At 42.1% G+C, this 63,098-nt stretch overlaps 3 protein-coding genes across 3 annotated transcripts; 2 read left to right on the forward strand and 1 right to left on the reverse strand.

The window, feature by feature from the left end:
- Positions 1 to 252: 252 nt before the first annotated feature.
- On the forward strand, positions 253 to 7,820 carry si:dkey-16n15.6 (organic solute transporter subunit alpha). The gene is made up of 7 exons (XM_044352949.1): positions 253 to 527; positions 1,237 to 1,388; positions 1,528 to 1,601; positions 1,697 to 1,852; positions 3,970 to 4,081; positions 5,664 to 5,916; positions 7,039 to 7,820. Exons 1-7 carry the CDS (start codon positions 461 to 463, stop codon positions 7,461 to 7,463), a joined length of 1,239 nt encoding a protein of 412 aa, XP_044208884.1. The 5' UTR covers positions 253 to 460; the 3' UTR covers positions 7,464 to 7,820.
- Positions 7,821 to 11,540: 3,720 nt separating this feature from the next.
- Positions 11,541 to 28,386, forward strand: LOC122983157 (histone-lysine N-methyltransferase SUV39H1-like). The gene is made up of 6 exons (XM_044352947.1): positions 11,541 to 11,646; positions 12,466 to 12,611; positions 16,851 to 17,510; positions 21,664 to 21,810; positions 24,012 to 24,141; positions 25,378 to 28,386. Exons 1-6 carry the CDS (start codon positions 11,628 to 11,630, stop codon positions 25,509 to 25,511), a joined length of 1,236 nt encoding a protein of 411 aa, XP_044208882.1. The 5' UTR covers positions 11,541 to 11,627; the 3' UTR covers positions 25,512 to 28,386.
- A 9,099-nt stretch (positions 28,387 to 37,485) lies between these two features.
- On the reverse strand, positions 37,486 to 53,873 carry gpr173 (G protein-coupled receptor 173). The gene is made up of 2 exons (XM_044352948.1): positions 53,036 to 53,873; positions 37,486 to 42,262 (listed from the first exon to the last, which is right to left on the reverse strand). The coding sequence occupies exon 2, from the start codon at positions 42,076 to 42,078 to the stop codon at positions 40,894 to 40,896; it is 1,185 nt and encodes a 394-aa protein (XP_044208883.1). The 5' UTR covers positions 42,079 to 42,262; positions 53,036 to 53,873; the 3' UTR covers positions 37,486 to 40,893.
- Between the last annotated feature and the right edge of the window lie 9,225 nt (positions 53,874 to 63,098).

Raw genomic sequence — 63,098 nt, forward strand, 5'->3', positions numbered from 1 at the left:
GTTCTTCTATTATACTACATTTCAAAGGTAAGACAGCGAGAATCGCCAATGACTTTGCAGATTGCAGAGCAGGTGCTTCTCTCTGTTTGGTAGTCTGCAGGCTGATCAGAGCGACTAAAACGCTTAATGGAAGAATATTACAGTAATTAGTGCAGCTTTGACTAAGCGTGTTCTGAGTAGTCTCTCTCAGATGAACACCTAGCCTGTTGCAGGACGGACTTGGATCCCCCACCTGTCCTCTTACCTGCATCTAGTCAATCATTAATGGTGACAGTCAGACAGGAATGGTTCAGGTCAACACGGAAATGACGGGACAAACGGCTGTGGAAACGTTGCAAACACTGTGGCCTCTCATCTCCTCACGAGCTTTAGTTTGTCACTGTGTCCAGTCAGTCTGCTGAAGTTGAACTGGTTTGTTGTGCGGCAGGTGGACGGAGTGGAGAGCAGCATTTCATAGAGAATGGGAAGAGGAGCCAACTGCAGCTGGATTAGGCCTGAGATCCCGCTGTCATCAGAAATCTTCAGCGGTAAGTAAAGCTCTGAACTGAGTAGCTGAATGCTAAAAGGAGCTGACATTAATAAAGAATAATGATAAATAATCCCAGTGTCGATTCTACTTGGCTTTGGTTTCAGCGTTCTGCTTTTTCTAAGCACATGTCTCTGTCTTCATCTTAAATCTTATCTTAACAGTAATAAGTGTGATGAGTAATAATGGTTGAATAACATGCCAGTGTCCTTACATGTTTGTATACAGACGGATTCTGTACAGACAAAACAATATTTTGAATGAATCAGGTTTTACTAGATGTCACTACAAGTCAAATCTGTTTAAATCAACGTTGTTTAGCATTTTTAACAAATCATTTCTAGAGATCTGCAACTGGGAAGTTATACTGAATATGCCACTAAAATAAAGATGAATGATTCTGACCATCAGTAGTGTAAAATACAGAAAATATAACACTGTTATGCAGTAAAGCAGCTGCATCGATAGTTGGAGAGAATATAGTAGTGCAAACTTACATATTTTGATCATATTCTGTCACCTCGACTCTTCTTCTTGCTCAACAAATCTACATAAACCACAACGTCTGATGTCCCACTGTTTAAGCATTTTCCCAGCAGGTAAATAACTGTGTCGACCACTCAGACACTCACTAAAGTTAGACATAGTAGCTTTAAATGTTTGACGTGTGTACTTTCTGATCAGACTGTGGGACTTGTGTCTTTTCTCAGCCATTAAAGATGAGCTGTGGCTCTTCCTCATCCCGGCCGGCCTGGCTGTCATCTTACTCGGGGTGTTTCTGGAGGAGGTGGGCTTCTTCCTGCGCCACGTTATGTCCTCCAGACGGAAACGGCTCTACCTGTGGATATTAGGGATGTACCCGGTAAATTCAACCTACTCATCCCTCGCCTGCAGCTGGGATTGTGTCAGAGAAAGTTTTAAAATATGAAATATCTTGAGTTTTATTTGTTTTGTTCCAAAAAGGCCAGTGTGTCACTCTTTGAATGTTCCTTTTATCGCAGGTATTTGCCTTGACCTCCCTTATAGCGCTGTATGTGCCACGCTCTTCCTCGCTGTGTAATTTCATCGCTTCACTGTGAGTCTTGATGTAAATGTAAAAGACTAATGAGAGACAATAATGAGAATGAGCTGTATGTTGCTGCCGCTGTCTGAACCTGTATGTCTGGGCAGATATCACTCCATCACCTTGCTGAAATTCATGGGACTGATCACAGACTTCTTTGGGGGGGAAAATCGTATGCTGGCTGCTCTGTCTGGACAGCAGGTGTCTCCTGATCCTTTCCCCTGCTGCTGCTGCTGCTGCCTCCCCATGGTGGCTGTCAACAGGTACACATGGAGACGTTTTTATACCACCTACACCTTCACTGCATTTTGGATTTAATGAAGTTGATTTCAGTAGGAGTTTTAAGCCCAGTGGCCATCACTGATACTGACCTCACTGTGTTAGTGGTTGTTAGGGCTGCTAATCTATTACTAGTGGTGTAAGAAGTACTGAGATCCTTTACTTAGATAAAAGTAGCGATACCACAATGTGAAAATACTCTATCACATGTAAAAGTCCTGCATTTAAAACCCTACTTAAAGTGGCAGTCTCGAAGATCTCTGAAGATTTTCATTTAAATACACGTCTGTTAAGTCACTATCTGTCACCGAATGATGTCACACTGGTGACTGATGAGCCTTGGCATTTACAGTATTCTCAAAGAGTCTGTGGCGACTTTACCGCCATGCAAACTGACACAACTGTTCATTCGCTTGTGTGTTCTTCTTCTTCTTTTTTTTTTTTTTTTTTTTAAAGCTTTCTGTTATTGTCTTTTTTTTTTTATATAAAAACAAGTATCATATGATGGAGCACAAGACAATAGAGAAAACTACACTCAAACACAAAGAGAGAAAAAACAGCAGCAACAAAAACAGCAAAAGAGCAAACAAGTGTGAAAGAGGGGAGACAGAATTAACCAAAGGAAGAAAGAGAAAAATTAATTTATTAATTAAAAAAAAAAGATAATGTAGCTACAGTGCTATTGGAGGGCACCTCTGGTTGGGCTCCAAGGTCAAAGAGGTGCTGTGGTGGATTCGGAGCGGGCCAGGTCAGGACAGCTGGGGCGGAGGAGAATTTTATATATTTATTTTGGTTTCTCCTTCCTTTTAATGCTTATTTACTTGTTTGTCCTTGATTTCTTTGCTCTCCCCTGCTTTATGCCGCCACCACAGGAGGTGGATAGCCTGTTGGAGGTCAGATCCCTTTAGAACAGCCCCCGCCCCTACAGGAGGGGTCTGTTCAACTGGGTCTGAACAGCAGCTTTCTATCTGGAGAGGGGCTTAGCGGGGATCAGGTCCAGTCCCTGAGGCCTTCCAAGCCCCTCCAGCCACCAGAGCCCAGCCCGAGGTGGTTCCATCATATAGATACAGTTGGGATGAAGAGATTAATGGTACATAACAGAATAAAACATAACAAAACAAACATAAGTGAGTAAGAACAGAAAGGAAAGAGAAGTAGGTGAACAGAGTGAAGAGATTCAGTTTCAGTTGTACAAAAAATCAACATCATCCTACTAATGGAAATAATCAGTGTAATATATTTTCAGGATAACATCATCATCATCATCATCATCCTCAATCTAGATCCACTACTACTACTACTACTACTACTACTACTACTACTACTACTACTACTACTACTACTACTAATAATAATAATAATAATAATAATAATAATAATAATAATGATGATGATGATAAGCAGAGAACAGTGAACCAGGTGAAGTACTTGCAACTCGTTATGTTACTGTAAGTGCAATTAAAACCAGTGAGAGTAATTTGTTAATGTTATTCACACAAAAGAATAACACACCTGCAATTACCGTTTATCGCCATGTGGTGCCGCCAAAGAGAAGGAAACGGAGGTCTTTGAGACTGCCACTCAAAATAAAAGTACAGAAGTATCATCAGCTGAATTTACTTCAAGTGTTAACAGTAGAAGTATTTGGTCTGCAGTAAAGTCATGCATTTCATTTAATTACATTATTGACACTGATGCATCAATGTGTTAGCAGCATTTTGCTGTTGTGGTTTTTCAAGGTGAAGCTAGTTTGAACTACTCAGACATCTGAAATATGACAAGACACACAACTACACACAAGACACACAACTACACACAAGACACACAACTACACACTAACCTTTTAGTCTCATGAGCTCTTGTTTAAAGTCAAACAGCTGCTTTCATCTTTCATTTGTGAGCTTATATGTTATGTTGTGCAGTAGAGGTATCATACAATGGAAAAACTCAAAGTACAAATACCTTAAAGTTGTACTTGAGTAAGTGTACAGCTGCGTTGGTATCCGTCCTCAGAGTTGTGTGACCGTGTGAGGTCTGTAAGAGAAATGTGACCTGACACACTGCTCACGTGTTAAAGCTTCTCCTCTTCTGTCGTGTGCAGCAGCAGCCGCAGCTGGATGATGGTCGCTGTGCTGCAGCTCTCTGTCGTCCGCAGCATCCTGTTCTTTGTCACTCTGGTCCTGTGGACAGACGAACAGTACGACTACGGAGATGTGAGTCATTCATTCACAATACAACCTTTGAGCATCTCCTGTGTTCTCATGGTTGTTAAATCACATTATATTGTTTTTAGTGTTTTATTATATTAAAATATTTATATATAATACTACTACTACTAGTGTTTGAGCATTTATTCCATATCCTTGGTATCAGACGTCAGTTTCCTCCACTAGTTCGGTCTTTGTCAGCGCTGGTTGAACCAAAACTCTTACTTGTCACTAGTTGACTAGTGCAGAAAATTGTAGGTCACTAATTAACTAGTAAGGTGAATATGTGCTTGACTAGTTAACATGTCAGAGCTTTTGCAGCTCACTAATTAACAAGACTTTGAGCTTTACTAGTTCGGTCCAGTGGGCCACTAGTGCATGAAAAAGCTAACTAGTTGGGACTTTGATGCTAGTGCAGCGCTCGGTGTAACTGGTAAGGCTTTTACTGGAACTAGTTGGCCAAAAGTGCGACTAGTTGCTGAAAAGGTGTAACTGGTAAGAGTTTTTGTTAGTTTTATTAGTGCAGCCAAATGTCCAACTAGTGCTGCCAAAGATGAAACCAGTAGAGGAAACTTCCTTCTGATATCAAAATGCTCAAACGGCTTTCCATAATTACGCTCAGTCGCTCAGCACTAGTGGGCAATTGTGCGCAACTAGTGAGACATTTGTTTAATTGCGTTTTGTCACATTAGTTGACATTTTCATCTTACTAGTTTGAAAAAACTGCTCACTAGTTGACATGCACGTGCAACCAGTTCAACTAGTGATGTGATAAAATGTCACTAGTTAACATGAATGACAGTTGCAGCACAAATGAACATGTATAAAACATGCCAATGCATGAAGTTCTGCTCTCCATATCAGAAGTAGGTTGTCTGAGACCTCAGACAGAGTTTATGCAGATTTTGGAGGGAAATAGTCTTGGGAGTGTGTTATTTGGTTTCATGGCATGCTTTGAAGCATGACTGAGTGAAGTTCATTCAGAAGAAAACATCCTGTGGGTCACTTTCAATGTGTAGAGAGACTGACAGAGGTGAAGAGGTTAGACAGTTGGTTCATTGGGATCAGGGAGAAGCAGGCCACATGCAATACATTATTCTTGACAATTGATAATTAGTTTAAGCAGTTTAAAAAAAAAAAAAAAAAAAATTCAAAGATTTGATTTGTTAAATGTGAGACTTTGCTGCTCTTTTGTTCTCACATCCTTGTAAACTGAATACTTTTCAGTTTGTGTGTTTATTAGACAAAAGAAAATGATGTCACTTTGTGCTCCAAGTGCCTGTTGTCTGATGTCTGATAGACCAATCGATTAATCGAGAAAACAATTAGCAGATCAATAGATATAATAAAAGATTAACAAACTATTATTATCGTTATTGTGAGTGTGGGTTTACATGAGTGCATTCGGGTCAACAGGTGAAGGTAGATGTGTGAAATGGAGGTCCATCTGGCTCTTTTTTCATTGTTCACACAAATCTTAATTTCATTTAAACAAATAAAATTGAAATCCTCTGTCTGAGTAGGCTGACTGTACAGCACCGGATGAGCTGAAGGATAAAATCAGTGCAACCATCATCTTGTTCTGCAGGTGGATTCGGTCGACCCCAACCTGTATGTGAACGGTATCATATGTGTGTCAACCTTTGTGTCCTTCTACGGCCATCTTCTGTTTTACAAAGCCACCAAGAGTGCTTTACATGGCTACGGACTGAGAGCCAAGTTCATCTGCATCATCCTGGTGTTGGTGCTGTGCGGCCTGCAGAGTGGCATCTTGGAGACCATGGGTGCTCTGGAGGTTGTCCCCTGTACACCACCCTTCTCTGTCCTGGCAAGGTCCCAGCGTAAGTCACTGTACACAATGTCCTCTTCCAGAACCAGTCTCCGGTCATGTTTATTATTCTACCTGTAGTTTAGGACACTGGTTCCCAACTGGTGGGTTGTGGTTCTAAAGTGGACCGCTGGTTCATTCTAAGTGGGTTGCGAGCATTTTGGTCGACTTTGAAAAGTAGCAAGTTTCCAGAACAATGCTGTCATTTTGAAGAACCACTTCTTTAGAGTACAGGTGACCTATCAATGCTGGCTTTGTGGGTCATGTGACCATCGCCTTGCATGTCCGTTGACTGAAGCGATCTTTCTAGAGATAGAGAAAAAGCTGTTCCAAGACAGGTTGATCAAAACTGACACAGAATATATTCAGCTTGGTTTTTCTGAGACTGAACATGAAAAAGAAGAAAAAAGTAAAAAAAATGGCCTGGATTTAAATTTTTTGTTCTCTTCATCATTTTCAGCACTGCAGCTGTTGTACTGCCTTGTTCTTTGTATCAGGTCTGTTTTACATGTTTCAATAGTAGGAGGGTCTAAACAGTTTAAAATAAGATGGAATTAGTTGTAACTTCTGTCATGAATTGATTACTGAATGGACCCAGGACCCCAGATCCAGAGCCTCTGTTTGACTCAGTACAGACTCAGTCAGTCAGTCAGGAAAATCCTGATCTCACTTTTTTAATGCTCAGCAGCTGCAGTAAACCTGCATTATAATTAGTAAAGCAATATAAATATATTTGAGTTCAGAACAGCTCTGCTCTAAGAATGTATAACCTGAATCACTGGTTTTCTTTGATGGTTTTGTATAAATGTTTTTTTTTTCTCTCAGCATCACACATGAAAGCATCAAGACAAAAACATGAAATATCTACAGTGTATGTTTGCATCAAGACCTGAGTACCACAGCAAATGCATGTTCAAATAAAGCACTGATATAGCAGTGTGAAAAAAGTGCAGCCATTCATAAGTGGCCTAATACTTGATACTTCTTGTTGCCTGGTTCTCAAAAGGCATTATGGGAAATGTAGTTTTTTTTGTTTTGTTTTGTTTTGAAATAACTATCTTTGTACACATAGTGATTGTGGAGATGGATAGTGACCTTCCAACCCTTGAAATGTGTGTCTTGTGCTTGTGCTTAGTGATCTACCACTACTGTGTGATTGTGGAGATGTTCTGCATCGGCCTGTACGCCCGCCATACTTTCCGCAAGGTGGAGCCAAGCATGGTGGAGGATGTGGAGGGCCCGGTCAGTGGCTGGCAGATGGAGAAGGCCGTTCAAACAGAGGATGTTCAGATGGCACATCACAAGCCCAGTCTGGTATTAGATGAGGCCTGGCCCAGCCGCTGCCTTTTCAGCGGCTCCAATCCCGGGTATAACAGCGACAGCGAGGACAGCCTGTGCAGGATAGAGCACGCTCCTCTGGACGGTTTCCCCTTCCCCTCAGCCACAGCTCAGCAGCCAGTGGAGCCCAGGCCTTCAGAGGAAACTGAACGAGATCTGACCCACATAACAGTCAGTGCTGACATTAATTATCAGGAATCTAAGGATGTTACTATGGTTTGACCAACTGTGGAGGAGAATCAACAAAAGACAAAATAAGGCTAAGCTTCACCACTGAAGATTCTGGGACTGGCTCCCAACAGAAATCAATCATCAAAATGATGTCAGCATGTTTTTAAAAATACATTGTTAAAAGTTTTGTGTTATTGAAACCAAGAAAAAGGGTCTTAAGGGAAATATCAGAAAGACTCCTTTTTGTCTCAGCCAGCTGGAGGGGCGGGACAGTGTTTGTTTGATTGACAGCAGCTTGCAGGCCGTCAAAGTGCCGGTATTAACAAACTTTTGAGCTATAAGTCATGGACAGGCAGTGTGGTACTAGTAGTGGTATTGAAGAGCGTCCTACCTTGGTTGACAGGAGGGTTGTGAAGGACCGTCTGACGTGTGTTGACCCATACAGGTAGACCCCTGAACCCCTGAACATTTCCTTCATATATTGACACACCTCTGCAGGACCATCGTGAAGTGATTGTCAGAGCTGATAAGAAGTCACAATAGCAGTGATGACGTGCAACAGGCAAGCAAATATGCAAACAGAGAAGCTGAGAGTTTTGAAAACATGGCTTCCTAAAACACACAGCATGCTCAGGACACCCTACTTATATATGTGTTGCATTGTCCAAAGGCTGACTCAACTATGCCGGCCACTACAGTCAGAGATGTGTTAATATGGTGTCTTGCTGCCTGTTTGTCCACACATACATGCTTGTGCACTTGCTGTTCTCAGTAATGTTCTTAGTGCATGAGTGTCTGATTTCTCTAACAAGACATCTTTCATGCTAATATGTTACTCAGTGTGTATGTATCCAATTTTCATGTTGAAACCGATGATCTTTTGACTGAATACATTTCTCACAAACATATTCAATTAAATAACAATTAAAAAAGTATAGTTCACATTCTTCTCAAACTGACACTGACACACTGATAAACTAAAAACTGGTAAGTAATTTGCCTAATTCTTATTCTTAAAGACAACTTTTACTGCTTGTCAAGAGTCTCTTTCCACTCTGTGATGGTCTGTCCAGATGCTGGACAGAACCAGTTTCCCTTCATCTGGGTCTGGCCAGTGCTTTTGCTTTTGGACTGACCACATGTTCTACACTGATAATAACAGCCTGCTTTTTTGGTGGCTCCCCTTTTGCGACTTGCTCCTGGTCTTCAAGTGCTGCCTTTTGCTGTCTCCATTTTTGGTGACAATTCAAGTGGACTGATGACTAATCTGATGATGATGCTGTTGCCGTTGGTGATATATTGTACTGATGAAACGAGGCTGAAGGGTAGTATTACTGAGAGGGAGGTGGAGGTGGCTGCGAGGATCAGTCAGGGTATAGCGCTGGTGGTTGTTGACTCAGCTCATATGAGGACCAGGCAGGAGATGGGGTTGGTGGCAGATGACCCTGCTGGTATGAGGATGAGGCAGAGGAACCAGGCCACGCATACGACCCAGGAGGACAGTGCTGTGCCGAGCCAGTTCTGACGCTGTGGTGCGGGCGTATCACTGCCTCGCCCTCCTGATTTACTGGCTCCTTAAACTTCATGACTTCTGCAGAATGGGGCTCTCTTGCTTTTGGCAGGAAATCCTTAGCCACAGAGACCATCTGGGGAAGCTGCACTCCTTGCAGTAATGAGTCTGTTCTCTTCTGTCTTTCATGCAACCTTCATGCAAAAAATACCACACAAAACATTTACTATTTCAGACAAGCACAATTGCAAAGGTTATGGCTAAATCAAATCCTTCCTGGTTAAATGTAATTATGTTAAAATAATTAAATATAATTATATTTTTCAAGCGCAGCTGTTAAAGTGAATGTAGGAAGCCAAAAACTAATCTCACCAAGAAGACACTGTGGTGTTGTTGATGGTTGGTCTGGTCCTGTATCACCCGGCTGTCTTTGAGCAGTTGTTTAATGTGGCGGTACGTTTGGACTGTGGGATGGGCGAGGTTTTACCCTTGCAGTCTTTTGGCCTATTTCTTGCTTGCTGATACTCCTTCAAAAGCGTGAAGGAAACAGCCTGGCCATGGGTCATGAATGGAAGGAAAAAGACAATGTAATCAATATTATACAACAGGCAGTTCCAGTCCGCTAATTTGATTGGACAGGCGTTGTATGAATCATGATAGACAGTAGTAACGCAGTCCACCTGTCAGAATCTGTTACATCATGACTCTGCTTGTGTGATATTGCTTAAGAGTAACATGTATAATGATAATTATGATACATGTGAATTACGTAATGTCTTCATCCACTATAGGTCAGTTCACCTGTCAGCTGCTTGTTGGCCAGGTGCAGAATCACTACGTTTCCTGGAAGCTCTCCACGGCCCTGGCGAGGTCGTCTTCTTACATTTCAGGGTATATTTGGAGGGAGACTCGTTCGTGGCATGTCAGCTATCTCTGTGGTTGATGATGCAGTTATTGTGCGGTTGAGGTTGACGAAGTACTCTGCCAAATTATCAACTGCGTCCCATCCAGGAAATCCTCTTGCATCACATCAGCTATCAGCTGAAAAATGAACAACCACTTACATATATGATAGAATATACTGTATTGCCCCCTTGGAGAATTTTGTCTTGGGCTCAGTGTCGCTGCATTTAACAAATATTCTGCATTTTACATACAGAGTACATAGACATGTGACACAGTCAACCACATACTAGCATTCATATTTACATAAACTCAGGTCGCAAGCGGAGCCGAGCCACCGAATGAAAAGTCATCAGTCACATTACCAGAGCTGATGTGCTGAGGAATTGTCAGCACATCAGCTCAGATTTACTGCACAATAGTTGACGTTTCATATGATGCTCACTGTGTAGATTATTCACTGCATAATCACCGATCTACAGATGCCTATCTGTATTTTTTTTTTTTTTTGTCTAGCTGTCAACATCTCCACATTTTTATTTATTTTTGAGACATCGAGTGTACAAACCTATTGATGAGGAGGTTCACACAGTGCGACACCTGCTGGTCATTTTTTGTAACTACTTTTGGTGTGTTTGCTGTTGGTTTTACACCACTGATCTTTCTAATTATGGAATTATTGACTTTACTGACCACAGTACGTCCTGAGGAAAACTAAAGTGTTTTCATTGACAGACATAATGCCTTGTGGTCACTCAGCTGCACATGAACACGTAATACAATAAAACACTGTTGCATTACTTTATGCACCAACAGAACATTTGAAAATGAACGACAGCTTGTTTATTTGATATGAAAACATTTTCATTGTCATTGTAGGTCATAAAACAAAATTATGTGCAGCACTTCTCAGTAAGAGCGTAATAATAAATTATTATTTAATTATAATCATCATAGCTGTCAGGAGCTAGGGGCCCATCCAACAATTAAAATGAAACATTGAGTGATAAATTTGTTTTGTCAGTAAGAACGGAAAACAACAAATCGAGCTGAATTTGTGTTTATTGCCCAAAGGAAAAAAACAACTTCTTTCTGGTTTCTGCCAGTGTTGTTGTATTGAAGAAACAGTTCAAATGTACCTTGGTCATGGGGGACTTTAAGTGAAAGGAATAATATGACAATGTAAAAATACTCCATAAGAAGTAAAAGTCCTGCATTCAAATCCTACATGAAAGCAGTCAAGTGTTGTTGTAAAAGTCTTGAATTTTATTTATTTTATCATTAATCATTTTATTGTTAATTGAGGATGGAGTCTATAATAAACTGCCTGCCTTCCTGGAGTTTTCAGTCTCCTCTTTGACCTCAGCATTTCACCTTTTCATTCATTCATTCATTGGCCGACATCTAACACAAGGATGACTGTTGTTTTCACCTGTGGGAACAAAGTTTTCATTTTTTTAATCTTCCGCAGGTCTGATGGTTTTGTAGATGCGCTGGAAACCCAAACGGACCCGTCCAGTTTAGTTCCATAGATTATTTTTTGGAGCTTTTTGTTGTTAAATGGTAAAATGTTTCGCTCCACAACAAACAGCAGGCGGACTGTCCTGTACACAGACTCCCTAACTTGACAGAGAATTCAAAGGCTTCGTGTTGACTTCCTACCCAAACCCCACGTGACTACCTGCACCAATGAGAGGGCAGACAGATTACGCTCATCCAATCAGCAGCCGCTAAAGTCTACTCTGCTGCAGGATCCTTCCCACCAATGTAGTTTCTGCTATTTTGGCGGCTGTGCGGAAAACATGGCGGAAATTTTAAAAGGTAACTCATGAAGGACGATAATTGATTTTATATTCCATTGTACAGTTATCCACTCTTGTTGTGTGGTTTAGTGTAAATGTAAACCCTTTAAAGACACGGAACGTGCACTCTTTCCTCATTGAGTTGACGTGACGTTGTGCGTTAACCTAACGTTGTATCACGGAGACTCTGGGAAGTTAGTGGTCTAACGTTACAGTGCTCGTGCAGCTCAATGCGGCCTCTGTCTCAGCGTATGAACTCAGAGTTACCGTCATTAAGTTCAGAAATGTGTTATTTATTTTAGGAACCATTAACTGAAGAGTTTGTTGTGCTATTTGTGCAGTTTGCGTTGTGTGAGCAGTCTGCTGCGGTTTAGCGGGCAAAACTACTCTGCAAGCTTCACGCGCCATGCCGCGCCACGTAAATGTCCCTAATGGCATTAAATGTGTTTCCTGATTAATGTTTGGTGTTTCCATGATGAGTATGTGTCTAATCCCATACAACCGCTATCAGGACAACTTGTCAGTCACCTTCTTTTAAAACATAATGCAAAGTAACGCGCTGTGTCACTGCCGTCCTCCGCCGCCGTGTTTGGCGGTAGAAAGCGAAAGAGTTATCAAATAAAAAGTAGATTTTATTGAGATAAAAAGCTCCACATGGCGGTGCATGTATGCCGTATTTACCCATGCATCCAGACAGTTTCAGTACCTATTGAAATAGCGGTATGTTGCTTTGCACTTTGAGCAGTGAGCCGTGGCGGTTTGTGTCGGCTGACTTTTGAAGGGAGTTTGGTGAAGCGTCAGTTCATGTAACAGTAGTTAAAGGGAGATGCTGTGTCAGATTGCAGTGTGCCCTGTAAGCTGTCCTGGGATGATCTTGAAGCCCTGTGTCGCAGAGAGAGGCTGCATTGTAAACAGCTGGGGGTCAGCAGAGCCAACGTCAACGAGTACGAGGTGGAGTTCCTCTGTGACTACAAGAAGACCAAGGTGAGGTTTCACTATTATCACACGACTGTTAACTGACAGCTCGCTTCAGACTGTTACAGAGTGCGTCACATGGCCATCACACTGCACAGCGATGCGACAGTTTAGTGCCAAATCCTCGTTATTACAGCAAGTAAAACAATCAGCATCATAAATGACAGAGTCAAAAATAATCCGACACTGATTACAAATTAAAAAGCAGAAGTTTTGCTTTGATTATTGCAAAACTTTTATATTAGATTCCAACACATTAAACAAGTGTTTTTCTAAATTAAAAAAAATAATAATCTCATTTTGACATGTAGTGTCAGACATCTATTAAAGATCAATCTAAATATAATACAAGTATTATTGTACCAGAAGTCTCGGTGAGGCCTGACGGTGATGATGCTGAGTGTGACCGCCATGTTCGACGCAGTCTGTTTGAAATGACATGTTATTGTTATTATAGTAAAAGAAAATGTAATTAACATCATCAGCCAGACAGGATTTAAAAGATCAACCACAACAGATACTATCTATATACTACACCTCCTGAACCAGGAAGTCTTGATCCTGAACGTCACAGTGTGACAGTCTGATGTCACATCCAGGCTGGGGGAGGTGTGACTGGTCTGACTGGAAACCAGAGCATGGATGTGACTGTACACAGACAAACACTGTTATGACCACAAAAAAACAGAGTATGTTTGTTTGAAATACTGATGTAATACTGTTTCTGTAACACAATCATTTAATATTGTTCCACATAATCAGGTCGAGTGATTAATGAATTAATTAATGAATTAATTAATGAATATACTGTCAGATATTCAGTGACATCAGTTCCTTAATATTTCTGGTTTAATCAGACCGTTCTTATATTTGCCATTTTGAGTGCATTAGTGCGTTCACACTGACAAGTCTGGCAAATGTAGGGCACTATGAGTCCCCGGATGGTGGACTCATAACGCTGGACACTCGTCACCCTCAGTGGTCACCATCATGGCTGCGTAGCGGAAGGGAAGAGACCATCGACCAAGCGTAGATTTTAAAACTAAAAGCTGTTGGAAGCTTCGCTGTAGGATTGTTAATGTGTCACTTTATTAAGCTTTAAAGTAAATAGATGACCAATATGTGTTCAGTTTATCCAAATAAATCTGTTGTGACGTTTTCGGAGATGTGAGGAGCCGCTGGCCCGGTGAGACCAGCCAGAGGGAGAAAATGATCTGATGAACTGATCTGTGGGTATTTACTGCTGGCTCTAATGTCTTTGTAGGGTTTTGATATGATGTAATTCCTTTTGGGAGACAAATGTTGGTCTCACAGATGAAATCTAGCGATTGTAGCATCAGTTTGTCTGATTCTGAAAGTTTATTTTCTTCATAGACAACGTTACAACTCACCGCTACGGCTCGAATCAACATGAAACTCTACCGGTTAAATCATCTGTACAACAGATGAACAACTGTGTTCATTAATAACATGTTGAAGGTAAAAGACTGTGGACCTAAAACTTTCAGGGTAGATTTTAACTGTGACTCCTAAAGTACATTTCAGTAAGAAACAGCCAGTTAACGAGCTTAAAATGAATTCACGTGTGCTGCGAGCGTGAACTAAAGAGTGAATCTGTTCACTTTCAATTTACAACTTCAGCGACAAAGAACTTTGCATTAATTTCTCTCCGATTCGCGTCCAGGGCTTCTTCTCCATAGCAACGGCAGCGGAGGCTCCTGGGTGTTGTTGTTTTCTATGCTGTCTGCTAAAATCACAGATAAAATGTGATCTCTCAGAAACTAAGTGTGAATAATGTAAACTTGTGGTCAGAATATAAATCTGTAGGACTGTTAGATTATCCAGGAGAGCCTCGAGTCTCTATGTTCAGTAACATTCAGGTGATTGTTGATTACAGAACGGGCCCAGACCCAGTGACCCCTCTCACATCACAACTCAACAACAATCGTCAGACTCACGACACAAAGAAATGATCCAAGTTGATTTAGGAGAAGCAGATGTTGTTTTTTTAATTCTTTGCCTGCTTTACTCACAACTCCACCACCAACAGGGAGGTCAGAGGTCTGGGTGTGTTTTTGGGGGGATTGTTGGATGTAACAGGACACACATTTCTCTGTTTTCTATTTCTCTGTTTAGCATCTTCAGGTTAGACTAACCCATTGTTGCTAACTTTGGAGCTAACCGCCTTCACTTTTCCAGAACTTAGCAGAATAACAGACGAGACTTTTCTTGGTCTTGAGAAGCTGCAGCGTTTATTAACTGACACACTGACAACTTCCTGCTGCTCCGCTCGCATTCACCGTCATCCATGGTCACTTCTCTGTCGCTCGCTCTTTCCCACCCGCTATGCAAACATATTACGCAATGTCGAGAGAGAGAGAGAGAAGCAGTGATTGAGCGAGCGAGAGAGAGATTTGGTGTGAATACGGCCTTACTGCTGACCTTCTCCTCTGCTCTGCTCACATTCACCGTCACTTTTCTGACGCTCGCTCACTCGCCGGTACTGCCTTATTCCTTAAAAGGAGTTTCCATGGCAACGACACAGACGTTATCTCATGTTTCGAAACAGCGCTCCCAAATGTTACTGATTTCTGAATGAATGGATATTTGACGTTATTTTTGTCATTTAAAAACATGTTTTTTGTACTGTTACCGGGGAAACACTGTTATCAGATTTCACACAGACTTAATACGACTTTTCTCATGTAGAACACCTGGAAACAGACGCTGAGGTGGAGAACTGGTGGCATTTCACTTTGAGTTATAAACGTAACCACACATGCTGCTGTAGTATCAACTCTCCTATAGTTCCTGTTGCTCAGTGCAGATTAATTCGTGCTTCATCTTGAGGTTTTTCTAAAGGAAACTGAACTGATGAACATGTCCGGGGTAGAAACTCTCAACAGGCACACACAGATAAGTTCAGATAAGACTGGGTGAGGCTTCACCCTAACAGACTGTCTGACAGGCAGAGCTGCAACTGTTTGGAGTACAATAACAACACAACAACACAACAACAACACAACAACAACACAACAACAACACAACAACACATAAAATGACTTAAACTGAATTCATTAGAGGATCAAACAAGTACAAGTCGTTTGTATCAGTGTAATATTCTTTAATAATAAGGCTGACGTGCAGGAACACTTCAGACATGATAAAAGATGGATGTTTGTTTCTTCTACCTTTGCCTCCCCGCCAACAGGACCCCCCCGCCCCTCTTGAAAGCAACCAATAAAAACAAATATAACTGATACTTGCAGGATAGCGGGAGTGCACCGATACACCGATACCAATAACTGCTTAATTGTACGCTGCTATGACAACACTGTTGACGCCAAGTATGCGTGACACGGCCGCCTAGCGACTAGAGACGCCCCTCAAAACTGCAACAGTTTCTAAAAGTTTAAGAAGCTGCAGTATATTTACATTTTGGTGTAACTTCGGTGGTCGTCCTGCTGGTTTTTGACTGACATCAGCAGGAATATTGATTAGTTATTGACGTTTCCAGTGAGACATTACTGAGTTTATACTGTGACTCTGCCGTCGTAAACGTTACTGTTGTTGCTCTACACAGAACACCAGAGCTGACATCATCATGACAGAAGTCACTGCTACCAGTCAGCAGGTGAGCGAACCGCTAAACGGTGGCGTTTACCTGCAGCCCAGCTGTCAGTTTAACATGATGTGCATTAAAACCGCCGTAGATTTCATAAAACACGCTACCAAGAATCAAACCTGCGCGCTAACCGGTGAGCTGGCGACGTCATGATGCTCGACGTTTACCGTTAAAAACAAAGAGTTTGGTCTCCTGATGTGAACCATGCAGAGCTGACGTCCTCGTCTTAGGGTCATTGTCTCCAGCAGATTTAAGATGTAATACGAGGTACTCGCTGGTCGGTGCTGTTAGCCGTCAGCTTCCTGCGAGCAGACTGCGCTCCGTCAAGGAGCTGGACTGATTCGTTGTGCGCTGTGGCCCAATATCTATCTAACTATCTCTGTAGAGTCAGACTGTGGAGACATTTTAATCATTCACGATCTAACATCATCAGATCACACACCCCTAATAGTAGGAGTATCAATAAAACCCTAACGATAGGGCGCCCATCCCTACCTACAACACTAGTAGTTTCTGGGGGTCTGGGGGTCCACCCCCCCCTGAAAGAAGTCCTAGGGGAAACACTGTAAGGGATCAGAAAGAATCCAATCTTCCGCTCATATTGAAGTTGTTGTGTGTTTCAGGAGGAGGAATTCTACCTGGTCAAATGGAGGGGCTTCCCAGAGTCAGACAACACCTGGGAACCCAGGAGGAACCTCAAATGCCCCAAACTGATGAAGCAGTTCCACATGGATCTGGAAAAGGAGCTGAGGCGCCACAAGAGACGCAGCATCCCTAAAAAGCTGGACAAGGAAGTGTCGTTCTTCCTGATTCAGAAAGCCAAACTCCGTCTGAGTCTGCAGCGCTGGGAGGCCCATTTAAACTACACTCGCAACCACCCCGGTCGCATCTTTGTCCAGAACGACGTGGACCTTGAGGGCCCACCGAAAAACTTCACCTACATCAACAATTACAAAGTGGGCCAGGGCATCGTATTAGATGAGATGGCGGTGGGTTGTGAGTGTAAGAACTGTTTTGAGGAGCCAGTGAACGGCTGCTGCCCCGGGGCCTCTCTGCACCGCATGGCCTACAACGACCGGGGCCAGGTCCGGATCCGACCGGGACAGCCCATATATGAGTGTAACTCCCAGTGCAGCTGTGACCCCGACTGTCCCAACAGAGTGGTGCAGAAAGGCATCCAGTTCGACCTGTGCATCTTTAAGACAGAGAACGGCCGGGGATGGGGCGTCCGCACGCTGCAGCATATCAAGAAGAACACATTCGTCATGGAGTACGTGGGCGAGGTAAGACCAGCCGGCACTAGTTAGACCTCGACCAGTACCAGGCTTTTGGGACTGATATGATACTAGGAAGTAAAGACATTATGGAATCGATATAACAGCTGATAATCTGATACATACAGAATATAAACAAACATTTCTCTGTAATGATATCATGTTTTATTATTTATATCATATTACAGTTTAACTGTAAACTTTATTATATAAAATGACCTCACGGCACTGAAACAGTAAACTTCACTGAGAATTAATGATTATAAATAACTATAAATAAAAAACACTCAACACATATAAAAACATGTACATATATATTACATTTGAATTAAGCAAAAGGATCAAATAAACATAAAATACTGACTTTACAACTTTAAAAAACTGAAGAAGTATCACGGTGCATATCAGGCGACGTTGATACTGATATCTGTGATCAGCTGATATCGGCCGATAATATCGGCTGACCGATATATCAATCGGGCTCTAGTACAAATCATCAAAGTCATCAAATGTTTGATAAATTCACTCATTCATACAGGTTGATACCGAGCCCTTAACTGAAAGTACACCACCAGTTTTCAGTGATGTAATAAACCAACATGGAGAACAGCAGCGACGCAGACTTACTGACGGTGTTTCTGCTCCGAGCTCTGACGCTCTGACGCTCTCAGCTCCGCTGTTAAATGCAGCGCAGCTGATTAAACTCCTGTTTAAACAGACGTGTACCAGCGTCTCTGCGTCTCTGCGTCTCCTCCTCTACCGTCCAGTTGACTCTCCGGCCAGCAGCGCCGACAGCAGCAGGTGTCGTAGAAGTTTCCCCTTCGCGTGAACGTGCACACGCTACAAGCTACTCCTGATCTCCGCTTCAGTTTAAATATGTTAACTGAAAACAGTCGTATTATCTTCAGTTGACCGCAGGATAAATGAAAGAATAGTAAAGCTAAGTGAGATGGTTTCATTTCACTTAGTTTTGTTTTGCAAGTTTCATGAAATTCAAATCTCCTCTCAAGCTTTATTAAACAATTCAAGATGGACACAAACAAAATGTCTTTGCTGACACATCTGGATCCTATCGGTCACTCGTGGCAACAGAGGAGAGACTTTGTTGTTAGTTTTCTACCAAAATCTGACTCATGATGTCACTCGGTTGGTGTATCCGGCAGGAGAGACGCTCCGCGGTGCGTTTTATAACTGAACTGAAACCAGGATGCAAACTTTTTATTTCTGACGTTTTCACATCACAAACGATGAACAACAGCATTAAAACATGAGACTCCTGTAGCCGTTATATCAGGTATCACAGACGATAATCAGTCCAGTCTGTTCTCTCTCAGGCTGCATCACTGACAGACTTTTAAACTTATTTTACTGTTGAAGTCTTAACGACCATCACCAGCTCCGCTCACTGCAGCTGTCAGCCTCGTCGGGATGTTAACAATGTTGAGTACGAGCTTTAAGGCTCAATCATCCTGCTGATGGAGATAAAATGTTCATTAAATCTATCACTGAAGTGATTATTGATTAATCTGATAGTCGAATGACAAAACACGGATCTGCAACTATTCTGTTCAGTCATTTTAGAGCAAAAATGTTGATTCCAGCTTCTGAAATGAGAGAAATATTATTTTAATAACAAAGTGATGTAATCTGCACAGACAGCTGTTTACTGTTCATGATGAAGGCCTGCGAGGGCGCTGATGTCACAATGTATCGACGGTGTCGACACTGATTGATCAGTCTGTCTGTCTGAGCTCGCCTGCAGACAGGAAGGCTGCACAATCAGAGAAATCAGTCAATCAATATATTGATTCATGCATCATCATCATCATCATCATCATCACGTATTTATAAATGCTAACGCTGCATTTACTGGTTCAGTAAATTTGTGCCGTCAATCAGCTGGTGAAGCAGTTTGTGCGGCTGACAGAGACGCTGAACGCAGGTCGGATATCATCATCATCATCATCATCATCATCATCATCATCATCATCATCATCACTGCATGATGATGATGATCTTTCCTCCTCTTCCTCACTCAACAAAAGAAGAGGAGAGTGTTATATCCTGACCTGCGTTCAGATTCTCTGTGAAATTCTTTTGAAAATTTGTGTTTCTGTCACAAATTTGTTTCACCGTCAGTTTGAACAGTTTTGATGCGAAGTGTTCATCATGTCGTTTCTTCATCATGTCGTTTCTTCATCATGTCGTTTCTTCATCATGTCGTTTCTTCATCATGTCGTTTCTTCATCATGTCGTTTCTTCATCATGTCCCCAGAGTGTAAAGGCCTTCACAGTAAATTAAACATCACTGTTGAGGACGTTTGCTTGGACAAAAAGACATTTGATGATGTCAACTTGAGCTCTAGGAACATTTCTAATAATAATAATTCTTAGTTGCAGCTCTTATCAATCTAATTACATTATCTAGTTTGTCGGTCATGACTGATATGACGTGGAGCCTTATCATCTTACTTTGATCTTCCTGTTTTAGCAAACAAAAACCCCAAAAGTGTTTTAATGAATGAATATGTGAGATAGATATTAGTCATAATTCACAATTGTCTGTATTGTTCAATACAAATAATCAGTGTTTGGTTCATTTCATGAGATAATGTTTCAGCTGAAATGGATGTTTTGTTTGAAGTTAGATGATGTTGTGTAGGGAGATCAATGATAAATCACTTGCTGTTAATAATTTAACCACTAACATATTAACTGATAATACAGAAGATGAGAGACGAGCAGTGTAACTGTCAGGAAATGCTCTGTGGATTAACTGCAGTATGCGGTTGGGCCACCAGGTGGAGCCTCGTTCATCAAGGTGGTTACAGGAGTGTTTGGTTCAGCGACGCACAAACTGTAAAACAAACAAGGAAGAAAAAAGTCACAGTGTTCCTCGATCTGAAATTCCACGGAGTCGATGTTTGGCTGATGTCCAGTTTAGCTATCTGAGGCTAACGCTAACGCTAAACTAGCATCTTGAACAGAAGCAGCTGCTCGCTTAATGCAGGCTGCGAGCTGAGTGTCGGACGGCAGAGAGCAGCGCTACGATGCTAACATCCAGGACTAGCAGGACGCTAATCACATGTTTCCAACCACATCAACATGTTAGTGATGAACTATATAAACGACACTCTGCTCTGAGTGTAAATGCATTTTAGTGGTGGCAGTAAGTTGGAGCGACAGTATTCCAACAGCTGGATTAACATCACTCCACCATGTAGATCAGGACTGACAGTTATTTCATATAAAACCAGTCAGACTGAAGTCCGTCTCTGGGTAACCTGTTTATTTATATGATAATGTTACGGCTTATTTACTATTGAAGGTTCCAGCAATTTTGATTAAATTTATGAATTGATTGATTTTATTTATTTACTTGTTTGATATGTTGAACCGATCTGTATGAAGAGTCCTGGTTGTTCCAAACTTCTTCCCTTTAAGTATTATGGAGGCGGCTGAGTGGAGCTGAACCTTCAATGCAGCAGAAATGTTTGTAGTCTTCATCAGATATGTACCTCGACTCAACCCCGTCTCTGAGCTCTGCGGACACTTCCTTCCACGTCATGACTTGGTTTCTGCTCTGATATGTATCGTCAGCTGTGAGACGTGTGTAGCAGGTGTTTTCCTTTCCAAATCTGTCCAATCAATTGGATTTAACACAGGTGGACACCAGTCAAGGTGTAGAAACATCTGAAAGATGATCATTTATATTATTATTGTTATAGTAAATGTGATATTTCAGTTTTCTAAAATCCTGTTGTTTGCGTCGTCGTTATGGGGTAATTGAGTGTAGATTGATGAGAGAAAAATGAATTTAAATGATTTTAGTAAAAGGCTGCAACATAACAAAATGTGAAACAAGTGAAAGAGACTGAATACACTTTAAATGATGAGATTAATATTAGAAACACCCTTTTAATGTAATTTGATCCAATATGTTCAAAATTACACTGTCAACAAGAAGTGAACCCAGTGACTTAAAGTAAGTTTTAAAGGATTAATTCTAGTTTTCTAGTCACTTAACGTCCATGTTTGGGTTTAATAACACTGATACTGTTACTACACATCAGGTTTCAGTTGTTGTGTTGAATCCAAAATGACAAAATATGAAAATATATGAACATTTTCAGTACTTTCCTGTTTGAACTGTTTCCTTCAGATCATCACGACAGATGAAGCAGAGAGGAGGGGCCACGTCTACGACCGCCAAGGCTCCACGTACCTGTTTGATCTGGACTATGTGGAGGACGTGTACACGGTGGATGCAGCACATCAAGGCAACATCTCTCACTTTGTCAACCACAGTGTGAGTGTTGTTAAACTGTGTAGAGACCTGCAGGAGGTTGAAGGGTCGCAGCGCCGTGTCCCGACACCGGGGTCGTGTTCGAAACCACAGACTAACGTACTATTCATACTAAGTGTGTTCCAACTGCATAGTTTGTGGATTTTGTGTATGTGAGAAATACCCGGATGTATTCTACATTAGCAAGAATTTCTGAGTATGTGGCGTGAGCTTACTGGAGGTACTCAACTGCCCCACAATGCATTGCGTCTCTTCAGACTACGCAACGGAGGAGATGAGCCAGGCTAAAAGCTTCAAGGTGTAGTTTTGGTGTAATTGTAATAGGACTGTTAATATGCCACTTTATTAAGTTTTAATATTTTTTTCCTGAGGAGAGAAAGTAACCATTTAGATTCACAATATGGGGTCAAGTTATCCAAATAACGCCTGGTCAATAATGTGAGCCGCCGCTGGCCGGGACCAGCCGCTCATCTCAGCTGCTAGCAGCCCGACTCCTGAGATGATCAGACGGTCAACGTCCGTCGTCATCTTCAGGAGAACATGATCCATGAACTGATCGTTGCAGCTCTTTGTTACATGATATAAATCCTTTGGGAAGATAAATTGTAGCTGCCACATTAGTTTATCTGAATGTAAAGTGAAACAGAACAAAAAACAAACAAACAAAACAAACTCTCCGGGGAAAGAGAATTAATCTTTTAGTTTGTGAAATAATATTTTTAGACAGTTCTGATGGAGCTCAGGGAATTATCAGAAGGACGGCTGCTTGTATGAACCTTAATATTAGATCCTGACCGAACCTGTCGGTGTGTCTGGATATTTAAATAATCAATGAAGTTACACCGAGTTAACCCCGACTTTTGTGGGGGGGTTAATAGTCGGTAACCCTGGACCCCCACCTGAAATCATGTTCCCATGGTTACGTATCTGACTGTACTGAGATAAAATAATCTCAACTCAAAGCTCCACTAACAAGAGAGCTGCAGTAAATGATGTTATTCAGTCTGTAATGGACTGGAATAAAAATCCAAACTGTTATGTAGCTTAATAAAATAAAACGAAATGTAATATAGACTGATCTGTTCATTTTATTAATTTATATTTATTGAAATGTGGTGACAGTCTGTAGAGCCGCAGAGGCAGCGCTGCTGTTCTGTCCAGTAAAAACACGAAGCTTCACTTTACAGTCAAACTAATGTTGCAGCTGCAACTGTTAGATTTCATCTGTTGACCAACATTTATCTTCCAAAAGGAATTATATCATATATCTAAATGCTGCGGAGACATTAGAGCCAGCGGTGAATCACCAGAGAGCTGCACAGATCAGTTCATGGATCATGTTCTTCCCGGTGATGACGCAGGAGTTGGGCTGCGAACAGCTGAGATGACCGGCTGGTCCCGACCAGCGGCTCCTCACATCTCCAAAAACTGACCACACATTGTTAATCTATATGGTTACTTTCTCACCTGAAAAAACGAAAATTACAACAGCTTTTAACCTGCTTTAAAATCTCCGCTATTGCTGCCGGTTGGTGTGAAATGCATTCTGGGATATTTGGCTGCATACTTCAGTGTAAACAGTCTGCTAGTGAAGGCATACTTCATCGTTCATTCAGTACGCAGTATGCAGCACATACTGTTTGAGAATGTAGGAGGCAGTATGTTAGGATGTGATTTCAAACACACCTCAGAACTTGTCATCAACACCAGTTCTGGAGGAGCCCAGTTCCCCCGCAGGAAACATAATGTAACCACAGTCCCGGGTTCTGCTTTAGTTCCTGCTGTTGATCATGACTGGCCGGACAGATGTGATGTCACCATCACAACTAATGTTTTCTGATATGAGAGAAATAATCTGCAAATCTTGTTTGTTATAGTCATAACTGATAATGTTTTCCTGCTGCCTCTGTCTGGAGCAGGACAACCGATACCGCTAACGACACTAAAGCTTCTCATTTAACGCAGGTCTACAAGAAGTAACCACTGAATACACACAACGTTTAGTTTACTAAGAGACGGCCGATATGCAAAGAGAATCGATACTGGATCATTCAGATAAAAATCCTGATTGATGGGAAGATTGTTTATCTTTAATAATCTAGCTGTATGTACATCTGTAGAATAAATGTTCAGTGATCATGATGCAGTTTATTGAGTCAGACTGGTTCAACAGTTCCTCACACCTGGTTTTGCTCTTTTTGCAGTGTAACCCCAACCTGCAGGTATTCAACGTGTTCATCGACAACATTGACGAGAGGCTCCCGAGAATCGCTTTGTTTTCAACACGAGCCATCCAGGTGGGAGAGGAGCTCACCTTCGACTACAAGATGCAAAGTAAGTGACGTCTGACTCAGCAGATTTAAACCAGGACGTCCGCAGATCCCTCAAAAGGTCTTTAAAAGGTTTTAAATTAGGTTTTTAAGATTTAAGGCCAGAAAATGTCTTAAAAAGTATCAGTTTTAACTATGAAAGATCTTTGGAGATGATGTCTAGACTCATGGAAAATCCTGCTGAACTGCAGGATTAATGTTTTGCATTTAAACATCTGTCGGTCTTTGACGACGACGTCCTTCAGGAAAGAAGCTCTTTCATTCTTTTCCAGATTCTCAGCCCTGAAATTTAGATATTTTTCTTTCTTTTTTTTTCAGGTTTGGGGTCAATTCATGATTTAATCGATGTGTGTTTGCAGATTGAAACATGATTTTTTTTAAGTTGCAGGTCTTTGGTTGTGTTTTAGAACAATGTGAGAATTGAGCCCTTTTGTTGTAACGTCTGTCATCAGGTCAGGAAACATCTGTAGTTTCATCCCAAGAACCTCCATCAAGCCTTTCTCTCTGTAATCCACATACCTCTGCTTCCTCACAGACCTGGTTCCATTGTGGTCACCGGTTTATCAACAAGTTTTTCTTGGCGGCATGATGATCAAAATATCAGTTTTCAAAATATCAAGATTTGATTGTTGTTTTCTACATGTAAGCTGTCAGTCTTTAATCTTCTACCGATGTGTGACTGTAAGCTAAGTCCAGTGAAAACCACCAGACTGGTTTCACTGGTCTCTAGAGGGCTGTGGTTCTGAATCTGGGTAAATCTGCTAAATGCAGAACTACTTGAAGTGGATGCTTCGGTTTTTCTAGATCTGAGCAACCTTTAAGTCCTTCATATAAGGTGAGTCAGCAACAGTCCACTGCTGGATCCCTCGGTGTCCTGAACTGTGTTTGGCTGCTTCCACACAATCTAAACGGGTGTTTGGAGCTGCAGAGACATGAACCACACAGAACCACAGTGGGCCGCACAGGCTGCTGGACTGGACACATCAACAAAGCTAGACTCTTTCTAGAGTTTGTCCTGGTGGCCGCTGGCTGCTACCGAAGCCTTCTGTCTATGTTTTACATCTACATGTATATCATCCCGCTGCTCTTTGTTCATATGAATCTTTACTGATGAAGGTCTGAGGACCGAAGCGTCGTTAGTTTACTCTGCAGGGTCAATAGTCAGCTGAACGTTTAGAGGTTCAAACTGAGAATATGAGATGGAAAATAACTCGCCAACCTGACTTTTGTTTGTTTCCAGTTGATCCAGTCGACACAGAAAGCACCAAAATGGACTCCAGTTTCAGTTTAGCGGGACTCCCCAGCTCTCCGAAGAAGAGGATTCGAGTGGAGTGCCGGTGTGGATCAGACTCGTGTAGAAAATACCTGTTCTGACACGGTACCGCTGGTAACAGAACAGTCATCCGGGGAAAGATGTGGAAAATTGTACAGATTTTTATACAAATGTTTCTTTTTCTTGACTTCATGAAAGCTGAAGTCCAACATGTGAACATGACAAACTGCAACCTAACATACTCCGACAGAGTGCAGAGCCTCTTGGTTTCCCATCAACTGAACACTGCATCAGTGCTTTAAGATATCTTTCTCCGTCCCATTTTAAATTTCAGGATAGATGATAGCAGAGTGATCTAGCGTGTATATTAGCCCGTCCATACGGAGTGCAGCACATGAATGAACGGCCGTTTACTTCTTCATTGAGCCTTTACTGTCGCTGGTTATTTGCCCGAGACTTTTCCTGACATGTGGGTGATAATTGCAGTTTACTACAACTTGGGTCTTTGGTGTGTTTTGACTCGTCAGAGCGCTGTAGTGATGTCACTGCGGGTGGGAGACGATGTAATAAACTGGAAACTTATAACAACTGCACTGTGTTAATAATCTACATGAATCCAGGAGGCCACGTACGGATTAAACCAGGTAAACTAAATGTACAAGGTAGATATTCAGTGACGGTGTTCAGTGTGAGTTTGGTCTGATCCACCCGGCGGACGATGAGATGGATTCAGCTGCTGTCAGGTCCGTTATAAACTGTCATGAACTTTTTAAAAGTATTATTGGAGTCGTATTTTTACATGTTGCGGCAACTCTGAGGAACAGATCGTTATGTCGACGCCTGAGTGACAGAACGTGGACACTGATGGAAGAGTAATTCTCCAACAAATGATCACACAGTTGTCATGAAAGGTTTTGGGCAAACAGTCGGCACATTCGTAGAAAATAATAGAGATGAAAAGAAACTGTGTCAGTGAGCAGGCTTCCACTCTGGCCGTGTTCAGACCAAACCAGACGCTGCGGCGCACATCTGCAGGGGGGTGAGGTTGTTTATTTGTAATCACTGTGAACCAATCAGAAAATAACGTTTTATTCCTCTCATTCGATTCTCTCTCTCTCTCTCTCTCTCTCTCTCTCTCTCTTGTCTCTTTCCGTTAAATGACAGTTAAGTCTAACTTTACTTTTAAAGTTATCAAACAAAAGGGAACGTCCTCCCCTCGTCCTCATGGCAGCTCTGATCAGTCTGATCGCTGGCTGTGATGTCGGGTTGCGTTTTTCATTCTGGATCAGTTTTCTTGCCACAGGCCTCTGCAGCCCCGCTGCCCAAACGCACAACCCCCCCCCCCAGTCATCTGAATGGGGGCAGTGCTCTGAGTCAGCGGGGGAGCCAACGCAGAAGGCTCAGCAAAACAATGCAGGGTTGTCCCATTAACCCCCCCCCCCCACCCCCCCCCTCCAAAACAGACAAGCTGACGTTGACGCCCTCCTCACGCAGCGATTGGCCAGCTGTGTGGCGGTGAGGGAGGAGTCAGGAGTCAGTCTTCTCTCTCAAGCCTTATCATTCATAATGCAACTATTTATGTCACTCTTCATGTGAACAGCCGAGTGCAACACTATGACTGCTGGTGTCCCCCCCTGTCCCCCGCCCCCCTTTGAGTAAAGCTGTTTCTATAAACAGGGACAACACATCCTAACAACCAGTTCTGAACAACCATCAATGGACCCGAACCGTCTGAGAGCAAATATGATTCTGTTTCTCTCTAAACTGAGATTTTCTATGTTTTGTTGTTTATCGTTTGTATTTATTTGGACTTGAATTATAAAACACTAAAAAAAAGTAAACAAAAATAATAAATTGAGATTCTGTAGTTGTGAGGTTCATAGTGCTTTTATTTCTTTTACCTTCAGTCTCGTCACTCGTGTGGTCGTTGAGGTCTTAATATGAATCAGAACCGGTTTTTAAGATGTGTTGTCCAGAGTCCACACTGGACCTGCCATCACACCTTACTGCCTCCCTGATCTCTCTACATCAACTCTTGGTCTTCCTGTGTCCTCGTAGTCCTGACGACACTCTGAGTCTCTCCTCCAACAGTCATTGTGTGGCATTCACTTGATCACATGGAGACTGAAGTCTGTGAAGTGGACAGGTTGTCACTTTCTATTTGAAAGTCACAAAACTGGATACAGCCCCCGCCCCACCACCACCACCACCACCACCACTCCAACCACAGTCTGCCGTCAGAAGGGTTTCAGATGATCTGACAGGCACTTCAGGTCTTTAGTCTTCAAACACCTCTGACTTGTCAGTGTTGAGCTGTGACCGCCTTTCCACTCCTAATCAACATGTCATGCAGATCTACCAGAGATGTGGTTTCCATGCAGTCAGCTTGCACCTACAGACAAACTGTGCTGTGAGGAAGTGACTCGCTGGGTGTGTCTGTGTGCTCGGTGCTCCCGTTACCAGCCACAGAGCTGGAGGATCATCCGCACATTACAAAAAATAGTTTTCTGGACATGCTTCATACCTGGATACTACTTCAGTGTCATTGTGGGGGGAACTCTGTTTGGGTTAAAGGCTCAGTTCACCCAGATTACAACAAAAAAACTATTTCCCACTTACTTTCTACCAAAGAAATGGTTCCCATGAAAACTGACTCAACTTCTCAAGACTCAACTGATAAAACTCAAACTATCTGCATGGCCCAACACCAAGAGGGTAAGTGGATCTTTTTAGTTGTGATTATGGTGAACTGGCCCTTTAATGGTGATGTGAGTCGAGGGGGATCTATAATTACAATGTCTATCTACTTTGGGTCGCTCTAGTGATTGTATACAGTCTGTATTTTGTGGTCAAATAGCTGATTGTTTTACAGTGTGTATATTTAAATGTTTTAGTTATTAATGCTTGTTTTTTATCAGTGTGATTTTCTTATAGGTGAAGAACAAAAACAATGTAAATAAATGGTTATAAAGATAACAGACTACCTTTTTTCATTGTTGGAGTTTGTTTTGCTAAATTTTACAAGAAAGTGTTGAATGTCTTGTAGTCTTCACTCTGAGAGTATGAAACCCTCTGGACCACTAGATGGTGCTTTAGACCAGATGTAGCTTCACAGACACATTGAACAGGAAATGTTGGAGTTTCACTTCCTCCTGTTGTATCAACCAACACAGTGCAGCGCATGGTACACCCCGCATCCATCTGCTCGTTATCAGGACAAATACATGAAACGAGTGATGGAAAAATGTAAAAGTTTAGTCTTCAGGGAGGACTGGTCCTTCATACTGGCTGCACTGGTGAAACAAGTAGACAAAATCATGTAACTACAACTAAAGCATCACCAACACTGCTGAATGTGGGTCATGAGTTCCTCCTATTGTTACGTCCCCAGTCGAGGGGAAACCGCTCTTCCCAGTCCCAACAACCGTCAAAGGTCATTGTAGTGGTTTATTTTACAGAGTTGAGCTCAAAACAACAAACTAAAGTAAACTAAACCCTGAAAAAAGGGCTTCTCACTCCTACTAACTCTGACTGCTACTTACATTTGTGCAAATATTTACAACGTACAAGGATCTACCGTCTAACAGATGAACAGACCTGGCTGTACCGATCACATACATGTGACTAACACACACACTAAAGTTAGCAGGACGGGCGCCACCGTTGGAAATGGGAGAGAGAGAGAGAGAGAGAGGGGGGGGAGGGAGCCGGCATCAGCTGGAGTTTAAATCATCTGCCCCAGCCAATCAGCCATCAGCTATCCCGGCACCCGGGCCAATCAGGGAGCAGCACCTGCACGCAGTCAGAGTACACACTAGAGGGGTGAGAGAGAGAGAGAGAGAGAGAGAGAGAGAGAGGTTAATGTAGAAGCAGAAACACAGTAATGACTGAGGGTCATAACACTGTTGTGATGTCACATATCACGCTTGTATGTACACAAGTTAGACTGAGATTTAAGGTGAAACTTTATTCAGCAGATGAACTGAAAACAAACATCCAACGAAGGAACAAGAAGCAAAACATTTCTGAGTGAAGCTGATGTCGAGTCTCGTTCTCTGGTAAAAGATCTGATGCAGCAGCACGTTGAGGATCCTTCTTGCATAATATCTTCACATAATTATGAAATTATCCTGATTTATCCTGTAGTGATGTCATGTTTACTGCCAGAGTAAACATGACGGGAAGTGTTTAGATTTGATCTCCTGGTTTGAAGAACATGTTCCTTCATGTTTGATGTCTTTTAACTTTGATAGATGAACACTGTTGTGTAGAATGAACCAACAGTAATAAAACATCTTAACAGTAAAATACTCAGAGACCTCAGACTAAACTGATGAAAACGAGGTCTCGTTTCTTATCCTCTGAACCTGAACGCAGCGTTTGATTTGTCGGCCATGATATCCTAATCAATCATCTGGAGAAGAGCGTCGGTCTTTCTGTCTGTGTGTTAAACTGATTCAAAACATCAAAGGGAGAAAGTTTTATGTCAGCCTTGGAGATCTCGTGTCTGAGGAACATGACATCTGCCTTGGTCTTGATGTTGTCTTAAGATTCCAGTCCCACATTAATAAAGTGACAAAAATATAATTTTTCCACTTTAGAAACAAGTAGAACGACCTTTTATAAACCAAAAAGATGCTGACAAACTAATTCATGCCTTCATTTCTGGCCTCCCCCAAAAAGAACACTTCAGCTCAGTCAAAACTCTGCAGCTCGGCTATTAACCAGAACCACAGAACCACTTCCTGTAACATTTAGAACTGACTTTAAGGTCCTCCCAGTTACATACAAAGCCTGTAATGGCCTAGGACCAAGCTACATCGCTAACTCCCTTGTTAACCTTTTGTCTTTAAGAACACTGCGATCATCTGCTGCTGGTTTATTGGAGATTCCAGCAACAGAAAGAAAATTAGAGGACAGCTCGCCAAACATTTTTAAAATAAAGCTCCAAACTTATTTCCTCACTTTAGCTTTTAATTAGCTTTTCTCTCAGTCAGCTTCACAGTTCTTTTAAAACGTTGTATTTTACTTTATATATTCTTTGTATTATATGTTTATGTTTATGTATTATTCAGTATGTATTCTATTTTATGTGTCAGAGGGTTTTATGTTACACTGGTACTGAGGTCAGTGGTTGTGTGACTGTGGTGTGTTTTTTAACCCCACAGCACCACTAACGGTGTTTTTTTCTGGGGCAGCTTCGGGTTGAGCCCGACACAGATAAGACCCACAGTGAGGTTAAACCTGTGGGACGACGTTCTGGGGGAAGCTGAAAGAGGCTTATTTCAGTTAATCAAGACCGGAGGCAAGTCTGCGTCCGTTGGGCAGAGGGAGTTCATTATGAGACCTCGGCGCCGATTTACAGATTGTGTACAGACGGTGAAATACTTTAAGTTACACATTCTGTATATTGTATTTTCACTTTATTTTATTATTATTAAGTGGGTTTATCTTCTATCTTATGTCACATTAGTGTTGTCATGCAGGGTTTTTATACATGTTTTTATGTTCATGTGAAACACTTGTCATTTCTTTTGTTGGAACGGACTTTGAGCTGCATTTCTTGTGTGAAATGTGCTTTACAAATAAAGTTATCATGATTATTATTAATGTAAGGTAGGTTAGCTTGAAATGAGGGTTATGACATCACAGTCGGTCCTAACTAACACAGTCAGGCTGTGATTGGTCCCGTCAGCGCTGCTCTAAAGACTCCTCCAGTGAGGATGTAGGCCAGAGTGGTGATCAGTGTGTCCACCTCTTATTGGATTTGTGGAGGATCAGGACTTCTTGAGCTCTGAGTGAAGAGACACAGGTGAACAAGCCAGATGGTCTGAGTCTGGGTCAGATGACTGAACGATGTGCTGTCTGATGTTTGGACTGGTTCAAGTCTGTCTGAAAACAACACAGGCCCACATGTAAGAGTCTTTCTGCTGTGAGTGAGTCCATGTCGTACCAGAGACCAGGTGTTGGAAGTATGGTTGAAACATTTCTGCTTTTTGAACGTTTGAGGCATCCACAGGATACCATTTCATTTCTGTATGATATGAAAATCATAACTTTAACTTACTAAAGGCTGTCAGATCATAGAAAACACATTTTGGAACTTTCTGATTCAGTCACTTCACAGATTGTCCAGTTGTTTCCATTTCTACAGTTCATCACATCTGGCCTCTGTGACAGCGAGCTTTTCATCCCGTCTGTGTGTCGACATTCACAACAGATACACAAACTCTGTGTGGTCAGAAGACACTTGGTACAAACTAGTTCATTTCAAGTGTAACTGGCCGTGTTGTGAGTTATGTACATATTCACAGTTAGCATCAAGGCTACGTTCATCTTTGTCAATGTTACATTATTGTTCCACAGTATTGCAGCAGAAGTGCAGATTGATTCAAAACATCTGCACTGTGTTACCTCATAATAGTTCAATTCATGCAGACTTGAAGTTTACTGTGATAGTTTTCACAGCTGGATCCAGTCTTGATGGTGTACAAACTGAGAGGAATAGAAACCAATGTAAGTTAGCAGCTACATACATGGTTTTTAAACATCTGTAATGTAAAATACAGACGAACCACTGATGTGATCCTTTTAACAATAACAATTTGATCTGACTACAGTAGTTTCTGCTCCACCAGATTAGTGTGTCAAGTTTTGTAGCTTCACAGATCAGCATGTAGCTTTAACACGAAGCAGAAACATTTCAGTTTAAAGGAAATTAAATCTGTTTCTTTAAAATCATATTTCATTCCTGCTGATTAAATTTTGACTCAATATTATTCAGTCAGTTGCTGAATATTTCTGCATCAGTATTCATCAGGTGTTCAGCTCCTTCCAACATCCTAAATGGAAGAATTCATCCTGCAGGTCAGAATATTATCCACACGTCAACCTCATACACAAGATACTCTAATATCAGGACTGTAAGAATATCTGCTGTGTGTTGATTTTCTCTAATCTTTGATTTTTGCTGAAATATTGGATCATTTGAACATTTATTGAAATGAAAGCATGTGAGAAGTTTAGAGGGAAAAATCACTATTTGGTGGAGCTGTTAACAACTCATAGACATGTGAAATGTGACCCCGACTACACACTGCTTTTTGTAAGACATCAAAAGACAAAAAGGTTGGAAACCACTGGTTTCATCTTTAACAATGTGTTGTATTTTAAAAGCTTGTTATATTATCCATTGTGTCAAATCTTCATCTGAAAAGTAACTAAAACTGTCAAATAAATGTAGTGGAGTGGAAATATAAAGTAGCATCACATGGAAATACTCAAGTAAAGTACAAGTACCTCAAAACAAGTGCAGTACTTGAGTAAATGTACTGAACTGTAAATGTAATGAAAGAGGTCGAAGCGTCATTTTAAGAGCGTTCGCTGTAAATAGTTGGAGTGACAGTTGGTGTGAAAGCACCAACCAGAGTTGAAAGGTCTCATATTACTGTGAAAGCTGTGTGGATGTGCTGTGTGCGTTGCCAGGGTAACGGGGACGCTGTCTGTGGACGGAGATGTTGAGCTGGTCTGGAGACAGAACCGCTGTACAAATACAAGCACATGTATTTATATAGATAGATACCAGTACAGGTATCGACCCTTCCAGTTATTAAAGGGAACAGTGGTGCTGCCCCATCATCATCATCATCATCATCATCATCATCATTCAGCTTCCAAAACAGGACGTTACATCCATCTTCTGAGACATGGTTCTCCTGCACAGGATGCAAAATATGTTTGTGAAATCAATGTACCATCATCATCGTCGTCGTCGTCTAGGAGACCCTGCCATCGGTAGTCATAATAATGTCCTGATCTTTTCAAATGAAATTTATTTTCATTACAAAACTGACAACAGAAATCATAAATCGCCAGAGACATGCGTAATAGCTCAACCACTTTTTTAATAATACAGAACAAAGGGAAACCGCAGCGTCTGACTTGCCTCCGTGATGTTCGGTGGTCAGAAGAAATTCCTTTCACACCCTTCAAACCTTTTGGTATTTGGTGAATGATATTTGACTCCAGGATGCACAAAGATGAGATCGTAACGTTCTACTTTAATGTCAGAATGAAGCAGATTGTGGAGCGGTGACGGGCTGACACCCTCTTCCTTCCACAGACGTAGTGCACACACAGCGGAACAAAGACTGGTCCCACATTCACTTGTCAAATTGGTATCTGGCTCATTTCCAGCTGCTGGGGCCCAGTCACACCAGCATACATGACAGCAAATCATTTAGTACACATTAAAAACACGGGAATGGATTATTACAGTTACTAGATCCAATGGAGGCATTAAAGTTCATCTTTGGTGAACTCGTGTAAACAAGCAAGTTTACATCGTTGATCACTCTGCTGATTGTAGAAACGTCCTGAAAGATTATCTGTGTGCACAAGATAAGAAAATATCTTTCCAGACTTGGTGTTCGCTTGTTCAGTTTTTATATTTATATTCTGTGAGAGAGAAACATCTTCAGCTGCTCTGTGACATCGTATCAAACAGACTGTTATTAGTTGTCTTGTGTGAAAGTTTCACATTCACACTGATTACTGGTGTCACTGGGCCCTAAAGTGTCGATCTATGAGACAAAAGGCAAATATTAGAGGATCGTTCCAGTTTATTATAACTTGGGGATTTTTTGTTTTTGGGGTTTTTTGTGGTTTAAGTCAGTATTTCTATTGGTCAGGCTGACTAATATAATCATATAATTATGATCTGATCGCATCATTTCTTCCTTCTTGCTGATCTCACTGTGCTCTCGGATCTCACTTCACTGTTCTGTTATTAATACTGAAGCACTTTGAGTCTCACTATGAATGAAAAGTGTGCAACAAATTAAATGTTGTTATTATTAATTAGATGTTGACTCGGTGACTACAATTTTTACTGTTATTTATAGAAATGATGACGAAAAAACTACAAGAACAGGACCCGAGCGGAGTCCTTCAGAGTTGTGTGGGACAGTTTGCTGATTTGATGTCAGAGTGAAACTTCCAGGTCTTGTGTTGTATGTACATTTCAGTTTAGGCTTCATGTTTTATGTATTTATGGATTCTTCAGTGAAACATTCAGAAAGAAGCCAGTGTATGTAATCATGTTTGGCCCGTCCTTCATTAAATATGTACAAAAAACTCTCCAATTAATAACCTCGTTGATGTTTTCTAAAAAGGGATTTGCAGTTAACTGGGTTTTAAAACACATTCAGATCTTTGTGTCAGAAACAGAGTCAACATGAGAAACACTGAGGAAGCATAGATGCAATTTGTCACCTGCTCTCACTTTCCTTTGTCATTCATGTAACATCATCTTACACATACACACATTCATACCTGCCAATAGAAACACACACACACACAGTAAAAATACAATGATCAGGAACTCCTCCGTTGCATTTCAAAGTTAGTTTGCTGTCAATATAATACACACTAAATAGTACAGAGGTCACAGTAAATTTACAAAAGATAATCTGCCTGAGGCAACTAAAAAAAGCATCGTCAGGCCTCTCCAGCGTCAACTGGGAATCCACACTGGTTTCTGGCTTCGTCTCACAAATGAAAATGGAAAGACCAGTTGTTTTTTCCTTCATCCCTCCACTTTGATATTTGAGAGGAAAACAACTGAGAAAAACAATCCCACAAAATCCAGAGCGGGGTTCAGTAACATCCTTGAGGCTGGATTTCTGTTCCATCAGTCTGAAATAGAAAAGTCTCTTCTTCCTGTGAAAGTTCCTTCTTCCCTCGTTCCCATCATCATGTGTCCGTGAGCACAGCTGCTCCAGGTCTCAATGGGAAGAGCAACATGTCCTCCAAATGTCACTAGTGTACACAGTGTTTAGTTTCCTCCTTTCGAGTAACTTCAGTGCATACAGGAGAGACCAGCGTGTCTACTCTTGGTTGCATTGGTTTGACTTTTTTTTTTTATGGAGTAAGGCCATAATTCTGAACGTAAAAAGAAGATTAGCGATACTCTGTGGCATGCTGTTGTCGGGTGTGTCAGATACGCCACAGCAGCACAGCACCTCAAACTCCAAAACACGCTGTTTGTCCTCAGTCTTAAGGTTCTGTCACGTTCTCAGATGTTCACTGACAGATTACAATCTCTGTTTTCTGTCCTCTACGCCACCTGAACTCTGCTTCAAAGTTACACTTTCAGAGAGAAATAAGAAAGCAGCACAGTTCATTGATTTATCTAGATTTGTACAAAAATAAAGCAGCACATGTGCCGTCTACCGCAGCTCCGTTCCTTCAGCGCTCCGCGTGAAGTGATGATGATGAATGATCTCACCGCGTCTCTACCGTCCAATCAGACGTCAGCACACGATACCAGACTGATCTTGTGATCTTACGAGCTGCTTTAAAATAATCTCCAGAGTTTTCATTAGATGTTTGGATAGATGGTGAGATGGTCTCTTGTGTTTATGACTCTGTGCTGAGACTTTGTTTCCTCATAATTATAATGAAGTTTTCATTTGTCACAATTGTGACTATTTTTAGTTTTAATAAGTTCAACAATGTTAAAACGGTCTCGTAATGTTGACATTTTTTAAAGTCAACTTTTTTGATTTGGTACCTCCTAATTGTGATTTAAAAAGTCAAAATGTTCATTTTAATATCGACTATTTTTTAGTTTTGTCGTTACATTTACAACTTCTTGTCATTTTCCTGACAAAAACGGGCAGAACTGAGCTTCCCGTACCATCAAACCAGCAGGAGGCTGCTGTTGGTATTAAAGCTCATTTCCCAGCAGCGACGGATGGCTGAGTCATTTATCGGATCTGATCTGTTCAACTTTTTGTAAAAATCAAGTTATAACAATGTGCACAAAATCTATTTTTGGTAGATGACAGCTGCTACGTTTGCTGTTTTGAGTTGCCACAGTCCTGTAAACTGATAGTTAGATGACATTTATACCCACATATACACGTAGATGCCACGTCAGCCACGTTCTCTACTGTAGATGACACCAGACTTTGGATGAACCAGTAGTTATTTCACTCTCACTATAAACAATGTTAAGTGACTATTAATCTTTGCAGTTCTATTGTGATTTTATGACTGAAGTGAATTTGTAGTTTGCATGTATTATTATTATTATTCCATTTATTGATGGCAGACCTGGATACACACACAGAGTCCACCGTCTCCCTCAGAATAAACGCTGCTCTCATGTTGACTAAACTTGCGTGAGATTAGATCATGTCTCTCATCACAAACATGCAGCCCACGACTCAGTTGCTTTTTTCTGCTGCTTTTGGTTTTGTTTTTACAAAACGGATTGACTGGGCAGGATGTGAACTGTTACAACTGGCGCCCACTGATGACATAACTTACTGTATATGGAAATAGTTTGGAAATGTCAGTGTAGTGTGTGTGTGTGTGTGTGTGTGTGTGTGAAATATAGTGGAAAAGTAACACACAGCAAAGGGTTGTAGTGAGGTGCTGATCACTGGAAGCAGACGCACTCTGGTTCCAAATGTATTTCTCTTTTATTAATCAAGATCAACGATCACAGCAGGACACAGATACCGGTTTGTTATACAGGCCGCACCCCGGTAGCACAGCTGATGGTGATCAGATAATCAGGTTTCACCATTATGGTGAGAAAAAACAATCAGATCTTCAGCAGATCAAGACCTTTAACAAACAGTGAGATTAAAGTTTTACATTCAAATATGTTTTGATTTTGAGAAGGTTTCTAATAGATATACAGAGAAAGTTCAAGCAAAGTTCAAGCTCAGCTCTGGATGAACATCATGAACTTATCTTTAATCTCTATATGTGTTATGAAACAAGATGTTTGTCACCTGATATGAAGACAATTGATTGGCTGTAGTTCCTGTCACTGTTTGTTAAAAGTCTTCATCTGCTGAAGATCTGATTGTTTTTTCTCACCATAATGGTGAAACCTGATTATCTGATCACCATCAGCTGTGCTACCGGGGTGCGGCCTGTATAACAAACCGGTATATCTGTGTCCTGCTGTGATCGTTGATCTTGAATAATAAAAGAGAAATACATTTGGAACCAGAGTGTGCGACACTTTTTTCCTGCCTGTGAAAATATGAATAAAACTCTTCAAAACTATTTAAATGAGCACAGTAGTCAAAACAGGAAATAAAATAACTACAGAAGGTGGACCGTAGTCCACCAGCCTGCTGTTACTTTGTATTTTGGTATGAAAACAATCATTTTTGCTCAACAAGTATTCTGTATTACACATGAATGACTGGTACTTTGTGACAACCCAGGCTGCTGGAAAATGTATTGATTGATTGATTGACAATTCAGTGAGCTATGACAGCTGTAGGAGCAGGTTGAGATTCAGAGGTGCAGCTACCCCCCTGTTGCAATATGGCGGCCACGTTGACCCAATGACTAGCAGCGATGTGATATCTACATGTATATTCTGTATCTATGATGTTCACCTGCTGCAGTTTACAGGACTGAAAATGACTCATCTCTGCTCTCGGTTCGTGTTTCTCGATGACGTATCATCTCAGGACAGTTGAAGTGATTTGAGTTGACGAAACAGTTTCATGATTCTACTTTTGTTCAGTTTGTCTCTACTTGCTGGGTAGCTAACGCTAGCTAGCAGCAGATCTGTTAGCCGACCTTCCTGCTCTGTCTGTGTTCACACTGATTATTAAACTGGATAAATATCTGTGTGATAACCTGTATTTTATACGTAATGATGACGGCCTGCAGGTGGTGCAGATGTTTACTTGTTCTTGCTCAACTGTCTGTTTAACTCCTGCATTTTACAATCAAAAATCAATTTTAAATCGTGAATCGACCCCAGGTGTTTTTGGTCATATCATCAGCCCTACACCGAGCTACTGGTTCCCCTACTCGTTAGTGTCTGCTGCAGCTGAGACAGCCTGGCCTGTGCTTTGGTTGTGTATTTTCACATTTCACGTGCTATCTACGGTCTTTCACATGCAACAAAAGAAACCTGTCGACATGTTACTGGAGAGCTTGAAGTAGTTATCAGTTACATGAAGTCTCTCTAGAAAATATTTTCTTCAGCAGTCAGTTCTTTTCAGTCAACGCGTTTCACAGATGTAACTTTTGATTTGTCCTTCGGAAAAAAATCTAAACACACAGCATTTCATTTTGAGGCGGGAGAGAATTCCTTATTGTATGTTTTGTGTTTCACGGGAGATGAAAGCGAAATGCTTTAGGGTAGCATCACTGGCACAGACGGAAGTTTTGCTTCTTTCCATTGACAAACAGAATGAAAATGTGCCAAGAAGAGTGTTTGGAGACAAAAACATCCTGCGGAGACTTTATCACCACATAGTTTCTGCAGACTGGACGATACTTATATTTACTCTGCAGTGTCTGTTTTACTTTGGCTTATTAATATAGAACAACATTTCTCCTCCTCGGCCCAGTGTAGCTCTTTTTTACTCAGATTTTCAGACAGCAAGACAGTTTTCTTCCTGCTGTTTTATTTCTCTCTCCCTCGTTCTCTCAGTCAGACATAATTAACACTTCATAGCTACTTGTAGTGACTCAGTCAGTTGAGCTTTCAGACAGGAATAATCAGTGACAAGTGCAGTCACATCACAAAAACTAAAGGCCCAGTAACACCAGCATTTGAAACAGCAAAATTTCAGAACAGAATCTAGTCATTTCAGTGGATTTGAACAGATGTGTATGTGGGGACAGAGTAAATCACAAAGTAAATTTGCTCAGCTGACCAGCAGAAAATCTTCTTGTCGTCTTGATACTGCTGGACTTTGAGGGAACAGAGAGTCCAAAACACAGGACACTATCACAGTCTGTCAGCTGTGTGTCACCATCCAGCTTCATATAATCCTCCTCTGTCAAAATATAGAGAGCTGGTTTACACACAGCTGTAAGACCAGAGGTGATGGTACACAAATATAGTGTACCTGCTCTGGACATGACAAATTTGAGGGCACTACATGGTTCATACTTTTTAAACTTAACATTCAGACACTCAAAATGGCGTAAAGAAAATAAAGTGCACTTGGTAGCCGATGGGAAGTGACTTCTGACACACCCTCAGTATCTGATCCCAGCTACTGGAGATCCTTCGTGCACCATCTGTAAGTGCAAAGCTCAGATAAGGAATAGTAGTGGGCTATAACCAGCTGCTGTAATCAACTTCTTATTATTAACTGAGCTGATCAGTTGCACATTAAAAACACACGTGTGTATCAGCAGTAGAACTTCTGCTGTCCCCTGTAACAGATCAACAGATCCAGTCTATTTCAGTTCACAAAGAGTAACAGGTTCAGAAAGCGTAGACATGGATAACTCGTCAACAAAGATGAGCGCAAAGAAAATACATCAAAAGTCATCAAAGCTGGTGCACAGCATTTCTTGGTGTTCCTGTCACTGACGTGTTTGCTTCAGACACAAGAAGCAGTAATGATATGTGTGGACGATGTTCATAGGAGCACTTAGATTTCATTACAAACTCTAAACCATCTGGCTGGGCTGCCTTTGTTCCCTCTGCTGAGTTCAATAATACAGTGTTTCCTCATTTTTTTAAAGACTTAACAACACACACATGATTTTAAAATCATTTTCAGGCCAGAATGTGACATACAGTAATGTGTCTAATGTATCATTTCAACTGAGTCCCATCAGACTATTAAAAACTTCAGCTTCATTCTTTTTAATTGTCTCTACAAAGTTAAACAGCTGAACAAATGTCTTTGGACAGAGTGTTGGGAAATCTAAATGATAAGCTCATGGACTACTGGAAAACATTTTTTTTTTCAGTTAATATTGTCGAATATTTAAAATGAAATACCAATTAAAAATGTGCCGTTAGGGGGCCCCCCTGTAGATCAGGGGTTAAGACGCCAACTATGAACAGAAATGTTTGTTGCATATCTCTCCCTCGTTTCGTGTGTCGCTCTAGCACATGAACAAAATGTAAGAATGTATTAATGTAAGAAATCACTGAAAACATTCATAGAGGCTAATACAACTAACATCATCTGGCTTTACAAACTAATCCAGCATGATAGTAAAATTTAGATTTTGACCAGAAGAGTTGCTTCTTAGCAAACCTCCTCTGCATTCTCTCAGTCACCAAACCAACTCAAACAGCATTTGTGTCAATCCAGGGCTTTTCTAATTGGCCATGTTGACCTTCTTCATCAAGCAGCTTATGTCATGTTATGTGGCTATTTGTCTGGCTTGGTTTCCACAATGACTGCATTATTACTTGCATGTTTTGCTATTAAAATATATTTCCCCTGTTATCAAAAGTCAAGGTCTGACTCCATGTATGCTGTTGTTTTGAGTGAAAAAAGGGTTCGTAGATGAAAATACATGCTTACCCTTCCAGGATTTTTACCATGACACTCACTAGTTCACACCCACTGCTTCAAAGTAGCTTGCATTGAATCAAATGCCAAAATAACTCAAGCAATCACTCCCACAACACATCTGTTGGCTGCTCCTTATTTTTTCTCATGTTCAGATCATCATGTCTGCTTACATGACACAATAAGGCTCTCGTGGCAGATGAGGTTTAGTCCTGCAGCAGGCTGGTAGGTGGGAAAGAAGCCCTTTCTTCAAGTCTTTGTTAAGGAAGAAACAGACAATAGGGTTGACACCGGCTTGGGCGAAACTCATCCACACGGTGGTGGAGAGGTACCGGTGTGGTATTGTGCAAGCCTTGACAAACACCCTCCAATAGCAAGCCACTATGTAGGGAGACCAGAGCACCAGGAACAGCAGGGTGATCACGTAGAACATCCTGCCAAGCTGCTTCTCCACTTTGAACTCCTCCATGCCCAACAGGCGCCGGTTCTGGTTGTGCAAGTTCTGCCGGATTCCCAGCAGGGTGGGTGGCATCGGACCCCTGCCGAAGCCCGCAATCCAGTTGGCTGCTGCTTGGCCAGTAGCCCCCGGCCCGTGGAAGGTCCAGTTCTGACTGATGGCCGGCACCATCTGGACTGGCTTCATCTTGCGGTGCTTGTACTCAAAGAGGATTAACTTCATGTAGACAACATGTGTGGCTAGAATGAGCACAGCCAGCATTAGCATGAAGCCTAGCGTGTCGTTAGCCTTGAAGTAGCGATGCTCAAAGATGCACTGGTCCTCCTCGCGAATGAATTTGTAAGTGCCCACATCAAAAACAGGCGGGAAAGCCATCGCCACAGACAGCGTCCACACCATGCACACCACAGCCACGCATGTCCAGAATGTCATGCGCTTTGAGTAAAAGCGGTGGTGTGCAATTGCCATGTAGCGTGTAACACTGATGCAGAACAGCATGAAGGCGGCATGGAAGCAGAAGAGCACCGCCATGAAGGCCACCACCTTGCAGCTCAGCACGCTGTAGGTCCAGGCTGAGCCGTTCTTTATAGACACCAGCACAAAGGGGAAGCAGATGGCTGAGCGAATGGTGTCTGCCAGACACAGGTCCAACAGGAAGTAATAAGGTGCCTTGTGCAGGGCCTGGTCCCGCAGTACCAGCAGAGACACCACCAGGTTGCCTACCAGACTGATGCAGATGATCAGCCCCAGTAGCACCAGTTTGATGTAGGTAGAGAGAGCAGAGGAGGGACTCTCTGCTACCATACCTCCTGTGGTAGCCACCACTGCTGCCATGGGTCCTGCAGGCCCCTCGCTGCTCTCGTTTCCATTCGCCATCCCGATTGCCCCCCCACCCATATAGCACCTTTCCTTCAGACACCAAAGCCACCACTCCTCCACCGCCTCCTCCGTCTGCTAGTCGTTCCTTCGTCCTCGTGGTGGCTTCCCACCTGCAGTTCACAAGGAACAGGAACACCTCAATCCACATTGCCCCATTGTATGTCGGCTCATGTCCTGGTCCTCTCCAAGAGCCTGAAAAAAACTGTGAAGAAGAGAGAGAATTAGGAGTTTGGACAGGTCTGTGGAGTCCACACATAGTAAATAGTACATGTGATGTTACACTGAATTATTAACGATTAAATCCATCTGCTAATCATAAACTGTCAGGAAGGCCATCTCAGCCTCTTGCATTACTCATGTTAGGAATTATGTAAGATCATCTGGTAACCATGGCAACACCTATGGGCATATGTGAGTGGAGGGAGTTTTCCTGACACATTGGACAGTGAAAAGTAGTTTAAACAGTTGTGTTGTTGTGTATTTTAGTTCCTCATTCAAATGCAACTGAAATGGGTGAAATGTAGCAACCAAACAGTAACTGTCCGCCTGTAATATTACAGCACAAAACATTTTCACCCTTTATGTCTGTAGTGAGTCAGTATGAATATGTACAAGAACTAAAAGGCAGCAACGGGTGATTTTCTTCTTTCTTTTAGGGATGCCTCTATTTTACAAATCAGCAATTATCTTTGGATATGATAAACAAGTCAAATAACAGTATCTTAACTCATTACTACACTGATGTGGGCCAAATATATACACAACAATCAATAATTAACATTATACAGAGGAAATATTTTGAAATAAAGGCCAGTAATCACTTGAAACAGGTTACTTGCCCATGTAGTGTAACCCAGCTATTGATCATCATCTGGTAAAGGTCTCAAGGTTTTAAGGCTAATCTGTTTACATGAACCTCTAATACTCCACACAGTCACAAATAAAGAAGTTAAAGCAGGAGGAATAAAACCAGCCAAGAGGAAGACGAAAGAAAACCAAACTAATGCCAATCAAAGTAATGATGGATAAAACATGAATTATAATAGTCATAAAAAGCCGGTGAACCAGTAAAGAAAAAAAAACTGGGTCCATCAACTAAAACTCTTTAAAAACACCAAGTTACTAAGATTATCAATAAACACATTTCAGTCATCTTATACATACAGAGAATCTCAGTTTTTGATTTAGAGTAAATTTGCAAAATGTTCTAAAAACATGTTTCACTTTGTCATTATGGCTAATTGAGAACAGATTGATCTAAACACAATAAAATATGCAAGAAGTGAAGGGATCTGAATCCTCTGTGAAGGTGTAACCAGCAGAGAGAGCAGACCGTGTCTGAAGCACTACAGCCTTCATCACTGTGGTGTTTTATCTCCACAGGAACACGAGACCAAACACTGAGTAAGGACGTCAAAAGAGTTCAGTCTTTTTGTGCGTTTTTGTTGTCTCAACACAATGAATTGTACAAATGGGGATAACAACTAACAGTTACAGTTTTAACAGTGTTGGACTCAGTTGTACACACAGAAAGTGATGGACATGGTGGTTATTTGGTACATCTCTGCTTTCTTTGCTGATCCTTCTATGACGACTCAAAATGTCAGCACTCAACTGCTTTTGCTACTACTGCACAACATTTAGAGTCTCAACAGCATGTTTTTTCATTCCAGTTGTTGACAGCTGCATTAAAGGACATGTTCACAGTTTTTCAAGTCTGTCTTAAAACCAACAGTCAGGAGCCCAAATGAACATTGAAATCTGTTTTTCTTGCTGTAATCATTCCTCCTGTTCATACTGACCATTAGAAGATCCCTTCATAATGACCTTACAATGGAAGTGATGGAGGACAAAATGGGAAAATACTTTTTGGGCCGCAGGGCTGCAATATAGTGTGTGACCACTAGGGGAAAAAAAAAATACACTCATGATTTTGGCCCCCATCTCTTACACTGTAAGTGGTTTATGAAGGGATCTTTTAATACTGACTAATAGTCAGCATTAACAGGCACACCATCTCCTTATTGGCTGTCCTGCATGGCTGTCAGGCTAGGGGGGCGGGCTTACCTTATCACATAGCTGTATTTTGAATGGGGGACGTGCCAGAGTGATCATGAGAGACAATTCAGGACTGGTGTGGGGACCTGGTTTTGGGAAAAGGTTTTTGATTACTGTGACGGAGACAGAGAGGGTCCATCGGGTTTTCCGCTCTCATAATGGAGTTTTGTTTTCAAGTTACTGTCTGTGTGTTACATGGAAACAAATGAACTGTCAATGGAGTACCAAAGCTAAGCTGTGTCAGATCACAGTGAGTGACGGGCACTGCATCAGTGCGGGGGCAGCGAGGCAACAGCGAAGTCCATATACCTAACCTTTAGCCTAGCAGCTGAACACTCATCATGAAAGCATAGGCAGCCAGGCCCTGGAAACCCCAGACATGAGAGTTAATATCTAAGCAATAGCATCAAGTTCCCAGGGTTCTTTGCTGTGACATTATGGCAAGAAAACCCTCTTTAAATGTCCGTGTGTGCACCTGACTGTTATTTTAAAACATGAAAATATGAGCCTATCTTTTAAGACTGATTAAAACCCAATCTTTCAATTACTAATTTAAAATACTGTGATCTGGTTCTCCATTTAAAATAGTTGTCATAATAGGTATTGTTAACACTGAACGGTAAATGCCCCAATCTTTTTAAAGCAACACCGGGAAGCAACACACAAGAAACTGAGGATCATGCACCTCACCTGTTAGATATATTATCTGTGGCCTTATGAAGTTGATATGGTACACATTGCCTGTTTACACATCCAGCAGACACAGAGCAACATTAGCATTCATTTGGAGTCATGTTTGTGTTCACCTGATGAATGTAAGTACCATGTTCACTCTCAGCTCTGCTAAATGCTCCACTATGTTCACCAGCTAGTCTCTCACTATGTGTCTGCTGTTTTCTGCTGGGTGGGTGGAGTACAGAGAACAGTGGGTTTATGACTGAAAACAGCTACTGCTGCTGCTGCTGCTGCTGCTGCTGCTGCTGCTGCTGCTGCTGTTGCTGCTGCTGCTGCTGGAACCAGGTTGATGAGAGTGGAGGTTGTGGGCTGTAAAACAGTGAGCTACAAGGGGCTAAAAAGTTCTGTAGAGCTGTGGGCAACTGCAGAGATGATGATAATTCTCTGTGGCTGCATCAGCACAAGTGACCCTTTTCATCTTACACACAGCCATTTGATCCACCAGTCAAAAGTTTGGACATACCTTCTCATTCAAGGGTTTTTCTTTATTTTTACTATTTTCTATATTGTAGAACAATAATGAAGATATCAAAACTATGAAATAAGTTTCATATTTTATTTTCTGGAATTTTATTATATTATATTTTAGATTCCTCTAAGTCACCACTGGCAGCTTTGCACACTCTTGGCAACATCTGAACCAGCTTCATGAGATAGTCACCTGGAATGGTTTTCAATTAACAGGTGTAACTTGTCAAATGTTAAGTGGTTGAATTTCTGTCCTTGCATTTGAGACCATCAGTTGTGTCGTGCTGAGGTAGTCTTGGTACACATAGTCCTATTCCACTACTGTAGTAATCTATGTTATGGCAAGAACCGCTTAATCATTACTTTAAGATATGAGGGTCAGTCAACCCTGAAAATTTCAAGAACTTTGAAAGTTTCTTCACATGCAGTCACAAAAACCATCAAACACAATGATGAAACTGGCTCTCATGAGGACCGCCCAAAGAAAGGAAGACCAAGAGTTCCCTCTGCTCCGACTTAAAGTTACCAGCCTTGGAAATCACCAGTTAACACCTCAGATTAGAGCCCACATCAATGCTTCCCAGAGTTCAAGTAGCAGACACATCTCAACATCAACTGTTAAGATATGAAGAGACTGTGTGAATCAGGCCTTCAGGGTGGAATTGTTGCAAAGAAACCATTACTGAAGGAGACCAATAAGAAGAAAAGAATTGCTTGGGCCAAGACACACAAGGAATGGACATTAGACCAGTGGAAATCTGTTCTTTGGTCTGATGAAATTTGAGATATTTGGTTCTAATTGTTGTGTGTTTGTGAGACACAGAGAAGGTGAACGGATGGTATCTGCATGTGTGGTTCCCACCATGAAGCATGGAGGAGGTGGTGTGATGGTGTGGGGGGGGGGAGGCAGCACAGCTACCACAACATCCTGCAGCGACACACCATCCCATCTGTTTTGTGCCTAGTGGGGCCGTCATTTGTTTTTCAACAGGACAATGACCCAAATCACTCCTCCAGTATCTGTAAGGGCTATTTGACCGTGAAGCAGAGTGATGCAGCTGCATCAGATGACCTGGGCTCCATAATCACCTGACCTAAACTAAACTGAGATGGTTTGGGATAAGTTGGACCACAGAGTGAAGGAAAAGCAGCCAACAAACATATGTGGGAACTCTTTCAACACTGTTGGAAAAGCATTCAGGTGATGACCTCATGAAGCTGGTTGAGAGAGCGGCTACTTTGAGGAATCAAAAATTTAAAACATATTTTGCTTTGTTTACATTTGTTTTGCTTCCAACATAATTTCATATGTGTTAATTCATAGTTGTGATGTCTTCAGTATTGTTTTAATGAGTAGGTGTGTCAAAACTTTTGACTGGTGCTGTATGTTACATGTTGGTTTGTGCAACTTTAAAAGGTATCCTTTGGAGGTTTTGAACACTAGTAACACTATGGAGTACTGCGGTCACTAGAGGGTCCCTTTGTACTTGGCTCACACAAGCACATAAGACAAACATGCAGATTTATTTCCCCCTTTTCTCGCCTCATCTATGGAATTATTGGACATTCTGGTCAAAGGTGTCCTCGCCTTTGGTCAGGTAGTGAAACACAGACAGAGAGGGAAATGCACCGGTGCATTCGTGCAACTCCGACATCAGGAATATTTCTCTCCAACATGCGATCACTGTGCAACGAACTGGAAGAACTTCAGTTGCTGTTGGGGAAAAACAGACTTTTCTTCATCTTCTGTTTTGTGCTTCAGAGAGTCGTGGCTGAGTGGATCAATACCGGACTCTGCACTGCAGTTGGCACGCTTCCAACTTTTCAGAGCAGACCGCGACACAGAACTCTACGGCAAAACGAAGGGTGAAGGTATCTGTTTTTACACAAATGATGGCTGGTATAACAATGTGACAGTGATTTTACAGAACTGTTCTCCTGATCTGGAAAAATCAATCTCCACATACAGACAGAAATGAAAACTCTCAGCCTGTGGTGAGGATATCTAGGAGGTGTAACAGTTCATTAGTGTTTGGATTGTAGTGATTTCAGGACTGGCCTCAACAGTCTAGATGAGTACACAGAGACTGTAGATACCATCATGCACCAGGCTGAGTTACAACTACGACAAACCCTGGTTTCACAGCTACGCTCAGTCGACTAAGGCTGGGAGAGGAAGAGGTGTTCAGGAGTGGAGGCAGGGACAAGTTTAAAGAGGTGAAATACAGGTTTAGCAAGGAGGTGAAAGAGGCTAAATGACTCTGAGAAACTCCAACAACAATTCTCAACTAAAAACTTCTTCCGTCTGGAGAGGCCTCAGACAAATGACCAACTACAAACTTAAAGCCTCCGACTCCATTAACGTCTCACGCCTGGCCAACAACCTGAATGATTCTACTGTCAATTTAAAGACAAAAGGACGGTCCTGGTGACTTGGCGCGGACAAAACAACTTGGAGCTAAACACTCTAAATACAGAGGAGATGGTTTTGGATTTCAGAGGGAAATCACCTGTGTGACTCCTCAGTGGACACCGTGGAGTCTTTCTGCTCCCTGGGAACCACCATCAGCCAGGACCTTACATGGGAGCAGAACAGCAGCAGCCTCCCCAAGAAGGCTCAGCAGAGATGTGCTTCCTGCGGCAGCTGAAGAAGTTTAACCTGCCAAAGAACAAGGGCAGACTGCAACGAATCATCCGCTGTGCTGAGAAGGTGATGGGCTGCAACCTGCCATCCCTCCAGGAGCAGGGAAGATCACGGCCGACCCCTCCCACTCCAGATATGAACTTTTTAAAATACTCCCCTCTGGCAAGAGGCTGAAGTCTATCAAGACTAGAACCTCACACCACAAGAACAGTTTCTTCCTGCCTGCTGTGAGCCTCATCAACAAGACCCAGGACCCCCACTGACATTTCTACACATTTACAGACTTGCATTCTCCCAGCAGACTTTTGACAGGTTTAAAGGATGATTTACGAGCACACACTGATCATCGTTTGAAAAGCTCAAAATCTCAAACTTTGAAACCATAAATAACTAATTAAAGAACTATTTGTACTCAGGTTCACTCTAAACTCTGACTTATTGATCTCACTGTTCAGAAGCAGAAAAATAACTTTATTTCAGCCTGACGAACATCTGTTAGTCTGGAGGTTTAAACTCATGTCCTCTCACAGTGTCAGTGATTAACACTGGGACCACAAACCGCATGAAAATTGGACTTTCACCTCCATCAGAGAAAACTCTGCCGAGTTCAGACTGATTACATACAGCACAGTGACACTCAGATAACCGAGCCTCCTACCTGCCTGTCAAACAGCAAACCAACCACAGACCTTCTCTAGACAGTCCAGATCTGATCGGACTGATCAACAGATGTGAAGTCCGGTGGCTGCTCGCTGCTGATGCGATTCAGCAGCTAACAAGCAGAGCTAACTGCTAACAGCCACTGCTGTCCCAACAAACTCCACAAATCTGTTGAACAGCTCCGCCATCCACAGTAAACACATGGTTGCGTATTTACTGCTCCGGTGAGTGTTCTGCACGCTAGCCAAACATCCTGGCGTAGACTAGTTACTGGTGTTGACCAACCCAGTGCTCCCCCCAAAAAATATTTTTTAGGGATCTGCATGATTCACGTGGGTCACATTGTCAGCTCGGAAAATCCAGAATTCCAGATTCATCGGAAAAATCACATCCCTGAGAATTACTTGACTGTTGTATAATATTTTTGACTGTTATGACACGAAGGCACATTGTACGTCAAACTATTTGGCAATAAACCTGGTTCTGGTTCTGATACACATTCCTGCCTTCACACTGTTCCCCTGACCTATTGGTGGCAGTAATGAGCTAAGAAATGCAACAGTGTGCTGGCAAAAGGCAGGAAGAAGAGGATATAACCAAGGATACAAGGACTATTTCACCAGTTAAATATGTTTTATAAAAATGATCAGATCACGTAGATAATGTTGGTTAAGGATGCAGTTTATGATATTTAGTGACATGAGTTATTAGTCCTGTTTACAGTTAGTCAAATTAAATATTCAATTGCAAAATCGATCTAATGATCACATCTGAAACCAAACGGTTGTTTGGCAAAATACACAAAGTCCAGGTTTTTCTCTCTCTGGTTGGTTAAGAGCAGCAGTGTAGGAAACATTCAGCTAGCAGCTTCTCACTAATTCATCTTCATTCTGTTTGTAACTTGATGATGGGCCACATTAAAACTTGTCTGTTGTCAGGTATGTGTGTCTGTACTCCAAAGATCATTAGTGAGAGGAACCTCCACTCTGTAACACCCTGGTTCCTGGTCCCTGGTTCCTGGTTCCGGGTTCCTGGTTCCTGCCACGGCTCTGTCACTGTTTCAGAACGTTTTGTGCCCTGAGCTCTCCCTGTGATCACTCAGCACTGCTGCTGTCATGAACCTGGACTTTTCTTCATTTTGTCTGACATTGTGATCAAAAAAATAGATTTTATCTGCAGCAACATTTTGGTAAAGACTGCTGGTTAACAAGGTCCCACAACTCCAACAGAGTGATTTGTCTTCTCTCTAAAAGATCGCCACACATCAATTTGAGGAGTCACATTCTCCAGTTAAAGCTATAATATGTAATTATTCCGCATTAATTAACAATTAGACCTATGTTATATATGTTGTTGAGTTGTGTACTTACATTCAAACTCAGAGAAATCTGTAATTTAATCAAAGTAACGGACCGTTTCATTTGGTCGCCTGTCGATGACGTCATACCTCCTCTAACAAAGAGTAAACACACACCAGATTCATACGGCGGCGCTGTGTTTGTCCGCTACAATGGCGTCTACCAAAGAGTAACTTACACACATACAAGATAATACATCGGCGTTGTGGTTGTTCCACACAAACTGTTATAAATGGACTTTCATCTAGTTTTAAGTCACATTTTCATGATAAATTTAGGTGGTTTTTAACTATATCTTTTAGCCAGAAGAAGGATTTTAGTCATTGGACGTCTGGATCTTAAGTTATCAGAGAAATAAACTGGACAAACGTTAGCAGCAGCTCGGCTAACAGCCCCTCCAGGAAGTCCGGTGGTCACCAAACATCGTCAGAGAAACACTGATTTTTTCGGTGAAACAGCTTCATTCAGTATCTTTTACTGATTTTAATCTGTTTGTTTTTGGAGAGGACGAGACCTCTGCGGATAATTCGGCTCCCAGTAGAAACATCCTGAACGATGAAGGCTGGAGTAATCCTATCCCAGAGAAGCTGGTTATTTAATAATGAAGACAACAACTCCCATGATCCCTTGCTACTTCACACCACCATCACACTCTGTCTCTTGTTATTGTTTTGAATGAGAGACCTCCAGCGGTTGAAATGACATATTTTGCATAATTTATCAATAACAAATAAGCTGCTCACTTTAATAGTTCTGAATCAGGACCTTCAGTATTTGGATTAAGTAGCTTGTGAAAAGGCAACAGCTGCTATTTCAATATGTCAGATACATATTAAATAAACAGTGTATATATTCTGCTGCTATGTAAATGTATCAGATCAGACTCTTATTGGCCCATGTCTAATCTTAAAGGATCAGGATCAGGACATTCCCAGCAATAATCACTGAAATGGGGACAGTCTCTCCTCGCGGCATTCATGGAAACCTGAAGAATGAGAACAGAGAGTCTGCCCACTTTACAACTACACACACCTGAGACATCACTGTGTGAAGTTAGGATGTGAGATGGGATGGGCTTTCAGACGCGGCCCGACAATCTGACAACAGTTCATCCGAGACATACAGACCCCTACACCTTAGCCCCATCTGGGACTGTCTCAATAACTGTGTGGGGGACTTCTCATTGAAAAGCTTAAGGAAGCAGCTGTATGCTGCAGATGGAGGGGTTTGTTTTTCCAGTGTGTGTTAAAGCAGCAGTCAGGTGTCTGTAATCATTCCTCCTGTTCATACTGGATATTAAAAAGATCCTTCAAATGTGTTTTCAATGGTAGTGATGGAGGATAAAATCCACAGTGTGTCCACACAGTCATTTAAAAGTCTGTGTGAAGCTTCTATTCAGCTTCATCAGTCTGAGTTAGTCATATCAAGTGGATATCTGACACATTTACAGTCTTTTTAGCATCAAATTCCCTCTTTGTGTTTCCTCGGACAGTGTTTCCCTGTTGAGCTGCAGGTGGAAGTATAGTAACAAAAAGAGGAACTTTGGTACTAAAAAGACTGTAACGTTGAAAGATATCTACTTGATTTGACTCATTTGGACGCTGAAGCTTAATTTTGTTTGATTTTGTCCTCCATCACTTCCATTGTAAGGTCATTATGAAGGGATCTTCTAATGGTCAGTATGAACAGGAGGAATGATTACAGCAAGAAACACAGCTTTAATGTTCAGACTTGAAAAATTGTGAACTCTCCTAAAACCATACGTCTATTTGCCAAATCAACCACTTAAGCTGGATTCATAGTTGTGCGTTAAGGGGTTACCTCGTAGCTTCAGAGCCTCCACATGTAGTGACATTACCTGCAAAACATCAGCATGTTAGCCTCGTCACTGTGATCGTGTTAGCATGCAAACTAGGCCGAATGTTGTGGTGTTGCCTTTTCAGGTCAGAAATCTCTGAAGAATGTCTGAATTAATCATTTAATGAATCACTGGACTGATGTGTGTCAGCGCCGTCCAGGAAATGGTGTCATATCAGCTGTTTCTGAGGACTGGGGAGAGCCTTTGTGGACATTTAATTTGAAAAAAAAAACCAACCTGAAGAAATCACATGGTGCTTAAAAGGACAAATCATGCAGATGCCAACACTGAATAATGAATAGCAAACACAGCGTGATGAACAACAAAGCTGTTTTGTCAAAATTGTGATCAAATGTATCAATTACACTTTGATCGACTGTTTTTATGAGGTCATTTTTAGGAGTTGCAGCCCTCATAGCTCCACAGGCTGGGAGCTGTGGGGAAGTGTGAGAGGCTGTGTGTCTTGAAGGAGGGGCTTTATGAAGCTGGAAGGTGGTTGGCGGCGGAGGGCAGAGTCACTGTCAGGAACTGGGTAGCAACAGCAGCCCAGTACCTCTGGCTTGATGTCTGTGGGAGGAGGCGACAAAGCTCACTGGATGAGATGTAGAAAGAGTTGGTCTCTGACAGCGGGGCCCGTCAGGCCTCCTCACATGGAGCCTACAGGTCTGATGGGGACTGGAGAGCCACTGTGCATCTGCTGCAGTCCAGCATGAAGGAGCCCGCATGGCTTCAAATCATTCAGCTCATAGCCTGTATTACTTCAGGAGGTGGCGCTATGTTCTCTGGGGGGGGCACATTACAGCAAATGATATTAAATCACTTGGCTGTCCCCGTGCTGAGCCGGGCCCTACAGCTGCTGGAGACTTGTTATTTATCATCAACACAACACAAGCGTCACACTGACCGCTTTATGCTGCTGTGATGCATGCATCAAATATAAAGACTGGCCCTGCATAATGCAACATCTCATCATATCATCCCCCCTATTAGAGACTGAGGCAGACAAAAGGTGGCAGTCCCAGTGAGCTGCCATAGTCTGGGGCCTACAGGAGGCTGCCGGAGAGACACAGCAGCAGGGCTTATCCCACTCAAATAATAAAAAGGCATGCAGGGATGCAGAGGCAGGCAGCATGGCATTTCGCAGTCCAGGGACCTGTAGGCAATACAAAATGGTAGTCATGTTGTGCTGCTTACCTGTTGTGGGCCGCTCGTCCTCCAGACTGTGGCAGGCAGGCCGTCTGTTGCGGTCTGCGAGAATAACGGGCTACAGCGATCCACCTGGCTGCTCCAACACACCGACACCGAAAAGCTCCCAACAATCAGTGAATAAAGACAGACAGCAGCACCTCACGCTGTTTGGACGCTGTGTCAATGCTCCACATCTGTGTGAAAAAGGGCTGAGCGCTGCCTGTTGCGGACTCCCTTTAAAAAACAAAAGGTTTTAAAGGAGCACAAAGCTGCGTTTCCTCTTTTTTCTTGTGCATGTCATGTCTCCGTGTTTTCCACAGACGCTCCTGCCTGTCGCCAGTAGATCCCAGTGACAGCAGACTGGGTTCATCACCGCTCCTGTAGGCTTTTTTCCTGGTGTGTCAACTCTGTATTTCCAGGCTCGCTTAGACTGAAGCGCAGGCGGTGGTATCGGACAGCAGCATCAGTAAAGCCATCTGTGGGAGCTGGCAGACAGCAGCAGCCGCCCTGTGGAGCTCCTGCCGCTCCTCCGCCGCCGCGCCTCCTCTCGCATCGCTCCAGTCAAGCCGAGGAACAGCTCATGTCTGCTGTTCATTTACGTCCTTTAGCACGGAGAAACATTTCAAATGGCTCCTGTCAGCTAGCTAATGTTCAGAGGCCAGGAAGCCCCGAGCAGGCACATCACACCGAGACCAGTCCTCATATTTTTCCCGCAGCCCGGCAGACACAAGAGTCCCAAACCCCTCCGGCCGGCTCTCCGTCACTGTAGTCGGCAGGTTTCAGGAATAATCCCGCTGCTACCGGCCCCGTTTTAATCACGTCTCAATGGGGGCGGCACGAAGCTCCCATCGCCCCCACCACAGAGCTGGGCTCACTGTGGACCTGCTCTTATTTTTTTTATATCTACAAACACATCTGTCTTTACGTCAACATTAAAAATAAATAAATAAATCATATAAGGGAAGAGTCCTGGTAAAAATCCAATTATGTCTGTGCAGAGTTCACCAAGTTCATGTGAATCAGTGTTATTCCTGCTTCAGAAGTGTGAACCAGCAGAGATAATGAGGTTAATTATTCATGAATTTAGAGGTATCTATAGCACATGTTAGTCATTATGCCCCAGTAATCTACTGTCATATAATTTCCTAATACATTTTAACATATTCATGCATAATATATTAAGTTATATTTATATAAAATATGATGCAATAGAATATAACTGGCACTATGGATGACAGTTGTCCATATTGAAATATCTCAACAGCTTCTGGATTGACTGCTGTGAACTTTAGTACAGACATTCATGAAGGATCCTGCTGACTGCTCCTGTGGAGCCGCCATTAGGTTGTCATTTTTAATTTTGAGTGAAATATCTTGACAACTTTTCGATGGATTGCCATGACATTTGGTACAGATGCCCCTGGTGGCCATATGATGACCTCTGACTTTTCCACCATCACTCCCAGCAGGTCAAAGTTTTGAGGATTGCACAGACACTGATAGTTTACAGAAAGATGTTTCCAGATGTATCCTACTGACTTTGATGATCCCACCACCATCTTGAGGTCTGTATGAAAAAACACAGCCCTGTCATTCATTTGAATGGGGGCAGTGCATTGACGCAGTGGGGGTGCCGACACAGAGGGCTGCAGGAATCTGGCAACCTGAATGCTGCGTTTCTATTATTTATTTTCTCAAACGATGCAACCCGAGAAAAAGCAGTTGCCATCGTGATAAGTTTCTAGATAGAGCTGTAAAACCTGTCTGTGAGAATAAACAGCTGCTGTTTTGTCATCTGAAACTTTAAACTCAATAATCTGTTACTCCAACTGGACTTCCTGCATTGTATTGTCTCTCCAGTACCTTAAAAACACAGCCCCACTATAACAGCCCAGTGCACTGTTAAAATGCAGAGCTTCTTCCAGTCTGAATTCCTGCTTAATTTTATTTTGTCCCATATCAACTATTGTAACTCCCTTTTCCCTTCTCTTTGCAAAACATCCCTGGACCACCTACAAGTGGACCACAATTCTGCTGCTGGGCTAAAAATCTAATAAACATTAACACCACCACTGCAATAGTACAACAAAATAGAAGAGTTAAATGTTAGATCTCTGTCATCTAAAGCCGTATCATAAACGATCTAATCTCAGATTATCATATTGATTTATTTTGTCTTATTGGCTGTGTCATGACGAATATGTCAGCCTTAATGAACCCACTCCTCCCAGTCATATTAATAGCCTATCAATCAACCATAGACCTAAACTTAACTAGAACTCATTTGAAAGGCTTCTTCTTCGGCCCTGTTCACATCTGGCATTAACATGAGTCTCGGATGATCCAATCACAAGTGGACAGCTCTAAGTAAAGGTTTGAACGCACCCAAGACGCACTGAGATCTGATCACTCAGACCACATTCAGAGGTGGTCTGGGCCGCATGTGGCCACATTCTTTTAGCAGTGTGAACACAATGTGTCCTGGGCCACACTGAAGGACCACCTACTCAACTGACGTCCTCTATTTTCCTGCAGACTAGGCAGGGAATTGACTGTCTGCCTCCTGTGTTCCTGTGTTGTGTTGTGATAACAGGATAAAGAAATGCATTATTGTGTTTTTCTGTTTTTCATGTGAATTTAAAGAACATAATCCACCTTCTGGTTTTTCCTGTTTTCCCCATTCCCCTTACCAGCTGGAGCAGATATTAAACCAAAAACAGAAAGTAACTTGGTTTTTTTTTTGCTTGTCTGTCTAAAAACATTTCAGAAGCTAAAAGTCACTGAATAGTTTCCTCTGTCCTGTCTAGTTGATAACTACAGTTTTTAGTTTTGCTGCTCGACATAATGAGCTCAGGAGCTCAGTCCAGGTTCAGCTCAGAACCTGGACTGTGTGTGTAACAGCTGATCTATTGGATGTGTAGAAGAAGACAGAACATTAATTAACATTAGATCCTGACTGATCCTGTCGGCGTGTCGGAGATTTAAATAATCACTGAAGTTCTGCTGCTGTGTCTCTTGGGTAAATGTGCACAGTGTCTCTGAATGGGGAGACGCAGCTACATACAACTCTTTATTTGTTTTATATATATATATGTTCTGATGTGGCGCCAGAGCAAATCAATAGGACGCACATTTGATTTTTGTGAGGCACACAATGCATTGTATGTTTGTTTATCAAACAGCTTGAACACAGCTTTGGATGGAGGGTACACGGACCCCCATGTTAAAATGCCAAACTTTACAGCAGAAATAAACATGTTTACAGCCTGGTACAAAAAATGGTTTAGGTCTCTATAGCTAATTTCCCCGTTCATGACTGTACGGGGGGTGAATTTTTTAATAATTCACCCGTTTACATGTTATTAAGCTGTAAAGTTATGCATTATTAAGGACGTGGCCGCTATGAGTGACAGGTTGCTAGCTGCCGGGTGGCTTGTTTCAGCAACCAGGTTTCATTCAGCCCACCTCAGCTCCACCTCTTTGCCCATTTTGGATTAACTGGGAGTGAGGCAGAGTCAGGCACTGCCAAGATGGTGACGGCTGGAGCTGCCCACTTAAAACAGGCACCAAGTGCTGCTCATGGAGGAATGTTGGGTTAAAGAGTATGTTCTAGACCTGCTCTATGTGAAAAGTGCCCTGAGATAAGTTTTGTTATGATTTGGTGCTATATAAATAAAACTGAATTGAATTCAATTGAATTGTGTTTGATTGACAGCAGCTGGAGGAGCGTGTCAGTGTCTGTGTTTAACTGACAGCAGTTGGGATGGTGTGTGGGTGTCTGTGTTTGATTGACAGCAGCTGGGGTGGTGTGTGGGTCTCTGTGTTTGATTGACAGCAGCTGGGGTGGTGTGTGGGTGTCTGTGTTTGATTGACAGCAGCTGGGATGGTGTGTGGGTGTCTGTGTTTGATTGACAGCAGCTGGGGTGGTGTGTGGGTCTCTGTGTTTGATTGACAGCAGCTGGGATGGTGTGTGGGTCTCTGTGTTTGATTGACAGCAGCTGGGGTGGTGTGTGGGTGTCTGTGTTTGATTTATAGCAGCTGGGATGGTGTGTGGGTCTCTGTGTTTGATTGACAGCAGCTGGGGTGGTGTGTGGGTCTCTGTGTTTGATTGACAGCAGCTGGGGTGGTGTGTTGGTGTCTGTGTTTAACTGACAGCAGTTGGGGTGACATGTCGGTGTCTGTGTTTGATTTATATCAGTTGGGGTGGTGTGTGGGTGTCTGTGTTTAATTGACAGCAGTTGGGGTGACATGTCGGTGTCTGTGTTTGATTGACAGCAGCTGGGGTGGTGTGTTGGTGTCTGTGTTTGATTGACAGCAGCTGGGGTGGTGTGTGGGTGTCTGTGTTTGATTGACAGCAGTTGGGATGGCGTGTTGGTGTCTGTGTTTGATTGACAGCAGCTGGGATGGTGTGTGGGTGTCTGTGTTTGATTGACAGCGGTTGGGATGGCGTGTTGGTGTCTGTGTTTGATTGACAGCAGCTGGGGTGGTGTGTGGGTGTCTGTGTTTGATTGACAGCAGCTGGGGTGGTGTGTGGGTGTCTGTGTTTGATTGACAGCAGCTGGGGTGGCGTGTGGGTGTCTGTGTTTAATTAACAGCAGTTGGGGTGGCGTGTGCGTGTCTGTGTTTGATTGACAGCAGCTGGGGTGGTGTGTGGGTGTCTGTGTTTGATTGACAGCAGCTGGGATGGTGTGTGGGTGTCTGTATTTAATTGACAGCAGTTGGGGTGATGTGTTGGTCTTTGTGTTTGATTGACAGCAGCTGGGATGGCGTGTTGGTGTCTGTGTTTGATTGACAGCAGCTGGGATGGTGTGTGGGTGTCTGTGTTTAATTGATAGCAGTTGGGGTGATGTGTTGGTCTTTGTGTTTGATTGACAGCAGCTGGGATGGCGTGTTGGTGTCTGTGTTTGATTGACAGCAGCTGGGGTGGTGTGTGGGTGTCTGTGTTTAATTGATAGCAGTTGGGGTGATGTGTTGGTCTTTGTGTTTGATTGACAGCAGCTGGGATGGCGTGTTGGTGTCTGTGTTTGATTGACAGCAGCTGGGGTGGTGTGTGGGTGTCTGTGTTTGATTGACAGCAGTTGGGATGGCGTGTTGGTGTCTGTGTTTGATTGACAGCAGCTGGGATGGTGTATGGGTGTCTGTGTTTAATTGACAGCAGTTGGGGTGATGTGTTGGTCTTTGTGTTTGATTGACAGCAGCTGGGATGGCGTGTTGGTGTCTGTGTTTGATTGACAGCAGTTGGGGTGATGTGTTGGTCTTTGTGTTTGATTGACAGCAGCTGGGATGGTGTGTGGGTCTCTGTGTTTGATTGACAGCAGCTGGGGTGGTGTGTGGGTGTCTGTGTTTGATTTATAGCAGCTGGGATGGTGTGTGGGTCTCTGTGTTTGATTGACAGCAGCTGGGGTGGTGTGTGGGTGTCTGTGTTTAACTGACAGCAGTTGGGGTGACATGTCGGTGTCTGTGTTTGATTTATATCAGTTGGGGTGGTGTGTGGGTGTCTGTGTTTAATTGACAGCAGTTGGGGTGACATGTCGGTGTCTGTGTTTGATTTATAGCAGCTGGGATGGTGTGTGGGTGTCTGTGTTTGATTGACAGCAGCTGGGGTGGTGTGTGGGTGTCTGTGTTTGATTGACAGCAGTTAGGATGGCGTGTGGGTGTCTGTGTTTAATTAACAGCAGTTGGGGTGGCGTGTTGGTGTCTGTGTTTGATTGACAGCAGCTGGGGTGGTGTGTGGGTGTCTGTGTTTGATTGACAGCAGCTGGGGTGGTGTGTGGGTGTCTGTGTTTGTTTAACAGCAGCTGGGGTGGCGTGTGGGTGTCTGTGTTTAATTAACAGCAGTTGGGGTGGCGTGTGGGTGTCTGTGTTTGATTGACAGCAGCTGGGGTGGTGTGTTGGTGTCTGTGTTTGATTGACAGCAGCTGGGGTGGTGTGTGGGTGTCTGTGTTTGATTGACAGCAGTTGGGATGGCGTGTTGGTGTCTGTGTTTGATTGACAGCAGCTGGGGTGGCGTGTTGGTGTCTGTGTTTAATTGACAGCAGTTGGGGTGATGTGTTGGTGTCTGTGTTTGATTGATAGCAGCTGGCAGGCTACCAGTGTTACACTGTATGAACGGAGACAACAAACTCCTGTAGCTACAAGTCATGGACAGACAGCATGTTGCTGCCGGGGATTTTGATGAGCAATGACCAAACCAGCACCTGACGGTTCAGAAGTGACATTTGTAGGTATGTTTACATGCTGTTCAAAGGATGGGTTCACATATTTTCAAGTGTGTCTTAAAACAACAGTCAGGAGTCCAAATGAACAGTGAAACATGTTTTTCTTGCTGTAATCATTCCTCCTGTTCATACTGACCATTAGAGGATCCTTCATAATGACCTTACAATGGAAGTGATGGAGGACAAAATCCACAGTCCTCCTCCTGTACAAAAATGGATTTAAAAGTTTATCTGAAGCTAATATGAAGCTTCAGCGTCCAAATGAGTCAAATCAAGTAGATATCTTTCAACATTACAGTCTTTTTAGTGCCAAAGTCCCTCTTTTTGTTACTATACTTCTCAACAGGGAAACAATGTCCGAGGAAACACAAAGAGGGAATTCTTTTAGTAAGAAAACTAACTTTGGAACATATCAGCTTTTCTTAACTAACTTAGACAGCTGATGCCTCATATTATCTTCAGAAATAAATTAAAATGAGGACTGTGGATTTTGTCTCCTATTACTCACATTGTAGAGGATGTTGCCAGATGGAGGCACTGACGTCCATCAGTTCTGTACTTTACACAAAAACATGAGATTGATGTTGTCTCACTGTCAGAAAGACAGTAAAAATGTTCACTATTCCTTTAATGTGAAATCATTAAGAAACGTATTTAGGAAGTGGTGGATCCAGTAGGTTTGGATCTGCAAAGCTTTTCAACAATCAATATAATGTAAGGAAATGTAAAGAAATGATTAGTCAACAAGCAGTATCCATGGATTTGCACCTTCAGCATATGAGACATGCTGTAATGAACGTTGTGTTGACTAACGAGGCAGCAGCAGTGCTGCTCTGTGTATCCTAATGGCAGTCATGTCAGGGCAGTCAGATCTGTGTCTGCAGCCCAGGGGGCTGAGTTAGCAGAGGTCACTAGAACATGTGGCATGAAAAGCTTCACAGTATGGCCTGGACCACTGCCCTCCTCATGGCCAGTCAGTTGATTTGTTGTGTGATGGGGCTCTGTGCCTCAACAGCTGTCTGCTCTGCTGGAAGCTGGACACTGCAAAACACTTCCTGTACCACAACTACATTTCTCCTGGAAAGTGCAATAAATAAGCCCACAGAAAATACCGGAAGGTATTACTTTCTGTTTGGAGCAGAAAGAGGAAGAAAATAAAGCAGATGTCGTATCATCATAGACTGTGATGATTATGCTAATGATCAAATCTCCCACACACCCTCCTAATCATGAACAGGTGGCATTCATCAAGTTGAAACTAGCTATTTATGACAAATTTGTGTAGTTAAAAGAGTTTTGTGAATCAAAACTGGAACACTCGTACAAGAAAGTAAGAGAGCTTTAGGTTAACAATAGAAACATGTTCTTGCACGTAGCCCTCGGTATCGATTTATTAACTTGTAAAGTCAAGCAAGCACCTTGGACAAGAGACTGGATGAACACTGGAAACAGACAACATCAGAAACCACTCACAGCATCCAATGAGAAGAGGTCAAAGGTCATCAACCAGGATACAATGCAGGGAGGTCAAGGAGGACACTCACATGTGACACCAGAGACCTTCGACAACCTCCTGTTATCATGTGACGAAGGTTTCGTATTTACTGAGCTGACGCTGCTCTCTGATGAACAATGAAGATGTGGATGAAAGCTCCAGAAAGACTGTTCACCACTGTTGTGTGTTTTTAACTCTTGATGAACATGCAACATGTGGACAGAGCATTCAGGGCCTGTCGTCGTTCTGGACGTACGACATTGTGCTGCAACTGCAGAAAATGACCTTGTTGATTCAAATGAGCTCCAACAAGCTCACCAACAAAATGATATTTTCACTTTCATATTGGGTTATTTGATTCTGTAAAGGGAATTTTAAAATGTGACTCACCCAATTGTTTTTGTTAGTACAACACCCATGGGCCGAAATTTGACTCAGAAAATTCTGAAAATTAAAAAAACTCGCTCTCTTTCTTTCTCAGCGACATAGTCGGTAGACAGTGTGGGAGAATATGTTGTGTAGCTGTTTCACATGATGAAAGTCCCATTGTAATGATGAAACACACGCACACACACACACACACACACACACTGTTAACTAACTAAATGAGATTCGTGAGTGCACTTTTTGTGCTAGCTTGTTCAGAAATTGAGGGTGTAAGACGAGTTTCGTACTTGATTCATGTTTGATTTTTAGTGTTATGTTCACAGAAAAGACCTCTGCTGGTCTGACTTGAACCACAGTCTCCAGGTACTCATGTATGTCAGGCTGCCTTCCAGGAAAAGTTGAGCTTTATCCAAAATACAGAATCTACTGCAAACAAACACGATGTGAACAAAAAAAATCTATAATGTTACTGTTTGAGTCTTTTGGAAGATATCCAGGATGTGTCTGTAACAGAACCAGGGTTATGGTTGAAACTGTGCTCAGTGGATTTAATGAACAAACAAAAAAACAAACAAAAAAAAAAAGTGGAGAAAATTTCAACATTTCAAATTATAAAAATTTTTGCTTCGTCAAAGGATTTTCACTTCTGTTGATTTGCTCCAGGTTGACGTGAAAAGCACCAGTACATTCATCTGTATCGATCTTGACACTAAGATAGTGTTATTAGTGATGTCTGGCACCTCTCCCCCAGGATCACTACTGAAGGGTACCAGTGACTAACATCATGTGTGCTGTATAAAGAGCACAGGAATGGTGGAAATGGTTTCCTTTTTCATTTTGACCAGAAGATCATGTAAATCATCACACGCCAGCTTTAATTATGTAACTTTCCTTGAATAAAAAATTAGGTTTTTTGGAGAATGTGAACTAAAATACTATAAATAACTACAAATAATTACATTTAAAGTATATACTATAATAAAAATAAATAAGTACAGGTTTGCTAATAAGCTAACAACTCATCTAACAAGACTGAACTGATGATAATAAGAAATGTCTGAATGTGAATTAAGTTGAAATTAAAAATTAAGTTGAATTAACTGACTTAAAACTACATATCTAATACTAATGGATTTATGCTAATAGCTGAGTTGATATACTATAATTAATAAAGAGATTTTACAGTGTGGTGCTGTTGTATTGTGTGATGATAAATAGGTGTCAGCATAAATACAGGATTTACTGTGAGCAGTTGTTACTGTTGTACTGGATGATGTACGTGATCAGTGGTTTCTATGTGTGAGTGTGTATACAATATGATATACAATGGAATTCCATCTAACAAAAAGATTATTTAGAAATAATTAATTCTGCTTTTCACATAAATATCATGACCAATATAGCGCTACTAAGTTTCAGTGACAAGGAGATGAAAAAATTACGAAATATGTAAATGAGCTTGATTTTATCTCATCTTTCCATGATTCATTCATTCAAATGAGACAATTTGAAAACCACCGAATCTGATGTAGTAGTCGAAGTGTGGAACACTTAACGTACTACAGTACTACAGTACTACAGTACTACAGTACTATAGAACCACATTATAGCAGCTCTTATACACGACACACATTTCATCACTAACGTGTCTCCGAAGACTTCACACAGACTGAGTTACACTCTCCTGAAACATAAAACATGGGGATGCAAAAGAAATACGCGCGTGTGTGTGTGTGTGTGTGTGTGTGTGTGTGTGTGTGTGTGTGTGTGTACTAGAAACAACACAGAGGAAAAAACAGTTTCAAGCATGTGAAGCTGATTACTAATGAGTGCTTAAAAGGTATAAAAATATATTTTTATGGATACAAAGAAAAATGCCACACACACACACACAGTATTTCACATCCATGAACATCCTGCTGATATTTAATTGATAATTATTATATTTCTGTACAGCAGAATATGAACT

This window comes from Thunnus albacares, chromosome 5, assembly GCF_914725855.1.
Source record: "Thunnus albacares chromosome 5, fThuAlb1.1, whole genome shotgun sequence".
Classification (NCBI taxonomy): Eukaryota; Metazoa; Chordata; class Actinopteri; order Scombriformes; family Scombridae; genus Thunnus; species Thunnus albacares.

Bases quoted from the DNA above. Each gene is read 5' to 3' on its own strand.
- si:dkey-16n15.6 (XM_044352949.1), top strand. From the start codon at position 461: ATGGGAAGAGGAGCCAACTGCAGCTGGATTAGGCCTGAGATCCCGCTG. The intron at 528-1,236 runs GTAAGTAAAGCT...GTCTTTTCTCAG, and splicing joins GTCATCAGAAATCTTCAGCG to CCATTAAAGATGAGCTGTGG. The intron at 1,602-1,696 runs GTGAGTCTTGAT...ATGTCTGGGCAG, and splicing joins TGTAATTTCATCGCTTCACT to ATATCACTCCATCACCTTGC.
- LOC122983157 (XM_044352947.1), top strand. The intron at 12,612-16,850 runs GTGAGGTTTCAC...TGTGTGTTTCAG, and splicing joins GTGACTACAAGAAGACCAAG to GAGGAGGAATTCTACCTGGT. The intron at 17,511-21,663 runs GTAAGACCAGCC...TGTTTCCTTCAG, and splicing joins TCATGGAGTACGTGGGCGAG to ATCATCACGACAGATGAAGC.
- gpr173 (XM_044352948.1), bottom strand. From the start codon at position 42,078: ATGGGTGGGGGGGCAATCGGGATGGCGAATGGAAACGAGAGCAGCGAG.